This window comes from Eulemur rufifrons, chromosome 19 (assembly GCF_041146395.1).
Source record: "Eulemur rufifrons isolate Redbay chromosome 19, OSU_ERuf_1, whole genome shotgun sequence".
NCBI lineage: Eukaryota > Metazoa > Chordata > Mammalia > Primates > Lemuridae > Eulemur > Eulemur rufifrons.
Genome location: NC_091001.1, coordinates 39,969,705 through 40,041,793, shown reverse-complemented (window position 1 = coordinate 40,041,793; position 72,089 = coordinate 39,969,705).

Genomic DNA, 72,089 nt, shown 5'->3' with positions numbered 1-72,089 from the left:
CTGAAAAAAAATGGATGCCCCTTATAGACTTTTTAAGATTAAGAAACAAAAAGAAGTCAGAAGGAGCCCAATCAAGACTGTAAGGTGGGCACCTAAAGAGTTCCTGTTGAAACTGTCATAAACTGCCCTTGTTTGATGAGAAGAATGAGCAGCATTGTCATGGTGGAGAGGGACTCTCTGGTGAAGCTTTCCTGGGCATTCTTCTGCTAAAGCTTTGGCTAACTTTTTCAAAGCACTCTCATAATAAGCAGATGTTATTGTTCTTTGGTCCTCCAGAAAGCCAACAGGCAAAATGCCTTTGGGCATTCCAAAAAAATCTGTTGCTGTGACCTTTGCTCTTGACCATCTGCTTTTGCTTTGACTGGACATGTCCACCTCTTGGTAGCCATTGCTTTGATTGTCCTTTGTCTTCAGGATTGTACTGGTAAACTACATTTGATCTCCTGTTATGATTCTTTGAAGAAATGCTTCAGGATCTTGATCCCACTTGTTTAAAATTTCCATTGAAAGCTCTGCTCCTGTCTGTAGCTGATGTGGGCATAATGATTTTGGCACCCATCAAGTGGAAAGTTTGCTCAATTTTAATTTCTCAGTCAGAATTGTGTCAGCTGAATCAATTGATATGTATATGATGTTGGCTATTGTTTCTGATGTTAATTGTCGGTCCTCTTCAATTAGGGCATGCAGAAGATGAAGTTTCTCCTCACAAATTGAGGTGGTTGGTCTGCTGCTGTGGGCTTCATTTTCAACATCATCTCATCCTTTCTTAAAATGAGTTATCCATTTGTAAACTGTTCATTGGAACACTGTCCCCATAAACTTTTTGTAAAGCATCAATGATTTCACTATTCTTCCATCCAAACTTCACCATACGTCTTCTTGCTTCAATTTTAGCAGAATTCATGTAGCTCTGATAGAGGCTCTTTTCAAACTGATGTCTTATCCTTCTTAGTGCCTCAAACTAGATCCTGTTCAGCCATATTATAACAAGTTAGTATGAGTTTATTTTGGTGCACAAGATATATTCAATATATTTATTATAAGGCATTGGCTTACCTGGGTTTGGAGGCTGAGAAGTCCTAAGATCTGCAATTAGCAAGCTGGAAACCCAGGAGAACCCATGGTATAGTTTTAGTCTGAGTCCAAAGGCCTGTGAACTAGGAGAGCCAATGGTACAAGTTCCAGTCTGAGTTTGAGTCTGAAGGTAGCAGAAGACTGACATCCTAGCTTGAAGATAGTCAGATACAGAGGAGTTTCATCTTATTAGCAGGAGGGTCAGCCTCTTCATTCATTCAGGCCTTCAACTGGATGAGAGCCACCCACATTAGAGAGAGCAATCTGCTTTACTCAGTGTGCCAATTCAAATGTTAATCTCATCCAAAAACATTCTCATGGACAAACCCAGAATAATGTTCGACCAAATATCTGGGCACCCTTTGGCCCAGGCAAGATGACACATAAAATTTACTATGACATGCTTAAAAAATGTTAAAAATCAAAGATCAGTCATACTGATTCTTGGTTTTTGACAAGCTGAAGTTGATGAAGCAGCAATATTAAAACTTCATTATGCCTATAAAACAATCACATTGTCCACTACATATTTTGGACAACTATTTCATCCTCCTTATGGCTAAAAGTAGCCAGATATCAAAGGGAAAGCAACTGTTGCTCTTTGTCTCTGCCAATCCTTATAAAGTCTTCTGAATCCTTTTTGCTAAAAAGTTGGCAAAGTTCAAAGAACTTTTATAAGGGAATCCCAACATTGCCAGGGAGATCTTGGAATGCCCACTTGATACTTTTGCAGAATTTAATAGGCCAAATAATTTACAATCTGTTCCAATAACCAGAGAAATAATAAATTGAGAGGGCTATTCTTTGGGGGAAGTAGAAAAAGTTTGAATTATACAACAAACTTGCCACGATGTTGTTCACATGTTGGGCCTTGCATTTGCTTCAGTAATATGTAATTCAGTTGCAGCTACTTACACAATTGGAAGTTAGGAAGGTTGCACTTAAATGTTAAATTGACAGAATGATTGATTTCTGTTTAGGTCAATGGAGAGAACTGAGCCTAATGTTTATGGAATTTCACCTCCTCTATTGTCATGGAGATAAGGCACTATGCTACGGTAGGTATGCCAGGGCTGTGATTTAGAGCCAGATTTTAAGGAAAAAGGAGTTGAATCCAAGAATTCAAGTGCAGGGTTTTTTTTTGTTTGTTTTTTGTTTCTTCGTGGGTTTTTTTTTCTAACATCATATTGATTTTTTAAAAATGTAAAACCAGTTCAGTGTCCATGATTGATACCACTGAAACTTTGGACTTGGTGGCACTTTATAACTCCATGGTCCTGATGTAATGCATTGGCTGCCAATGTTTGGTTTTACCAAAAGTAGGTCATGGATGAGGCTATTGACTGAAATAGGGCAAATAAGAGTAGAAACAGATTTGGGGAGGAAGATAGTTTGAGACTTCGATCAGAGATGCTAGTGGAGATTCCACTGAATTTCTAGCAGGCACTTGAAATCTGAGTCTGGTGTCGTGAGTAAAGACGAGTTAGCAAGCAAAGATGGACATCGTTAGTTAAGAGTCTAGGGCATGCGTTGGTGCTGCAGATTGGATGTTTGACACCTCCAAACCTCATGTTGAAATCTGATCCCCAATGTTGGAGGTGTGGCCTGCTGGAAGGTGTTTGGGTCGTGGTGATGGATCTCATAAATGGCTTGGTGCCCTTCTTGTGGTAGTGAGTGAGTTCTTGCTCTATTAGTTCCCGTGAGAACTGATTGTTAAAAAGATCTTGGCACCTTCCCCCTCACCCTTCTTCTCTCATTGTGTGATCTCCTGGTTCCCTTTCTCTTTCTGCTATAAGTGGAAGCAGCTGGAGGGTCTCACCAGAAGCAGATGGTATCACCATGCTTCTTGTACAGTCTACCAAACCGTGAGCCAAATAAACCTCTTTTCTTTATAAAGTACCCAGCCTCAGGTATTGTTTTATAGCAGCACGAATGTACTAATACAGCTGGCTAGAGTTTTCTGTAAGGGGCCAGACAGTAAATATTTTAGACTTTGTGGGCCATAGTGTCACTGTAGTAGCTCTTCCATTTTAGTGCGAAAGCAGTTATAGCCATAATATGTCAATAAATGAATCATGTGTGGCTGCATTTCAACAAAACTTTATTTAAAAACTAGGATTGGAATAGGAGTAGAGGGGAGAATAAGGGAGGGTGGAATTTGGCCAGAAGGCTACTCTAGACCATGGGAATGGATGAAATCATGAAAAGAGCATGTGAGCTGAACAGTGTCCAGAAGAAAACCTGGGAAATGCTTATGTCTAAGGCAATGGTAGAGAAAGAGCTGGGGAAGCAAAGAGAAGCATTTTGAGAGGAAGAAAATTAAAAAACCCAGTGCCTCAGAGACAAGGTGCTGGTGTTTTAAGGAGGAGGAGTGTGTAACAATGTTAAAATGCCACCTGGAAGTTCAGTGGGACAGGCATTGAGAAGGGACTGCTGGAATTAGTGGTTAGTATGACATTTCTGATTTTTGAGAATGCTGTTTTCGGGGCGGTCTGGGCACTTAAGCCCATTAAATGCAGGTGGTTGTCAAGGCGATGGGTGGTGAGGTGTGCGCGACGTGGTGGGAGCCTCAGAGGGAGGCCAGGAAGAGAGAGTTTTTCCGACTAGGAGAGACAGGTAAGCTGGGAAGTCTAAAGGGAAGAAGCCAGCACATTAGGAGATTTTCAAGACTCCAGAGAGAAGAAACCCTAAGTACCGCAATTCCTGGGGGGGATGCGGGCGGGACTCTGGCAGGCGCTGTGCTGGGCACGGTGCCTCATTACCCCTCATTAAGCTCCATTACAATAGCACGAAATAGATACTTGCACGAGACACTGCTGCAGGAGACGTGACGTCCACTCCCCCTGCTTCCCTACCAATGACCTCTCAGTGTTGCTCAGGGCAGCAATGAGCCCAGCTAGAATACTCACCTTGTCACACTCCCGAGCTGCCAGGGGTGTCCCATGACCCAGATCTGACCAGTGTGTTGTACACAGACATCTGCAGGGTGGGGCTTTTGGATAAGTTATTGTTTATCCTGGTGTTTAAAAGACAGAGTCAGTTGACAATCGTCTTTTGACCTTTGCCCTTCTCTCTTCCTTTCTTCCTAGAATGCAGGTGCCCAGAGACAGAGCAGCCGTAGCGTGGCCTTGAGGATGACACTCCATCTGCTACAGCAGTGGAGCAGGAGGAGCCAGGGAGCCTGGGTCCTTGAGAAGCAGCACCAGCCCTGGCCTCCCATCCCTGGACTCATTCTTAAGTGAGAAAAATAAACCCTTACTCATTTCAGGCAAAAGTTACTTGGTTCCGCTTACATGGAGCCAAAGCAAACTTGACGTCCTGTTCCATAACCCCCTGTATTTCCCCAAAGGAGGGAACGGGCTCAGACAGTTTAGCTCACCTGACAAAGATCACCTAGACCCAGAGACTTGCTACTCAAAGTGTGGTCCACGGGCCCCAGCACAGATTGGCTGCATCTGAATCTGTTTTAACAAGATCCCCAGCTGACGCATGTGTACAAGGAAGTTTGAGAAGTGTTGGCCTGGGTAATAAATAACAGAGCTAGGATTTGATCCTGGGTCTGTATGGCTCCAAAGTCCACACTCTTCCTCTGAAATAAGAGGAAATGAGAAAATATTAATGTAGTTTTTTTTTTTGTTTGTTTGTTTGTTTTTGGTACAGATATGGATATCTTTTGAGGTAGAAGGAAAGGAAGCTGAGAGAGGCTGTGGTAGAGGGCCTCAGTCTTCTCAGGCCACAGTGTTGGCGTTTCCGTTCCAGATTCAAGGGGACCATCTGCAGTTTCCCTGTAGTTACCAGCAGTTTCATAAATTTATCATCTCCCACAGAGGGCCTACCTGGAAGTAGGCTATTTCCCACATGGGTAGCACTTTCCAGTTTATGAAGCCCCTACGGATATCTTACCTCATCAAACCCTTATACTCATCCTAGGAGATGAATGTGGTGTTTTCACTCCTTGCTACAGATGAGAGAACCTAGAGTCACAGGAGGCTAAGTGACCTGAACCAAGGCTTCAGGAGACATGGTCAGACCCCCCTCACATCCATCCTCATTTGTCTCTCTCCACAGGGTTCTACTGCAGGAATCCCAGCTCTCGGCCTGAGGGCAGCCCTCAAACAAAAGGGTAGGAATTGCTGGATAAATACACCAGCTTCCTTGTCCCTCTGGGGGAACAGCTCTGAGGTGTGTTCTCCGCAGCCTCCCCAAGGCCCCAGGAGGACTGAGCCTCAGTTGCCCACAGTGGTAACTACTCACTAAGATGCTTTGTGTTAATCTAAACAAATCAACAAGCCAGAAAAGAAGGATTGGCATGATGTGGAGTAATTGGAACACTTGTGCATTGCTGGTGGGAATGTAAAATAGTGTTGCCTCTGTGGAAAACAGTATGGCAATTTCTCAAAATGTTAAACATAGAGCCAGCACATGATCCAGCAATTCTACTTCTGAGTATAGACACAAAGAAATTAAAAATAGGGTCTTAAACGATATTTGTACACTAATATTCATGGCAGCTTTATTCACAAGAGCCAATAGGTGGAAACAACCCAATTCTTTTGACAGATGAATGGATAAACAAAGTGTGGTATAGACATACAATGGAATTAATGTGGTCTGAATGTTTGTGTCCCCCGAGTTCATGTACTGAAATCTTAACTCTCAAGGTGATGGTATCAGGAGGTGGGACCTTTGGGAGGTAATTAGGTCATGAGGGTGGAGCCTCATGAATGGGAAGCCTGATCACTATTTGGCCTTTTGGCTAAGGTTAGTGTAGAAGCCCAAGAGAGACCCCTTTCCCTGTCTGCTAAGTGGGGTTATAGTGAAAAGATAGCCTTGTCTGAACCAGGAAGTGGGCTTTCACCAAACACTGAATCTGCTGATGCTTTGATCTTGGACTTCCCAGCCTCCAGAACTGTGATAAATAAATTTCTAGTGTTTAAAAGCTACCCAGTTTATGGTATTTCATAACAGCAGCCCAAGTAGACTAATACAGGAATATTATTCAGCCTTTAAAAGGAAGGAAATTCTGACACATACTAAAGGAACTTTGGATGGATGAACCTCAAAAACATTATACTAAGTGAAATCAATCAAACACAGACTGATACTGTATGATTCCACTCGTAGGAGGTACCTCAAGTAGTCAGATTTATAGAGACAGGATGTAGAATGGTGGTAAGTAGGGGCTGGAGGATGGAGATGGGGAGTTGATTAATGGGTACAGAGTTTTGGTTTGGGACAATGGAAAGTTGTGGAGATGGATAGTGGTAATAATTGTACAATAATGTGTACATACTGCCACGGAATTGTACACTCAAAAAAGTTAAAATGTTAAATTTTATGTTATGTATATTTTACCATAATAAAAAAATTAGGGGAAAAAAAACTCATCTTGTATTGGCTTCTTTCCCTAGCCTATCTCACCACACAAATCTTTACACCCAAAACCTGGTCTTGGTGTCTACTTTACAAGGAAGCCAGCCTAAGACAAGGCTTACAAATGGCACAGCTAGTAGGTGAACCCCACCCTTCAAACCCAAGTCTTTGGCCATCAAATTTTGTGCTCTTCAAGCTACATGATGCTATCTTTTATACAGCATCAATAAAACAAACTATCAGCTAGATGTCAACATTCCAAGACTTTGCCTTGTCAGCACTGTGCCTTTGCAGTTTCACTGGCCAATTGCAAAATAAAATTTCCTGATTGTGTAGGAGAAAGTAGTGAAGGACATAGGCCTTTTTTTGTTTACTGGAACTTAGTTGGTGTTACCATATAACTCCATCTGACCCTTCACCCGCAGCTGGCTACTTTTTCTGAAATACACAAGAACAAAAAAGGAGGGGGCTTTAAAAATGCTGTCAGACAGAAGAATTTTATCCAAATTCTAAATGGACTTTGAACTTTGTTAAATTTATCTTCAAAAATATTTAAATCTCTAGCATTATAAATCTAACTGTAGGCATCCTTCAGAGCAAGGCTCATGTCTGTTAGCCTCTCTCTCTGAGCAAGGCAGCCGCTCGATGGCCGCATCTAGCCTGGCAGTAAACACAGATAAACACAGACACAAGCCAAAGCCTGGAGAAAGATCTCACTCGCTGCAGTCTCGCTGACGCTGACTGACAGCAGCCACGTGTGAGCAAACCTTCTCTCTGACCCTTGCAACCCTCCGTGGTATCGCAGAACACTGCTTTGGAGCCTTTAAATCGATATTCTTCAAATCACAAGTACTAGTCCTTCAATCATTTCTTTTGGCGAAATAGAAATAAATAGAACGGAAATCATTGGGGTGTACGGTGAAGATTAAGTATCGTTTTGTGAAGCTTGTCTTATTTATCTGTGCGTGGGTAAGTGTACACAACTGGATTGTTATACAAAATGTATTTTTCATAGGTTTTGGGGGAAAAAGCATTGAGAGCCACTGTCTAGAAGTAAATGTTTGTGCTCTATCGAGAGGTGTCTTGCATATTTTCCACTCTTGACTGATCCCTTAACTTTCTTTTTAGTTTGTTGGCTCCACTTTGCCATCTTGCCCTTTCTGACTGGGCCCTGGGGCCCTTTCTACCTTACTTGGGTTCTATTTATTGTCTAAACAATGGGTCATTTGCTCAAAAAAAAAAAAAAAATCTAGTTGTTTCAGTCATGCATATAAAAAAACAAATGAACAACGACAACAAAACCCAGCTCACTGCTTTCATGCTTTCCTTTTTCCATCATTTGTTTGGAAAGATGTTGAAATGACCGCACATCTTTCCTACTGAATAAATGAAATGAAAGGTCAGACAAATGAAAATATGCCATCAACCATAATTCACTGAATGAGGCATTGTGCGGGGACGTGTCTCATCACTCAGGAAACGTACAAGTTCATTCAGACAGTTCAAATTCGTATAAAATGTTGAATAAAACACAAGCACTTAAGAGAGCCATAACCCACAATAACCCAGACAGTAGGGACAAATTTTGAGGTCGAGCACTTGACATACTATTTCTTTAAAAAGCAAGCTTTTAAAAACTACTCTTCCCTCAAGAAGTCAGCTGGCATTTCTGTAACTTCTTGTCCAACTCCCCTTCTGTTGCCCCCTCCTCGGCCCTCCCTGGCCCACCTCTTTTCTTCTCTGCATTGAAATAACCACGTGGACTCAGTAGTGTCTGCTCCACACAAAGCAAAATGAAAATTAAGTAGCTCCATGCAGTTTCATCAATTTGGGCCTGGCTTTAGCGCAGCCTGTGTGTCTCAGTACTGATCAAATCACCCAGCTAACAATTGTCCTTTAACTTGGGGCACTGCAGTCACAGCCACCGAGGCAGCACCATTCCATTTAATTTAAGGGCTGGGGGGTGGGACTAGGGGACAGGTTGCTGTTCCATCATTCTCAAGACTCTACATCGTTTACCATAATATCATAGTTACTGATCATTGTCACAACATTGCCACGGCTTTTGAACTCCTTGAAGACAGAGATGGTCTTTCACTTTCACTTTCATGGTGCATAGAGTCAGAGGGCAGCTCTGCTTGGTGAATGAATATTAGTGTACAAATATCGTTCAAGACCCTATTTTCAACTTCTTTGTGTCTATACCCAGAAGTAGAATTGCTGGATCATGTGGTGGCTCTATGTTTAACAGTATGAGAAATTGCCACACTGTTTTCCACAGAGGCAACACTATTTTACATTCCCACCAGCAATGCACAAGTGTTCCAATTACTCCACATCATGCCAATCCTTCTTTTCTGGCTTGTTGATTTGTTTAGATTAACACAAAGCATCTTAGTGAGTAGTTACCACTGTGGGCAACTGAGGCTCAGTCCTCCTGGGGCCTTGGGGAGGCTGCGGAGAACACACCTCAGAGCTGTTCCCCCAGAGGGACAAGGAAGCTGGTGTATTTATCCAGCAATTCCTACCCTTTTGTTTGAGGGCTGCCCTCAGGCCGAGAGCTGGGATTCCTGCAGTAGAACCCTGTGGAGAGAGACAAATGAGGATGTATGGGGGGGGTCTGACCATGTCTCCTGAAGCCTTGGTTCAGGTCACTTAGCCTCCTGTGACTCTAGGTTCTCTCATCTGTAGCAAGGAGTGAAAACACCACATTCATCTCCTAGGATGAGTATAAGGGTTTGATGAGGTAAGATATCCGTAGGGGCTTCATAAACTGGAAAGTGCTACTGATGTGGGAAATAGCCTACTTCCAGGTAGGCCCTCTGTGGGAGATGATAAATTTATGAAACTGCTGGTGACTACAGGGAAACTGCAGATGGTCCCCTTGAATCTAGAACGGAAGTGCAAACACTGTGGTTTTCACTGGACCAACAATTCAATGTAGTGTCCCTGTGCTGGCTCTGTGGCCTGGTGGCTGAAGCTAGTTTTCCCAATAAGTGTGGCAAATACAACATAATATTCATTCATTCATTCATTCATTCATCATATTTATTGTGTACCTGTCATGTGCTACAGGTGGTTTATCATCTGGTAGGGAAACAGACATTATACTCACAATTATCTGCAATTAGGGGACCATATATCTCTGCTTGTTTGGGACAGTTCTGGTTTATTTTTGTGGCCTGGCATAGTTATGAGGAACTCTTCCTTTTGCTATTAAATATCTAGATTTGAACACGAAAGTATATGGTTGTTATGGTCTGAATTGTCCCCTCCAAGTTCGTATGTTGAAACTTAATCCCCAGTGTGACAGTATTAGGAGGTGAGGCCTTGAGGAAGTGACTAGGTCGTGAGGGTGGAGCCCTCATGAATGGGATTAGTGCCTTTATAAAGAGGTGCAAGGGAGCTGTTTTCCCCTTCCTCCATGTGAGGACACAGAGAACCAGCATCTGTGAGAAACTGTTCCTCATCAGGCACCAAATCTGCTGGTACCTTGATGTGGGACTTCCCAGTCTCCAGAACTGTGAGAAATAAAGTTCTGTTGTTTCTAAATTACTCAGCCTAAGATATTTTGTTACAGCAGCAGGGATACACTAAGACAATAGTCATCTTACCCACACAGCATCAGCAAGTCATCTTATTAACAAATTCTAAAAGAGTTGCCACATGTCTCTAATATACACATATTCGTGCTCATACTCCACTTCATTCATTCGTTCATTCATTCAGCATGCATAGTGAATGTCCACTCTGTGCCAGCCACTGTTTTAGCTAGGGTTCGGGGGAAGGCCATTCTGAGGAGGTGAGAGTTAAGCTGACCCTCGAGTGCTGAGGACAAGGTAGCATGCAAATATTTGGGGCAAGGACGTCCTGAGCACAGCAATCAGTAAGTACAAAGGCGCTGAGACTAAAGTGCAGACAGAAGGTCCTTGTCACTACAGCATAGTGACTGATGAGAAGAGTGGCCAGAAATGAGGTCAGAGTGTGATCAGGGGCCAGATGAGCCTTGAAGACCGTCTCAAGAGGTTTGGTTTTTCTTGTGCTTGCAATGAAAAGTTATTGGAGGGCCTCACACAGGGCTCTCTCTGACTGCTGGATGGAGAATTGACCGTAGGGATGAGAGTGGAAGCAGGGAGACCTGTTCGGAGGCTGTTGTGGCTGTCCAGGTGACGGGTGGTGGTGGACTAGGAAAGTAGCCATGTTGTTTCTCTTCACTTAAAGCAATAGGTATTTCACTAGCCCAAATACTTGTTTTTTATCTTCCTAGCCCAACCTCCAATCTGAAGGCCATGGAAATTAGTTTTCCAGTGTTAGTCAGAGTCTCCACTCGACCAAGATGGGTCAGAAAAAATTCAACAGAAAATTCTTTCTCATGCAACTGGAAGAAAAGTGTCTGAGGCACACAGAACAGTGGCAAGTTATAGATGTTATCGATCTTGCCTTTGGAAAGATATCTGACATTATTTCTCATGGCTCCTTCCGCCAAAAAAAAAAAAAAAAAAAAAAGGTGAAATATAGTCTGAAAAACAGCAGAGCTAGGTGGATTTATTGCTGCTTGGACAACTCTACCTGAAAGTGTTGATTTACGGCCCTGTGGAGTCCTGGAGCGTTTGACTGCCTGTTTGTCCTCATCAACACTCTGAGCAAGGACTTGAGAGGAGCAGTGGAAGTTTTTCCTCTTTGCAAGTGCTGTAGGCCAGGGAAGATGAGTCATGGGTCCCAGGACAGACTCACTGTTCAAAGAGTCCCAGAAGTTCACATCCATTTTCTGCCTCGCTGCTCCCTCTATTTCTTTGTAGGTATCCAACATAACAGGCATAAGAGTCAACCAAATGCTATTTTAAATGCTGGTGTCCAGAATCCACTCCTAGTAGGTCTTGGGGAGGGCAGGAGTGTGTGCTTTTAACAGGTGCCAGTACGATTCTGAGGTAGGTGATTGGGAGCCCACATGTTGAGTAACACTGCTTGATGTCACAGCATTGTCACACAAGGTTCGTAACTACAATACTTGTCTGTGTGCTCGCCTCCCCACTAGAGTTTGCGCTCCTCCTTTTGCTACCACAGTGCCTGGTGTAATGCCTGTGCACAACGGAGAGTTAAGCAATGGTTGTTGAAAGATCCAGCTAGAATGTTGTACTGAAACTGACAAAACTAAATTTTATGGGGATAAGAGTTAAGACCATTTAAGATAAAAACTCAGTTGCATTAATACAATACAGGGAATTCTTGGCTTGGAAACATTTCTTATGAAAAAGAGCAAGGGTTTTTGTCTCAACACCAAGGACCGTTAAATAATAGAATACGGTCACCTCGGGAGGGTGAGAGTTCTTCATCACTGAAGATAATCAAGCAGAGAATCTGATGGATCTAGGGATCATATGTCATGCAAGAAAGAGCCCTTTTCCATTTCTGTAGAAGTGACCTCAGCTTAGGCCATCATTTCTTAGCTAGTACCATAAACTTCTAGCTGACCCCAGTTTTTGCTTCAGAACATGTGGAGGCCACATTTATTGTCTGCCCAGCACCCATTTCTCCCTTCTTATTTGAAGAATCTTAATTTTCTTGGGAGTGCAGCTTCCTACATATTTTCAAGGATAAATAATAATGGATGAAGCCAGTCATGGTGGTCCCACTCTCCTTATCAGTGATTGGTTTAGGCCAGGACATCTGACTCAACTCTGGCCAATGAGATGTAAAGGGAAGTCTCTTGGAGGCTTCTGGGCATGATTCCCTCACTCTTGAGAGAGATGGCAGGCAGAGATTGCCTCTTCTTCCTTAGGATGTTATTGTATACGATTACGAGGCTTGGGAACAGAGACAGCCCTTTCTGATGGGGAGCTACACTGAGTACAACGCTGATGTTCTGAGACTGGTAGAGCAGAAAGATGGAAAGCTGCTGTTGAAATAAGCAACTCTGGAACAGCCCAACTTTCCAGCCATCTTTTAAATGAGATAACGAGTGTCTTTGTCGGTAAAACCATACTGAGTTGGGTTTTCTGTTGCTGGCAAACCAAACCTCCCAGCAGATACACAAAACATCCTACTATATATACTGTGACCAGATTAATCTTTATAAAAGGCAATTTTGATCATGCCACATCTGATCAAAAACCTTAAGTTTTCCTCCTTAATTCCCAATAACTTAAAAACAAATACTTCAGTTTGGCATTCACTATCAAGCCTTGTTTTCCAAGGTAACTTACTTCTTGCGCTCCAACCAAATTCATCTCCTGGTGTTTGTCCGTATTGTTGCTCCTGCTTGGGGCTCCCATTCTGGGATCCACTCCCTTCTACCCATCTTTGTTTGTTGAAATGTTACCTTTTCCATGGCAATCTTTTAAGGTTAACATTTCTTTTCTTTTCTTTCTTTTTTTTTGAACACCTCCTAATGCTTTCAGGTCTCTCTCTCTTGGCACTTAGTATATTCTGCCATATGGTATTATTATTTGTACACCTTTCTCATTCTGCCTGCTACTTGGTGAGCCCTAGGCCTGGGGACCACATCGTGCTCTTCTTGGCAGGCCCAGCAGCTCTCAGTTTGGTGCTTCACACAGGGTGGACGCTCAATAACAACTTGTTTGAATGCTGTAGCAGTGAGACATCAAAGGCCCTGCCCATTGCTAAAACTCTGTGGTTTCTGTGCCTTGAGCTTTCAAATCTTGGCTCAATTAATGAGAACAGAGAAGCATTGTAACCTCTAAGTAGGAATGTGAAATGGTTCCAATTGAGTTTGAATTCATTGGGAAGACAATTCTTGTATCCTGGTTCTGTTATATTCTATGTATGTATAATCAGGCAAAGCATTTAAAATTCCTAGGCTTCAGTTTCCCGTCTATGAAATGGGGGTAACAGCAGCTACTCATACATTGTTATGGGACCAAGTGAAATGGGTTATGTGTAGTAGTCCCTTCTGAGTGTTCACTCACGCCCACCTCTCTTCCTTCTTGTTTAGCTCAGATAATCTATCACCTTTATGTGGCCAGGTAAATCCCCAAGCTAATGGGCTAGTCCCATTCCCTTGTCGATGGTGAGTTTAGGCTTCGGGGTGAGATGTGGCTGTTGTGATTTGAGCGAACATCTGCTTAGGACATTCTTAGGGAGGTTTCCTCATTCACAGAAAAAGACACAGAGGAAGAGTTGACCTCTTCTACTGGGTGTTGCTATCTTAAAAGTAAGGACAGTCATACTGTGACTGCAAGGGGAGCCTGAGGACAGCAGTGAGGGAGGGTGGCTTTGATGTCCTTAAGTTGCTGAATTAGCCAACTAGGAGTTTTCCTACCTTGGGACTTCTACGATGTAAGATAGTAAACCTTCTCTGTTGCTTATGCCATTCAGAGGTGAGTTTTCTGTTCCTGCACGGAAAGAATCATCATTGCTGCAGTGCCTTGCACAGGGTATGTGCTCACAAGCATAAGGTTGTACTCACTTCGTCCTTTCCTATAATTCCAAATGAGAATATCTGAGAAAACTGGAAGAATGATACTTAACTAAATTAAAATAGTCTTGAATAAAACAACTTTTATAACTCGACAGTGCTTTTTCTGTTTGTTTTTGCAGAGCTTGTTGATTGTGATACAGAAAATCAGTCAGAGACAAGGGCTAGAATAGGTGACAAATGCAGCCCATATGGTGCAATAAGAAATATTAGAAATACCAGGAAAAATACAAATAAACATGAAGTGCAATTTCACACCAATATTATCTACTGGAAATTGACATCTTGTTAAAACTCCGATGTTTTATTTTCATAAGGCTCAGTGAAAATAGGAAAATCATAGATCAAAACAAGAAAAATAAATAGAGGCCACTCTTGGGATTGAAGATTGGGAATTACTGAATGTTAATACACCAAGTTTTGTTTTTTGTTTGTTTTGTTTTTGTTTGTTTTAAAATCAATGGATTTGAATAAAAGAAGCTGCCAAAATATCTCTAGAGAGATCCCTAAGGTTGGTAAAAGAGACGGTCATTCTCTTTCAGCTTCTTAAGAAGAGAAAATAAAAGCGTGTAACGTAGCATTGCTAAGCAAATCTACCTGTGTTGGAACCACGCTGGGAGAATTATGCACGAAGTATTTGAAAGGCTGAATTTTCATTGCAACCCTGAAAGTTGCTTACAAGTTAGCCGTGAGCAAGGTTGTTCTACAGTGCAAACTTCCCCCCGTTCTCGCCTGAAATGAGTCTTGGAGGCTGCCATCCTTTGTCTGGGCCACATAAGACTTGGACATTAAACTTACTAATTTATCCAAGGGACTCAGAAATGGAAATTTATGAGCCATGTGGCTCTGTCTCTGGGGAAATAGATGCTCATTTCTGATTCTTTACCTAAACATTAGTGGATAATGCCTGAAGTACTGAGAAAGAGGCCCCAGAAGCGCAGCTAAGACCCTCTGTGCATAGTCCTAATGACGAAGGCAACTTTACTTTGAGCAGGTCCTTGGTTTACACATGAGAGGCCATGTCTGGGAGACAGGAAATCACACAGGCATGGACCAGGAGGAGGCCATTTAACTGGTCTCAGGTGAGTCTTCCTTGGCTGCAAAATGAGGATTATAACCCTGCCTTGACTGCACTGGAGCACTAGAAGGCATGAGGCATCCAAGGTTCTCCTTGGATTTGCTCAGCAGGGTGCCCCTGGGGAAAGGCATTGTTGTCCCAGGCTCCCAGGAGGCAGGATTTCGTCCTCCTGTGCTCTGACTCAGGGCTGCTCCCGCAGGCAAGCCAGTCAGCTTGCAAACATCCAAAAAGCCCCATTGGCTAAGGATGCCTTGGAGGCCTCCAGCTGTCCAAGTTTGCTTCTGGAAGCTTCCCTAGTATCTTGCTCTGAGGCCACTGAAGGTCAAGGGCCTTCATGTTTCCTCCGCCTGGAACTGAGGTGAATCTACCATCCTTTCATCTGGAAGTTCAGTGAGCTGAGGGCAGATCTATTCTGCTGGAGAAAGCTTGGTGGAAGATTATCTCCTTAGGTAATGTCCACTCTCCATATCCTCTCTCCCTGCTGGACATGCTGGGACCTGGGAGAGGAGTGTGGTGTCTCTGGGACCCATCACACAGTTGGGGGCTGTTGGGAATTCTAAAGAGCAAAGCTTTTTTCTTATACCAAGGCTATTTGTAGCTGGCCTAAGGACAGAGTGCTTTGATATGATATTCCCAAAACTACAGGAAAACAGTAGTGGGCCCAGTCTTGGTTCCTTGGTACCATGCCCATGTTTCTGTCCTAACACTTACCATGTCATGACTGTTGAATTTAGGCTTTGGAGGTGTGACAATCTGTGTTTGGATTCTGGCTCTGCCACTCATCAGCTGGGTAACCTTAGGTGAGTTATTTACCCTCTCTGAGCCTCAGTTCACTCCAGTGTAATACTGAGATTATAACCCCCAATTAATGAGTGTATGATGGGGATTAAATATGATAAAGTGTATAAAATGGCTTGCATAGAGCTGGTGCCTGGAGATGCTGGAGAAATGCATGAATATTATTGCTTCCCATTTATCACATTGTCTTTGACTTGGTTTCATACCATCTGCAGAGTAAGATGACAAGCTTTTTGAGAAAAGAAACTATTGATTTTTTATTTTGTACACCTACCCCAGTATCTGACTCATACGTGTTGTACAATAAATACTTTTTGAATGAATAGATATTTATGAATCTAGAATTTTCACTCTTCTGAATGTAGACAGTGGAGGACTGTGCTTTTTTGTTTTTCTTTTTATTGTTGTTGTTTTTAGCAGATGTGCAGATTCACTTTCAGTTTTCTCATTCAGGCAGTAGTTTGAAATGATATGCCACATTCATGCAGTATAAAAACCATACAGTGAAGAGAAATGTCTGCACCATGGCCTTGGCCTAACACCATATTTTTGTTTTTTGTTTCTGTGGCAGTCAGGATAGGCAAGGTTATGCTGTGGTAACGTCCCCTACATCTCAGCAACGCATCAGGTTTCTGTCTTCCGCAGCCACGTGTCCAATGTGGGGCAGCAGTGCAGGTCAGGATGACAGAGTTTCCATCAGAGCATGTAGAGGAAAGGGAAGGTGGTGAATAGTGCACTGGCTCTTAAAGCTTCTTCCCAGAGGGGCCAGACTTCACTTGCCCTTGCATGTCAGTGGCTGACGCAAGTTGCATGGCAAGGCAATCTTTCCTTAAGCCCAGAAGAAGAAAGAAATACTCGGTGAATGGTATTGGTAACTCCACAGTGCAGGAAAGCTAAAGCCACGGCTGCAAAATGAAGTTTTAGCTTATATCATTAGGGCTTCTACAATCACTGGGAGACCGGGGGAGCCGAGATCAGAGAAGTCACTCCCCCAAATCTCAGCCTGCAGCACTGTAGCCAGGACCTCACCTGAGAGCTGGTAAGAGTCCCAAGAAACTCTAGAAAGCTCCTGCCACAACTGTTTCAGCTTGTGGCATCTTAAGAAGCTGCCACCTACTAGGTCCATGCCTGCATTTTCAGGCAGGTAATGCTCACCTGGAACCTGACACGAACCTTCTACCTGCTGGCTGCTTACACATCTGTGCAACCTCCTCCTAAGAATAACTCCTTCTCCACCTCCACTTCCTCTCAGTGGCAGACTGTACCCTGCAGCCACACATGGACAGCAACTCTGGGAAATGCAGTTCCACATCTCCCCTGCAATGGAGGCGGCACCATGTCAACATCAGACAATGAAGAACAGTTTTAGTTGTCAGAAGGATGATTGGCTGCTTCAATTTGGAGCCTGTCACCTGGGAACTGTCACTTGGGAACTGTCACCAGTGCGATGATCTAAGGGATAACAAGGGCAGAGTTAGGGGATGAGGGAGGGTGCAGATCCAACACAGCAACATGATACTAGCAAGAAAAATTCTGCTAGATAGGAATACTCCAGGGTGACGAAAAGGAGCCAGAGCCAGGTTGTTCATGTGAGATATTTCTCTATTTCAAATCCCATTAAAGGTAAAGGACCCCCTCCCATGCCCCCATTCCTGCTACCTGCAAGGGGAAATGTACCTCCAGAGTATAGTCAAGGGAGACAGCAAGGTGAAACAGGTGGGGGCTCTGCACAGGGCTGGCGATGGGGACAGCAGAGACCTAGATCCTAAAGTCTGCCCTGCCACTCACTGGCCTTGGAACTTGAAGCGAGCCCCTTCCACTTTCAGGGCTTTGTTTCCTACAGTGAATTTAAAGTGAGTTTCTTGTCAACAGCGTATAGTTGGGTCATGATTTTTTATCTATTTTGTCATCTGTCTTCATATTGGTATATTTAGATTATTTACGTTTAAGGTAATTATTGACGAGGTGGTGTTTATGTCTGCCATTTTTATTATTTGTTTTCTATTTGTTTCCTCTGGTTCTGTTCCTCTGTTTCTCTTTTCTTGCTTTCCTGTGATTATTTGAACATTTTTAGGATTCCATCCTGATTTATTTACAGTGTTTCTGAGTGTAGCTCTTTGCATGGATTTCATAGTGGTTACTCTGGTTGTTACCGCTGGTATCAACGACTCTACTTCAAGTGCAGGAACCTTATTCCTCTTTAGGTCCCTCTACCTTCCCCACTTTTAAATATCATTGCTTTGAGTATCAGATGTGGTTATAATTTTTGTTTCAATTATCAAATATGATTTATAAAACTCATGAGGGAAAGGATTGTCTATTGTATGTACCCATACTTCTGCTTTTTCTGTCATTCTTTTTTCCCTCCTGCTGCTCCAGGTTTCCTTTATTGATCATTTTGTTTGAAGAACTTTCTTCAGTCAATCTTTAAGGATAGGTCTGCTAGTGACAAATTCTCTTAGTTTTCTTTTGTCTGAGAATGTCTTCATTTCCCATTTCATTACTGAAGGATAGTTTTGCCAGATCTAAAACTCATGGTTGACAGCTCTTTCCTTTCAGTCCTTGAAAAATGTTGTGCCACTCCCATCTGGCCTCCATGGTTTCTGAAGAAAAATTCAAATTGTTGTCTCCCTATAGGTAGCGCATCGTTTTTCTCTAGTTGCTTTCAAGTTTTTTCTTTGTCTTTAGTTTTTGGAAATCAGATTGTGATGTGTCTTGGCATGAATTTCTTTGGATTTGTCCTATTTGGGTTTTTTTTTTAGCTTTTTGAAATTGTAGGTTAATGTCTTTCACCAAATTTGGGAAGTTTTCAGCATTGTTTCTTCAAACATTCTTTTAGCCCAAACCTCTTTCTCTTCTTCTGATCATACAAATCATATAAATATTGGTTCTTTTTATTTTTCATGAGGTTTTTCATTTTTTTCTTCACTATTTTCTCTTTGTTGTTTATTGGGTAAATTCTATTGACCTGCCTTCAAGTTCACAAATTCTACACTTTATCATCTCTACTCTACTATTGTGATGGCCCAGCAAGTTTTTCATATCTGTTATATTTTGCTGTAGTATAATTTCCATTTGGTTCTTTTTTCCCTTCCCTCTCTCCTTCCTTCTTAAATTGACAAATAAAAATTAAATATATTTATTGTATACCTCATATTTTGAAATATGTATACATTGTAGAATGCCTAACTTGAGCTAATTAACATATGAATTAACTCACATTACTTCTAATTTTTTGTTGGTGAGAACACTTACAATCTACTCTCACAATAATTTTTAGGAATAAAATACATTGTCATTGCCTATAGTCACCATTTTGTACAATAGATCTCTTGGACTTTTCCCTCCTATCTAACTAAAATTTTGTATCCTTTGACCAATAGCTCTCTAATCCCCTACGGTTCATTTTTTATAGCTTCTATTTCTTTGCTGAGATTTTTTTATTTATTCATTTGTCTGGAGAGAGTTTCTATTTGACTGTTGAAACATTTTTATGAAGGCAGCTTTAAAATTCTTGTCAGATAATTCCAAATTTTGATTCATCTTGGGGTTGGCATCAGTTTATTGTCTTTTCTCATTCAAGTTGAGGTTTTTCTGGTTCTTGGTATGGCGGGTGATATTTGACTGTGTCCTGGACATTTGATTGTGTCCTAGTATATTAGGAGACTCTTGTTCCTATTTAACTCATGTTTTAGTAGGCAGTCACCCCGTCTAGATTTAGCCTGCGGATGCTGGCCTACTTGCAAGGGCTGGGCTTCCAATGACTGTTAAGTCTTCTGAGCATTTAGCTGGTGCTGCCGAGGCTCCCATGGTCCCTGCTGGGGCCATCTGGGGTCCTGGAGTATCTGTTGGTTGGAGAGGGGAGTCTCAGGCCTACAGGAACCAAGAGCCTTCCTGGGCCAGGTGCTTATTGTGGGATCCCACCTACTGGTCCCCTCTAGCTGCCCTGGCACCTCTGGGTGAGGGAAAGGAGTCTTAGGCCTATGGGTACTGAGACACTTCCTGAGCCAGTCTTCCTGACCCCTTCCCCCACACGGTGACCCTCCTGCTGCTCCTGGGTCCTGGCGTGGGCCGCCATCACTCATTCCCTCCTTCTGCCTCCCAACACCTGGCAACGGCCTGAGTTAGAGGCTCAACCTGAGACACTCTGTGTCCCCAGTGCCCAGCAAAGTGTCCACCACAGAGTGGGGCGAGATAAGTAGGACTGGCTGGGTACACAGTCAAGTCCACCATGGAGAAAAATCTGCGTGTTAACAGAGCTGCTTGCAGACAGTGGCTTCCCAAAGGACTGAGAGCACGGAGATTGAAGACGCCTGAGAAGTTGGTAGAAAGGCTATATTTCAGAAGCTGGGCCCCTTGTGTCCCCTTAGACCTCACCAGGAAGGTGAGTACCAGCTTCAGGACACTTAGGTTAGGGTGGCCTGGCTTGTTTTTAACATATGACTAATAGGGGTCAGAATTGGCCTTTATGAGGAAAGCAGCTTTCATTTAACTTAGTAAAGGAGATTTTTTCAGCTTGGCCTCAATTCTGCCTCTCCAACAAGCATCTAATGTGTCACTACATCTGAATCACAGGCTTCAGAGGAGCTCAGAGCTGGAGGGGACATGAGCTGCCTGCCTCTAGCCCACCCTTCATTCCATATGTGTGAGGAAGGGGACGGGGGACAGGGGCTGGGACCTGGGTCTTCTCCCTGGCTCAAGGTTTCCTGCGGCTTGTCCCGCCACCAGCTTATCATTTTATTAATAATATGAATGTGGCCGGAAACCATTCATTGTAGGAAACAGAGAGAACACAGAAAAGCACCAAAAGAAAAGAAAAAGCCACTTATAACTCCACCACCCAGAGGGGATCATTTTTTGGTTATCATGTCTATACCTCTAGTTCGAGAAGCTACATTTTAGAATTTAAATTTGAGGTTATGCTAAGCATTCACTTTTGCATCCAGTTTTAGAAAAAGGAATAATATGTTTGAAAAATGTCTCCCGTCATTCACCTTTTACAATAGGACTTTTCGTGGTAGGAGAATAATCCTAGTAGCTAACCCACATTAGGTCCAGCACGGACCAGAGACTTGTCTAAGGTCTGCGTCCTCACTGTAGCCCCACTTTACAGACGGGGACGTAGAGGCACAGCATGCACGGCCGGCAAGGGCAGCCCAGGCAGGCCGCGTCAGGACCTGGCTCCCCCGCCTGTCTGCGTGGCCCCTCTCCTAGGCGCCTGCCATCCAGTCTCTGGGGACAGGACAGGTAGGCTACTTGTAATTCTCTCTGATTAACAGCACTGTTCTCAACAACTTTATGTAGACACGTTTGTATAACCTGCAATTACTTCCGTAGCATAAATTCCCAGAAGTGCAATTGTTGAATTGGCCATTCTGAAAGCTTTCGTTATGCATGTGGCAAATTGCTCTCCACTCTTAGACATGGAGAGTTTGAGAATGTCCTCATCACCCACCCCTCAGGGCTGAGAAGGTACAACCTGTTACTTCTGCAGTTGTCCCTGCGATTACTGGAAGAGGCTCTCAGCAATGAATTCTGGAAGTCAGACCCTCGACAGCTCGGGCCAGGCACTGGGGACACAAGGGCCAAAGGGTAAAGTCTTGTAAACAAATGGGCGTCCTGAAGTGTTTATGTCAGTTGAGGTTTTCCTGTGTCACTTTCTCTACCTTTTTACGTAGATATTGTTATTCACATTTTCCAGAGCCTGGAAGAGTCTGATTTGTCTAAATGCCTACTGAAAAGAAGTAACATTGAAACCCCACGTAGCCGACTCCCACACTGTGCACTGAACCGCCGCTCCCGAGTGCTGCCCAGGTACGACGAACACAATGGTGGAAGCAGGGACAGAGGCAGAAGCACAGATGCAGAAGTGCGTACCCGTGAGTCGCTGGCAGGATGGGCAAGGAGCCATATAAGCAATTGTTGGGGGGCCCAGCATGAAATGTGGGGACGTAACCATAAAGGCAGAATCTGGGTCAGGGGGACGTGTGGGTCAGGTCACCAGTGGTGGGGTTATAGCTGTCTCCCTGGACATCACCAAAGGCCTATTTTACTAGACCCCAGCCTGTGAATTTCCGCTCGATCCCATTTGTGCGTGAACACAGGTATTGCAGGGGGAACCGTGGTTGTTAGAGTTGTATGGCTCTATCATGCTAGTCCAGGTGAGAAACTACTTATGGTTTCTCTACTTCCACTTTCCTTCCCAGTAAGGAAATCTCTCATTTGAAAGTAGAGAGACCAACTCCGCCTGGGTTGCCTGGGACAGTCTGCTTTTATCAGGGCAGAAAGAAATGAAAGGAGATCATTGCATTCAGGTCAACTTTGATTTTCATCGCTGTCAGCTCATTTGGGTTTACACGCTTCCCAGTAAGGGTTTTTCAGTTTTCCATAGTTTTTGTGACACCTCAAGTGACCCCCTCTTTAGCCATGAGTTCTATTAAGGTGTAATGTGTCTTGTAGTATTAATAGATCAGGGATCTCAAGTAGCATGTCCATAGGAAAACAGGTTTTGTGATGTAGGTACTTTGGCCCAGAAAACTGAGCCCCAGTCTTGGCCAATGTGAACAGTAAGGTGCTGCAGGAGTGGAAAAGCAGTTAGATTTCCTTAATTTTACCACACTTGGGTTTCCCAGGAAAGCACAGGCTGGTATAAAAATGTGTGTGGGTATATCTTATGTATCTTTTTTATAAGCATGCCTATGTGGGCTGTTCATTAAAAATCCTCCTAACCAAGACGTACTGCATGGGACAGATGCTGCTGACAGCGTCCCTGTCTCCACGGTTCCCTTCTGTTTTAGCAGAGCCCCTGATTTGTGGCTGATGTAGCTGTTCGGACAAGAGACTTACTTCCCAGCCACTTTGCAGCTGCATGTGGCGATGCCATTAGGCTCCGGCCAATGGGATGTGAGCAGAGGTGGTGTATGTATTTTGCAAAAAGTGCCTCTCCCTGTCCCTTCCATCTTCCCAAGGGCTGAATTGGTGATATGTTGGTTTGGATCTCACCAGTGAGGGCAACACCCTAGGGGTGGCAGAGCAACAAGGTAGAAGGCTGAGTCTCTGATGCCTTTGTAGAGCAGAGCTCTCATATCAACTCAGATTTACTTAAGCCACTGATATTTGGAGTCTCTGTCACAGATTGCTGAACTTCTATCTCCAGTAGTAGACTACGCAAAGCTGTGAGTTAGAAATTAAACTTTATGTACCTTCATCTCCTCTTTCCATGTGATTTCTCCCTTGGGGGGTGCTCCTTCCCCTTCGATGGTCAGGCTCTCACATTCTGTCCATCCCCAGCTCCTTAAAAACCATGGCCAGGAATGAATGTTGTAGACTGATTATTACTGATGTTTAAATAATTTATGACAGTCCCGAGTATTGTAGGACAGTGTCAAGATACCATCAGGGATTACAGAAAAATTGGTTTATGCAAATTATGCCTAAAAGAAATTGCTCCATTCGGCACATAATACTTTTTTTGAGATGTAGAAAAAGATGTGTTAAAAACAGAAAGCCAAGTAGGAATGAGCAAAAGCAGAGCAGCAGCTGTGCCAGGAAGAAGGCCCTTCCTGTGCAGTCTTGTGTTCAATCAATCCACACGTGTTCAACAAATATGCATGTGCCAGGCATCATTTGGAGTTCTCGGACACAGTGGTTAATAGGGTAAATCAAGTGACTTGTTGAATTTACATTCACTTGGTGCGTAAGGGGCAGACAGACATAAATAAATACATAAATTGGAAAATGTCAAGTGGGGTAAGTTGTACATCAAGGAAGCCCTTTCTGAGAAGGTCACTTGTAAGCTGAAGCCTGAATGACAAGCAGGAGGCAGCCATGTGAAAATTTGGAGGAAGAACCTGTGGGACAGCCAGTGCAAAGGCCCTGAGGCAGCAGGGCGTGAAGCATTGCAAAAAGCACAGAGAATGCCAGCGTGGCTGGAGCTGTGTGAACAGGGCAAGATGCTGGAGAGAAAGGCAGAGGGCCGATCATAGGGAAGCTTATAGTTCTGGGGAAGAAGTAGGATTGTGTCCTAAGGATAACAGGATGACATAGCAACAGTTAGATGTCAATCTCTCCCAGTGCATCTCCTCTCTCTTCTGCCATCTATAGATTTTTTCCCCCTCATTTACACATCCTTCAACTTGCCAGACACCTTCAAGACTTAAATAGAAGTCTCTGTAATTGCATTTAACTTAAAAGCTTATAATCCTTAAGTCAAAGAAAAAAGTCTATAGGTGGAATTAAAGCATTATTCCCAGGTGAGTGCTATATTTTTAGAAGCCGAAAGTAATAGTAGCTAAAACAATCACCGTTCATTGTCCTCTAACATGAAAGAAGTCTGGACATGGCCTGTCCAGGGCTGACATGAGCGTTTCACTAAGTCGTTAGAAACCAGGCTCCTTCTAGCTCTCTAGTCTTTCATCTCTAGTGTTTGGCCTCTAGCCTCATGGTCCAAAATGGCTGCTCAGCTCCATTGGTCACATCTTTGTTCCAGGCAGCAGATGGGTAAGGGTGAAGAAGGGCATGCCCGCTCTCTTTAAGAGATCTTGGAACTGACATAACAATTTCATTTTTATCTTATTTGCCAAAATTTAATCACATGGCTACATTTAGCTGCAAAGGACCTGGGGAAAAAATAGTCTTTTGGGTAGGTGGTAACGTGCCCTAGTTAAAATCCAGATCCCATTACTAAAGAAGCAGGAGAGGAGGATTCTCAGAAAGCAGCCAGGAGTCTCTGCCACTGGGTCCTCCTTGCATCTTTTAAAAGTCACTGCATTTTATTTAGTTGTAAGGCCCCCTTGGGCAGGCCAGGGGGAAACTTTTGTTCAGAAAGTAGCAACCTGGATTCCCAGGGAACTGGGGATACCACCATCAGGACCCCTGCCACAGAGACTAAGAGCAGCACACATTTATCGAAGGCCTGCCCTGTGCTCCACGAGCCGTGCTAAGGATATGTCTAGTTCAATACCAGCTGGCCTGTAGGTGCTCAGAAATGTTGAAATACATGAATAAAATGAGAGCTAAAAAGACAATTTGGACTCCCTCTTTACAGAGATCGTACTTGGCCAGCATCTCAAATACACAAAATAATAATGACAACACAATCGTCTGGTTTTAGGCTACAGGTAAGAACAATGGGCTTTGGGGGTCACAGAGGAAGGAATCCCCAGTCCTGCCTGGGACGACTGGTGAGAACCTTCCTCGATCCCCTAAAACGGAAACATGAAACACAGCTCAGTGCAGCTGTTGCTAATCAAGGCCGGGCATTGTCAGATGTGATGAGTAGCCTGCCGGGACAGAAGGGAGACGGGGAGACGGTTTTCTTAGTTTGGGCTGCTTCTGGCATGGTTTTGATCACAATTGTCCGTTGGAGGGGACCTGGCACAGAAATAAAGTAAGTCTGTAGAAAATTCCGTCTAGATGGAATGCGCAGTCTTCAATGGGGAATTTTACGAAAACCACAAACTAGCCCAGTTAGGACTGACTCACCCCACGTAATGTCAGAATGTCAGAAAACTGCATAGTTTCATTTATTCCACAAATATTTACTGAGTGTCTGTCCTGGGCCAGGCCCTGTCAGCACTGAGGAGGCAAGAGTGAGCAAGGGGCTGCAGGCCCTGCACGTACAGGCTTATATTCTGGAAGCAAAGACCCCCAACTAAGCAAGTGACGACACACACGTGTGAAACTGCTGTGCAGAGGGAAGTCCAGGGTCCCAGGGTTGTACAGCTCCCTGGTCTAGGTTCAGTAGCAGATAGAGCTTGGGCAAAAGGCCCTTTGGAAGATCTATTTTTTTTTTAAATAATTGTGGTAAGAGCACGTAACGTGACCTCTACCATTTTAACAAATTTTTGAGTGTACAATACAGTATTGTTAACTATAGGCAATATGTTGCACAGCAGATCTCTAGAATTCATTCATCTAGCAGAACTGAAACTTTATACTTACTGACTAGCAACTTCCCATTTTCCCCTCCCTTCAGCCCCTGGCAGCCACCATTCTACTTTCTGCTAGTATGAGTTTGACTATTTTAGATTCCTCAGATAAGTGGAATCATGTAGTATTTGTCCTTTGACTGGCTTATTTCACTTAGCATAATGTCCTCAAGTTTCACCTGTGTTGTCACATATGGCCGTATTTCCTTCTTTTTTAAGGCTGAATAATATTCCATGTACACATGTGCCATATTTTCTTTATCCCTTCATCCATCGATGGGCATTTAAGTTGTTTCCACATCTTGGCTATTGGGAATAATGTTGCAATGAGCATGGCAGTGCAGATATCTCTTTGAGATTCTGATTTTAATCTTTTGGGTCAATACCCAGAAGTGAGATTGCTGGACCATATACTAGTTCTATTTTTAATTTTTTGAGGAACTGACATACTGTTTTCCATAGTGGCTGTACCATTTTACATTCATACCAACAGTGCCTAAGGGTTCCAATTTTCCCCATGCTCCCCAACACTTATCTTTTGGGTTTCTTTTTGATAATAGCTGTCTTAACAAGTGTGAGGTGATATTTCATTGTGGTTTTGACTTGCATTTCCTTGATGACGAGTGACACTGAACATCTTTTCATATACCTGCTAGCTATTTTTATGTCTTCTTTGGAGAAATGTCTATTCAAGTGTTTAGCCCATTTTTTAATAAGGTTATTTTGTTTTTTTGCTGTTGAGTTGTAGACATTTTTTATATATTTTGAATATTAACCCCTGCAGAATATGGTTTGAAAATATTTCTCCCATTTCATAGGCTGCCTTTTCACTCTGTTAATTGGTCCTTTGCTGTGCAGAATCTGTTTAGTTTGATGTACTCCCACTTGTCTATTTTTGCTTTTGTGGCCTGTGCTTTTGGTGTTATAACCAAGAAATCATTGCCGATACCAATGTCATGAAGCTTTCCTCCTGTGTGTTCTCCTGGGAATTTCACAGTTTAAGTCTTTAATCTACTTTGAGATCATTTTTAAAAAATCAACTTTGTTGAAGAATAATTTACATGCAATATAATCTGCCAATTTTAAGTGAACAGTTCAATAAATTTTGACAGTTGATTGTAAATACCATCACAGTCAAGATGTAGAACATGTCCATCACCCCTAAAAGCCAGCCTTGTGAGCCTTTGCTGTCAATCCTAATCCCACACCCCCAGTTTTAGATGAACACAGATCTGTTTTCTGTGACCACAGATCAGATTTGTGTTTTCTAGAGTTTAGTATAAATGGAATCATGTGTAATATACTCTTTTATATCTGGCCTCTTTCCTTCAACATGATGCTTTTGATGTTCATTATTGTTGCATGTATTAATGTTCATTCTTCTTTATTTCTGAGTAGTATCCCATCGTATGGACATTCCACACTTCATTCATTCCTCTATGGATGGACATTTGGGCCATTATGTATAAAGCTTCTATGACTATTCATGTATAAGTCTTTGTATGAACATATATTTTATTTTTATTAATTCAATACCTGGAGTACAATTGCTGAGTCTTAGGGTAAGTGTATGTTTAACTTCATAAGAAACTGCCAAACTGTTTTCCAAACTGGTTGTGCCATTTCACAGTCCACCATAAATGTATGACAATTCCAATCGTTCCATCTACTAGTCATCTATTGCTGCATAACGAATGACTCCAAATGTAGAGGCTTTAAAGAACAGGTGTTTATCATCCCACAGTTCCTGCAGGTCAGGAATCGTGGCACAGTTTATCTGGGTCCTTTGTTTCAGAGTCTTTCATGAGGCTGCACTCAAAGGCGAGACTCATCTGAGGCTTGACTGGAGAAGGATCCACTTCCAAGCTCTTGGGGTTGTTGGCAGGATTCACTTCCTTGTGTACAGTCAGGCCTCAGCTCCTTCTTGGCCTGTGGTCACACTCAGTTCTTTGTCCCACAGGCCTCTTCCTGTGGCAGCTTACGTCATCAAATCCAGCAAGGGAGATAGTCATTAGAGAGAGTTGGCTAGCAAGATGGAAGTTACAGTCTATGTGATGTCAACAAAGAAGCGACATCCATTCAGCGTTGCCATTTTCTAGTGGTTGGAAGCAAGTCATATGTCCCGCCCCCACTGCCGGGGAGGATTCCACAATGTCAGGAATACCGGAAGCAGCGGTCCAAGGACCTGTTAGAATTTGGCCGCCAAACTTCACATCACCAATCTTTTTTAATTTAGCTTTTCTGGTGGTTGTGCACTGATATGCTGTAATTTTAATTTGCATTTTCCTGATTGTTAATACGTTGAGTATCTTTTCATGAACTTATTTGCCTTTCGTACATCTTTTTTGCAAAGTGTATGTTCATATCTTTTGCTCCCGTCTCTTTTATAATTGAGTTCTTTTTATTTCTGAGGTGCGGAGTTTTTTTTATTTCTTTTGGATATGAGCCCTTTTTGTCAGATAAATTTTCTGCTAACATTTTATCACAATCTGTAGCTTTCCTTTTCACTTTCTGAGTGGTGTCTTTTCATGGGCAGAAGTGTTAAGTTTTGATTAAGTGTGATGTATCAGTTTTTCCTTTCATGGTTATTGCTTTCTGTGTCATGCCATTGAAATTGTTGCATAATCCCAAATCAGTTCAATATTCTCCTATGTTTTCTTCTAAAACCTTTATGATTTTAGCTTTTACATTGAGGTCTGTGATCCATTTTGGGTTTTACCTGAGCTTATTTGTTTATTCTGAGAAGGAGAGGCTGAGCTTCATTTTTTTCCAGTATGAATATACAGTTGTTCTTGCACCATAGGTTGAAAAGACTATCTTTTTCCTATTGAATCATTTTAGCCCCTTTGTTAAAAATCCAACAGTGTATGGATTCATATCTGGGCATTTTTTTCTGTTCTATTGGTATATGTTATATGTCTATTCTTATACCAATACCACATTGTCTTGATCACTGTAGGTTTTATGGTGAGTCTTTAAATCAGGCATATAAAGACTCTAACTTTGCTCTTTCTTTTCAAAATTCTTGGGATAATCCAGGTTCTTTGCATTTCCATATAAATTTCAAAATTATCTAATATTTACAAAAGAAGCCCTTTGAGAACTTGATGGAGATCATATCGCCTCTTTAGATCAATTTGGGGGAGAACTGCCATCTTAAGAATATTAAGTCTTTTTTTCCATGGATGTGGTAGAGCTATCCATTTATTTCAGTGTTCTATAATTTCTATCAGTAATGTTTTATAATGTACAGTGTATAATTCTTTAAAATATTTTGTTTAAGTCTATTCCTATGTATGTTATTTGATGATATTGCAGATAGTATTTTTTTTCTTTTTTTTTACTCCCCTCCTCAAATAGTATTGTTTTTAAATTTCAATTTTCAATTTTTTGTTGCTAGTAAATAGAAGTACAATTCATTGTGTTTATTTACCTGTGACTATTATCCTGTGGTCCTGCTAAACTTCAGTTTGTCAGTCCTAGTAGCTTTTTTGTGGATTCTACAGATCTTCTTTGTATATGAATATATTGTCTCAATAATGACAGTTATACTTCCTTCTTTCCAATCTGTATGCCTTTTATATCTTTGTTTTCTTTGCTTTATTATATGATTCCAGTATGATTTGTATGAAGCAGTGAGGGTAGACACTGCTTTGTTGCTGAACTTAGAAGAATACTCTGTATCCATCATTGTAGGTTGTTCAGAGGTGCCTTTGATCAGGTTGAGAAAGTCCTCTTCTATTCCTAATTTGCTGAGTTTTTTTTTATAAATGGATTTTAAATTTTGTCAAATGATTTTTCCGTATCTATTGGTTTTGCTTTATTTTTAATTTTGTAAATATGGTGAATTACATTGATGGGTTTTCCAGTGATAAACAAACATTGCATTCCTAGGATGAAACCCAAATGTTATTATTTTCATATATTGCTGGAACTAATTTTCTAAAATTCTTCTATGATTTTTTTAATCCATGTTCATGAGGGATGTTGGTCTGTAATTTTCTTTTTCTGTAATGTCTTTGTCTGGTTTTGGTATCAGAATAATAATACTGGTCTAATGAAGTAAGCTGGGAAGTGTTTCTTCCTCTAATTTCCGAAAGAGTTGGATTAAGATTGGTGTTATTTCTTCCTCAAATGTTTCAGATGCCAGTGAAGTCATCTGGGCCTGTGATTTTCTTTGTGATAATGCTATAATTATGAATTCAATTTCTTGCATAGATATAGAATTCTTCAGTTGTCCATTTCTTCTTGAGACAGTTTGGCATTTGTTTTTCAAGGAATTTGTCCATTTTATTTGAGTTGAATTTATTGGCATAACATTGTTCATATATTTTCTTCCCTCTTTTAAAAAGCAGCTTTGTTGAGCTATAATTAACATACAATAAATTGTGCATACTTAAGTGTACAATTTAATAAGTTTTGACACATGTATAGCCATGTGAAACCATTTTAGGGCTAATTTTTGCCTCCTATGTTGGCAAGACCCTTCTAAGTATTCTTTCCAGTGCCCTATTAAATAGGAGGTTTCCTGTCTGGCTGGTTGGAACAGGCACCATTTCTGGCCTTTTATGAGCTCCAGGTAATGTTTCCCCTATTCCTTTCCCAGGGTTCCTTCCCCAGCCTCACTCATTTGCACAGATCAGTGTTCTACAAATAGTCAGTGCGGAGCCTTGCAGACCTCCGGAGTGCTCTCTGCGTAGCTCCCTCTTCCCTGGCATTCTGTCCTGTCATCTCCAGCCACTCCCATCCCCCGGGCTATCGGTTCCAACTCTGCCACTCAGGGGCTTCGCCAGACTCTCACCCCTCCCTCAACACTCACTTCAGGCAGGGAGACGGGCAACTGTAGGACTCACCTCACTGGCTTCCTGTCTCTCAGGGATCACTGTCCTTTGATGCCTGATGCCCACAGCCTTGAAAACCACTGTTTCACATGTTTTGTCCACTTACGTTGTTTCACGCGGGAGGGTAAGTGCAGTGCAGTGTTTCACAGGTTTTCAATTTCTGTTACTGAGTACAAAGATTTGCAGTATTGTTAAGTCTTCTTGATGAATTGATCTATTTATCATTTTTGAAATATTCCTCTTTATCCTTGGTGATGTGCCTTGTTCAGAAGTCTGAATAATGTCTTCATCTGACATTAATAGAATCACTGCAGCTTTCTTATGAATAGTGTTTGCATGGTATTAATATATCTTTTCTATTCTTTAACTGTCGATCTCTCTGTCTCTCTGTCTATACATATGTAAGTGTGTGTATGTATATGTATATATTTATAAAGTACGTGTGTGTGTATGTGTTCTTTTGGATGATAGTTCTTGCTTTTTTATTCAGTCTTATAAACCTTGCTTTTAATTGGAGTACTTACACTAACCCTTTTCAATAGACCTTTCTGTGCTGTTGGAAATGTTAGAATTGCTCTGTCTAATATGCTACCCACTAACCAGATGGCTACTGAGCACTTGAAATATGGCTAGTGTGACCAAGTAACTAAATTGTTGATTTTATTATATTTAAAATTAATTTAAATAGCCCCATATGGCTAGTGGCTTATGTACTGGACAGCACAGGTTGACTATTTACATTTAATGTAATTATTACTGTGGTTGGGTTTAAGTCTACCATCTTGTTATTTGTTTTTTAATTTTTAAAAAATACTTTCCATCTCTTCTTTATTCAGTTGTTCCCTTTTCCTCTTTATTTTGTATTAGATACATTTTATTATTCCACCATTGGCTTATTAGCTATATGTTTTGTTTTATTCTGTGTGTGTTTGTTCTAGGATTTATCCTACTCATCTTTAATTATCAAAGCCTACCTTTAATTGATATCAGACCTCCCCACAGGTAAGGACCTTGCAATGTACTTCCCTCCTCCAACTTTTGTGCAATTGTTATGCATTTCCTTCCAGTTGTGTTATAAACTGCATAATATATTGTTATTATTTTTGCTTTAAACAGTCAGTTATCTTTTAAGGAGGTTTTTCTTTTAACAAAGGAAAAAAGTGTTTTGTATTTACCCACATATTTAAAATTTCTCTTGCCTCTCACTTCTTTGTGTAGAAGCAAGTTCCCATCTGGTATCATTTTCCTTCACCTTGGAGAACTTTGTTTACCACTTCTCATGGTGCAGGTCTGCTGAGGAAGAATTATCTTAGCTTGTTTTTTTTTTTTTGTCTGAAGAGCCTTCAGTTTCTCTTCATTTTGAAGATATTTACTGGGTATATAATTCTAGGGTGACCCTTTTTGTTGTATTACTTTAAATATTTTCTTCCTTTCTCTTGTGTTTTCTTATAATGTCTTTCTAGAAATTTAAAGCTCTTCTTATCTGTGTTTCTTTGTCTTTAAAGTGTTTTTTTCTTGGTCTGGTTGCTCCTAAGATCATCTCTACGACTGGGTTTCAGGAATTTGTAGTGTCATTTGGTGTTGTTTTCTTTGTGTTTATCCTCTTCAGGGGTCTGTTGACTTTCATGGACCTCAGGGTTTATAGTTTTTATAAAATTTGGAAAAAATAATTTCTTCATACATTTCTTCCTTCCTCCCTCCCCTTTTTTGGGGGATTCTAATTGTGTGTATGTGAGGTTGCCTGATGAGTCTCACAAGTCACTGACGTTTTTTTCATTTAAAGATTTTTTTTCTCTCCTGTTCTATATTTTGGATAATTTATTTTGCTACCTCTTCATCTTTAGGTTCACGCATCTTTTCTTCTGCAGTGTCCAATCCGCTGTTGGTCCCATCCAGGGTGGGAGAGAGCCTGCAAAGGCACTAAACCGGCAGCAGCGGGGGTCTGGGAGCCGCGGGGTCCAGTGTGGGCTCACCACCTCCTGCTCGGCTCAGCTCCGGAGGGAAGAGAGCTGCGTTCTGATCTGCTGCAGGGGGCCCTTGAGGCAACTGAGTGGAAGTGCAGCTATTTCTCAACTGTGAACTCTCCCCAGAGGGTCATACTGTTTTCCCTTTTGTAGTACGAAGGGAGTAGTCATCTTCCCATCTCTCTCAGGCAGCCTCCCACTCTCCTCTAATTGGAAATATCTCCTGGTCCGCACAATGCCACAGCTGGCAGCCCACCAGTTCTCTCCATGCGACAGGGCTGCTTAGCTTGACTGCTGTGAATGATGAAGAAATCTGAGCTACGTGAGAGGAAACTAGGAGATGTCCCATGCCAAGCCTATTGTGCCAGTGTCCTTGGGATTTCAATGAAATGAACAATGGCCTGATTTGGTTCTGATCATTTCTATCAATGCGCTTTAAAGTGATGGGTCCTGAAAATTCATCCTGGGCATGAGGCAAAGGCAGTGTTTTTTATTCAGTGTACAAATCATTTCACTATCTCTCCCAGGTGGTTCAGCATCTTTGATTAATCATTTGTAATTTTCCTGCAAGGAAATGTTGAAGTGATGGGGCTGATGACCTTCCAGAGAAAGTGCTTTGCTGCTGTTCCCAGACTTTTCGGCACCCGCACGAAATGATGCCAGTGCAGCAGCTTATGTGGGAAACCCTTCGGCTCCAGAACGGCATTGTTAAAAACACGGCAGTACCCAAAACCTCATAATCCCAAACGCCTGTGATCTTGAATCTCTGTGCTTACAGCAAACCAAGCAGAAAGACCAAATCAGCCCGGCTCATGTTGTTGTCAACTGTCTAAATTTAGAATTTAGAACTAAAGCTAGAAAAGTGTGCCTTACTTTGTGTAGTCAATCTTTTCCATAAAATAAATTTTGAATTTTTTATTTTTGGTAAATAACATCATTTTCAATCGGCACTAGGTGAACAATAGATATTTAATAGATTCATTTGAATGGGGACTATCAAGAATAAATTATTTTTTAACACAATGAGTGACATAAGAGGCAAACAAAATGTGAATTTTATGATCAAGTTTTGGAAAGATTAAACCAACAACCTTGACACACATAGAAATTAAATGGTCAGGTGGTGGGACACTAAGGAAATCAGCCAGTTAGGGTAGAAATTGAGAGAGCTTTGCAGGAAGGAGACCTGGGCTCTGGATCTGCTGGTTATGGGCTCAGGAGCCTTTGTGAACCATTTAATATTCTAAAGTTGTGGCTTCTCCCTTTGTAAAATAATAATATCTGTTTCATAGGGTGCCATGAATATTAAATGCCAAAATATATGCAAGGATACTTTATAAACTGTAAGGTCCTGTTACTACTGATTACAAAGAAAGCAGAGGCTCTTGCGGGAGAAGAGATTTGGACATGGAGAGCCTGAGGATTGGTTGGACCTTGGACAGGCTGAGAGAGGGGGAAGAATGCTGGACAGAGGGTGGAGGGATGGCATGACCAGGCACCGCTGGGAGCCTGCCTGTTTCTCCCATGGGAATGTTTCTAGTCCTCCACCATGGCCACCCTTCTCCAAACTCCGTGGAAGGAAGTGACAAGATGGCCTGACACTTGTGTGGCTTCCATACTATTCCCATCTGGGAGCATGAGGTGGTTCATGATTTAGTTGAGTGCACAAAAAAATCTCATTGGAACATTGCAACAATGCTCGGTCTCCATCCCTGAGCTAAACAATTCAGACTTTCTGGGAATGGGATGGCTTGGGTGTTGTTGTTCTTGTTATTTTTAAAGATCTAAGTGATTCTGATGAAAAACAGGTTCAGAGCTGCTGTTTAGTTCTTGAATAGAGAAATTCTTTCTCAGTAGAAACATCCTGCTGTCCACTAGTTAGGAAAAATGAATTCTGTTTGCTAGTGGTCCCCAAAGGGGGCCACCTGGGCTCCTGCAAGAAGGCCTAGGAGATCTGAAACCTTGTTGGTATATCCCTGGCCTCTGCCTCCTGCCCGCACCTTAGAATCCAGGCTCAATCCCCCCGCCCTGTGATCACAGGGCTCTGGCAGGTGAAGGTTTCAACCATGCTCCCAGAGGAGAATTTTTAACGCCCCTCAGGGGGACGCCTGCCATGGCTCACAAAGTTGCACACTGTGTGAGTTCTCCTGTCCACATCCACTGCTGTTCTCTCTGCCCAGCCTTTAGCACAAACCCTGCCAGAACCAAAGGAGGAAACTGGATCCAAACATCCTCACACATGCCGAAGCTATTATCATGACTAACAATAAGTCACTCTCTAGCCATCTTAAGTTCATCAGATCAGTTATTATTTTAAAATTTTGTTTATTGTCCTTCTCCTCCACTGGAAAGTAAGATTCATGAGAGCAAGGATCATTTTTGTGTCATTCACTGCTATGTCCCAGTGCCTAGAAAGGCGCCTTGCAATAGCAGCCACTTAACCCACATGTGGCGCCTGCATGAATGATGGAATAGCATGCATTTATGGGTGCTTGCTATGTGCCAGGCACTGTGCTATGTCCTTATGTGTATCATCACGTTAAATTCTCACAACAACCTTAGGAGGGAGGTACTACTATTTATTCCCATTTTAGAAAAGGAAATTGAAATTCAAACAAGTTAAGCTACCTGCCCAAGGTTACACAGGTAGTAAGAAGCAAAGCTAGGACTTGTACTCATGTCTTAACTACTGTATTGTACTAATTTCTCTCACTAAGTATGGTGTAGGGACACGTCCTCAGCAGGGGTTGGCTGCTTGGCTGTCAACCAATCAGAATCGGATTGACTCTTGCACTGAGTAGTAATGTGTTACTGGCACAATCTCCAGGGGGAGTTATTGCAATCTAAGCACTGAAAAGGAATTACGTACCTTTACCCACACCCCAATTGCAGGATTCTTTAAGAAATCTGCCACAATACCAGACAAGCTCATATTCATTGACTTTTTTTTTTTTTTTATTTCACCCTACCAGTATATTAAAGGGGCCAAGGTGAGATCAAAGTATGTGTGGTGAGACTCTGGATAGTTTTTATATGTTCTACAATGAATATGTATATTAGTTGTAACAAAGAGATCCCCAAGTGCATTAGCTTACATAAGTTTTATTTTCTCCTCAGGTATGGTCCAGGGCAGAAAGGTGGGCTTGGCTCCACGAGGTCCTCCAGGTTCCCGACTGGCCCGGCATGTCTACCTTTCTCAACAGGTGGCTGTCTTTCTTTGGTCTAAGGCTCTTGTCCAGTTGTCCTCAACCTTGTGGTTGAAAATAGCTCACCAGCACCACCTCCAGGAGAGGGGATGGAGGATAGGGAAAATCTCAGCAGCTTCATTTTCAAGGAATTACTTACATCCCACTGCCCAAAACCTAATTACACAGTTAGTTGTAGCTGCAAGGTTGAGGTCCATTTGTGTATGTGAATGTCAAGACCATTTTATTGAAAATGCTATAATTTCTACATTAAATTGCTTCTGCACAATTGACAAAAATTCTTATATTTGTGTCTATTTCTGTATTCTCTATTCTGTTCTATTTATCTATCTATCTCTCCCTCTGCCAATATCACACTGTCTTGATTATTGTAGTTTTATAGTAAGACTTAAAATTGGATAGTGAGATTCTTCCAAAGCCAATATTCTTTCAGCTATTCTAGTTCCTTTGCCTTTCATATGAATTTCAAAATCAGTTTGTCACATATCTACAAAAAATTCTGCTAGGATTCTGACTAAAATTGCAACAAAACCATAGATCAATCTGGAAAGAATTCACCTTTTCTTATTGAGGCTGTCAATCCATGAACATAGTATGTCTGTCCATACATTGGGGACTGCTTTGATTTCTTTCATCAGCATTTTAAAGCTTTCAGCAGATAGATTCTATGTATATTTTGTTAGAATTACACCTACACATTTTCTTTTGGGGGAAGCTCTTGTACACAGTAATTTTGGTTTTTTTAAAATTGTTTTTTACTAGTCTTTAGAAATACAATTGATTTTTGTGTGTTAACCTTGTATCCTAGAACATGACTAAACTTAGTGTTATGTTTTCCCTCAAAATTCATATATTGAAGCCCTAACTCCCAGTGTAACTGTATTTGGAGATAGGGGCTTTAAGGAGGTAATTAAGGTTAAATAAGGTCATAATGGTGGGGTCCCAATCCAATAGGATTTATGTCCTTATAAGAAGGGGAGAAGATTCCAGGAATGTATGTGTACAGAAAAAAGGTCATGTGAGGACATAGTGAGAAGGCAGCAATCTTCAAGAAGCAGAGAGAGGCCTCACTAGAGATCAATCTTACTTGCACCTTGATCTTGGACTTCTAGCCTGTAGAACTGTGAGAAAACAAATTTCTGTTATTTAAGCCACACAGTCTGTGGGATTATGTTATGGTAGCCCTTGTGGACTAATATACTAACTTATTATTTATAAGAGTTTTTGGTAGATTTATTAGGATTTTCTATGTAGACAATGGCATCAACTGCAAATAGGGTAAGTATTATGCCTTCCTTCCAATCTGTATGACTTTTATTTATTTTTCATGGCTTATTGCAGAGTCTAGAACTTCCAATAATATGGTGACTCCTGTGGTGTGAGTGGATGTCCTTGACTTGCCTTGTTCCTAATCTTAGGGGCAAAACATTCAGTTTTTCCCCATTAAGTATGATATTAACTGTAGGTTTTTTGTTGATGCGCTTTATCAGGTTGAAATGATTCCTTTCTATTCCTAACTTGTGGAGAATTTTTATTATGAGTTGGTGTTGGAGTTTGTCAAATACTTTTTCTGTGTCAATTGATATGATCATATGATGTTTCTTCTTAGCTTATTGATATAGGGACTATTTTTGAATAATTTTTTGAATGATGAACCAGTCTTGCATCCCTAGAATAAATCCCACTTTGTTGTGGTATATAATTTCTTTTGTATATTGCTGGATTCAATTTGCTAATATTTTGTCAAATATTTCTGCATCCAAATTCATGACAGATTGGTCTGTAGATTCAATATTTTGCACTGTCTTTTTCTGGTTTTGATATCAGGGTAAAACTGGACTCGTAAAATTAGGTGGGATATATTTCCTTCTCTTCTATTTTCTGGAAGAGATTGTGCATATTTAGTCTTTTTTTAGTATGTGTGGTAGAATTTTTCATTAAAACCATCTTGGCATGGGGATTTCTTTTATGGAAGATTTTTAACTATAAGTCAATTTCTTTTATAGTTACAGGACTATTGAGGTTATCTGTTTCACTTTGGGTGAGTTTTGGGAGTTTGTTTTCAAGGAATTGGTCTGTTTCATCTAAGTTGTTAAACTTATGCATATGGAGCTCTTCATAGCATTTCTTTATTATCCTTTCAACGGCTGTGGTGTCTATGGTTGACTGTTTTTAAAACACATTTCACAAGAAAGCATGTTACATTGGTTTTTATGACTTCTCAACTAGATAATAATATCCTTTTATGGTCTTTTGATTTTGTATATCTTCAGGGATTAAAAATGGATTTGCAACAGGTGTGGCACCTTTAACCTTGTCTTAGTCTGTTCGTGCTGCTATTACTGTAATAAAATACCTTAGATTGAGCAGCTTATAAATAATAGAAGTTTATTACTCACAGTTCTAGAGGCTGGGAAATCCACATCAAGGTGCCAGCAGATTTGGTGTCTGGGGAAGGCTCGCTCTCTGCTTCATAGATGGCACTTTCATGCTGAGTCTTCACACGTCAGAGGAACAAAAGGGCAAAAGGAATGAATTCATTCCCTCAAGAGCTTTTTTAAGGGCACTAATCCATCTATGAAAGTGCAGCCCTCATGGCCTAATAACCTCTGACAGGCCCCACCTCTTAAGACTATTACATTGGGGATTAAGTTTCAGCATGACTTTTGGAGGGACACCAACGTTCAAACCATAGCAAGCCTCCATACCAAGTATAGGGTATGTTGATTTCTCTGGTCTGTGGGCTACTTGCTGCTGTCATGCCTCTGTTCTCCAGCCTGAAGGAGCTCCCACCAGTGAGCCCCTGGAAAAGACTGATACCAGCTCAACCTCTGCTTTTCTGTTCCTCCTCCACCCTCTTTCCTTGAACCTCCCCCTCCTACCAGAGAAAAGAGATGAAAGTATATTACTTCTCTCTTAGAAAACCTCCGACCACACCTTAATATTGTTTTCAAGTCCTCATTGAATATTTTGGAGGGAAGCTTGGAAGAAATTAATAACTTTTCTCTCTGCTATTAGTTCTTTCAGGGAGTTGATTGTAAGAAGAATTAAGCCCTTAGTAGTTTCCTGCAGCGAGGAAGAGCCTCAGGGATTGCCTTCCTGTTTTAGATCAAGAAGCTGTGCCCATACTGCTCAGCCATAAAAAAGAATGAAATCATGTCTTGTGCAGCAACGTGGATAAAACTGGAGGCCATTATCTTAAGTGAAATAATAATAACTCAGAAAGTAAATTTCACATGTTCTCACTTGTAAGTGGGAGCTAAATAATGAGTACACATGGGCATAGAAAGTGGAATAATCGATACTGGAGACTCAGAAGGGTGGGAGGGGGTGTGGGATGAGCGATCACCTTCTGTGTGCTACATACACTAATTGGATGAGGGTTACACAGAAGCCTAGACTTCGCCGCTGCGCAGTATACCCAGGTAACAAATCTGCACATGTACCCCCTAAACCTATGTAAATTAAAAGAAGAAACTGTGTCCCTTTAAAGTACGCATCATACTGAATGCCTGCACTATAACTGGCTGTCAAAGATATTGTCTTTATTACTAACAACATCAGTGTAGGGATTATGGTTCTCATTTGACGGCCAAGAGCAATGAGGGTAGTTCAGTTCAAGATGTTTCTCATGCTGCTGGCTGGCTATCTGACCCTGACACAACTACTGAATTAGAAATTAAGTCTCAATGTTTTCATCTATAAAATGTGGATAATACTATAACTTAACCCATAGGGTTGGTTGAGGACTAAATGTGTCTGGAACATGGTAAGCAGTCCATAAATGTTGTCATCCTTCTTGCCATTGTTATTATATTAATACCATATACTATTTCTTTGAAACTTTTCTATAAGGCGATCTGTTCTGAATTTGTACTAAATATTCTTTAAAATTTATAATTATAGAATATTTGTTTTAAAACATGAAAGCCTTTTGTTATTAAATCAGGAAAATCTTGACTAAGCAGAACTGCACAAGATAAACCCCTAAGTTAATGGGCATTTTTGCTGCCATCAGATCAGGTTACTAAGAAATGAGCAGGGGATAGTTAACATGACAGCCTCGTCATTACACGGAGAAGAAAGCTTCTTTCTGCCCTTCTCCATTCTTGGTCCCGGGCAGACCTGGGGCAGTGAGAGCCTTCAGCATCCAGACAGCCTCCCTGGGTCATATTTTCAACAATAAGAATTAAAATCTATTGTGCGTGGTGATAGCAAGAAATAGGTATTCATACGCAGCTTGTCGAGAAATCCACTGAACCAGATAAAGTGTATGGATTTCTCCCACAGCACTCAGGGGAAAGGCACAGCAGATTTCTTGGTAGTTTATAAATTCACTAAACCTGGTTCACATCATCACATTTAGGGTTGATAGGATGTTCCTTCCATTTTGACATGTTTTGGGGTCCCCTGGGGGTTGTATGGAAACACTAGTCCAGAAAAGTGGGGAATGATTTGTGATCACTAATCCTAAGGTATCTGGTCTGAGAAGAGGAGGGAACATTCTCATGCTGCAACCCCGCTTTCTTCCTTTGTGCTGAGTTTGTCAGGGCATCTCTGCCAGGCCTCCCAAACAGCGTAACCTAAAGACATGCTTCGCAAACCTTCATGTGCACACGCATCGCTTGGTGATATTGTTAAAACACAGATTTTGATCCAGTGGGTCCGATAAGGGCCCAAGATTCTGCATTTCAGATGAGCTCTCAGGTAATGCTGGCATTGCTGGCCGGGGACCACACTTTGAGTAACAAGACCCTAGAGTCCAGCTTCCCCTGGCTAGCCATCCTTCCTCACAGGCACTCCGAAAAACTGGGGCTCAGGTCTCCAGCATACGTGGACCCCCTCCCCCAAACTGCTGACTTAATCACACCCTCCTAGGTCAAGCCATACCTTTGTGGATTGGAAACTTTTCGTTTCCAGACAAAGGGCCCCACAGCTCTCTGAGCCTAGGAATTAGAAAACAAATTCTGGATCCTTCTTCCTTTAGCAAGGGTAGCACCAACGTCCAGAACTAAAAGGCCTAACTATGTTTCCAGAAAAGAGGGCAAAGGGGAAAATTAACTGTATTGCTGCTGACAGTAAGGAGAACAAGACTGACAGTGATGTCTCAATAAGCCTCCCACACGTGGATGCCGTGTGGGAATGTCATCACACCTCCTGACGGCTCAGGACTCTTGGTGAGTTCACCTTCAGGGCCAGTGGGGCTCCTGACTTTTTTCACTTTCAATCCACAGACCTACAGGGAAGGTAGATCTTCAGTGGAGGCCCCAATTAATTAGCATGTAAATCACACCTGAGGACTGCAACCAGTGCTGACAGGAACCCAGCCACGGAGGCGGCCTGTCCAGCCCAAGTTCATGGCCATTATTCTGCTCTGATGGGTTGGTTTATTTGTTAAATGTTTTTAAATGGTAGATAACTTGCCAGGTTAGTTGGCGGATAATCTTGTAAGCGTGCATTTGCAGTGCCTATTCTCATACACAGTCGGCCTTCCCCTCCCCTCCCCTCCCCCGTGAGAAGGGTTTGGCCTCTGTGGATTCAACCCACTTTTGATCAAAAATATCTGAAAAAAAATTTTTTTAAATACAAAATTTAAAAATCACAGTATAACAACAGTTTAAATAGCATTTACATTGTATTAGGTATTGTAAGTAATCTAGGGATGATTTAAATGAAGGATACGGGAGGATGTGCGTAGGTTACAAGCACATCCTACACCGTTTTTTATCAGGGACTTGAGCATCTGTGGATTTTGGTACCCACGTGGGCCCTGGAACCAATTCTCCACAGATACCGAGGGAAGGATGACCGTATCTGTTTTTTTTTTTCCTGTGACTTTCCAATGACCTATGCTATTAATTCAACAAGAGCACAAGGACCACAGCCCTTTTCAAATATTGGTTTAAGCGCTTAACTTCTGCTTAAGGTAAAGTATCCTTCTGTCAAATCAATCAGTGCTGTTCGCCTGGGAACCCCAAGAAGCCAGCAGCTTTGTTTTATCAAAACATGAAGGAGAATTGATCCCGGTGGGAGGATAACGCCGCCTTTGCATTCCAGTCCAAGGAGGTGGAGATGCTCTGTGTTGGGTCAGATTAAAGTGAAGGTCCTCAAATAGCTAAGGGTATCTTTGTCTCTTTCCTGGCCCTTCCCCCTGCCTTTTTAAAAAATCCTCTACCTTTAGAAGCAGCTTTCCAGGAGAGGGGAGGGGAGGCTCTCTGGGGCTCCAGGTGGGAAGGAGGAAGCTAAGTGTTGCAAACCGCCCTAGATGCAAGCTCAGGGAAGACACCTCTTCAGTCTGGAGAGGGGAGGGAGGGAGCGGGGTGTTCAGGAGTGGGAGATGATGGGGGGACATCTCAGATATGGGGCTGGGGAGAGGAGGGAAGAGCCCCGGGGTGCCCAGGCCTGGTTCAGGAACTGAGGGAAGCTGGGGGCACCTGGGACAAGGAGGAGAGTGGGAAGCTGGGCGGGGCCTGCCCAAGCAGTGTGCAGGGGTGGGTGGGGGACATGCTCACTCACTTCCTTCCAGCTCTCAGCCAGCCCACTCCTGTTTCCTTTCCTTCAGGGCCTCCTGGGTGCACACAGAGTCTCAGTGTGTGTATTCTTTAGCACACCTCTATTGATGGGTGAGGAAACTGAGCCCCACAGAGACTTTCTTTTCCTGGCACTTCCTGAGCTCCTACACACCGAGGCACCAGAGATACAGAGGTGAATTAGACATCAAACTCGGCGGGAGTGTTCAGCCTAGTGTATGTGACTTGCCCTGAGTCACACCCCAGAGGGTTGGCTTCAATCTCCAGACCTCTCCACCCCCCACCACTGTCACTGCTGCAGAGTGACTGTGCCACCATCAACCCAGAGCTTCCCAAAGTTCAGTGTACATGTGGGTCACCTAGAAGCTTGTGAAAGTGCAGATTTTGCTTTGGCAGGTCTGGGGTGGGCTTGGAATTCTTTGGCTTTCTAACCAGCTCCAAGGCTGCCAGTCCATGGACCACACTTTGAGTGCCAAGGCCTCAATCGACTGTAATCAATCGATAGAGCTGGTGATTGAGAAGGATTCAGAATCGGTCCCTTCTCAGCAGCGCTGGTGTGGAGGAAAGAGGAGCAAGCCTTCTGGAACCGATCATCGTGCCTCCCATGGGTGGCAGAGGGACGCATGGCAGCACGTTGCGTATTTGCCACCCCAGGGTGAGATGGTCTCTTACTTTCCTTCTGTGTCAAAGATTATAAGGGTGCATCAATCCCAGACCCTACGGTAGTATGGGGGGTGAATTGTTACGCAGTTCTGGCCTACGAAGAAAGCAGAGGACTGCCTATGTGGTATGATCTAGGGAGAACCAGGAATGTTTTCCTTAACTCCTTTAACTTCCTTTAACTCACCCCCTGGTGCCCCACTTGGTCAGTGGTCGACAGTTGCCTTTTCTGTGAAAGTGCACGTGCTCCAGGAATGGCATGTTAAGCCGCTGTCAGTCATTGTCATCACAGTGTGAATGAGTCTCTCAGTTCTCTACAAATAGGAACGTTGCTGGGACCAGGAGTCAGGTCATCTGAATGCTAGTCCTGAGCCAACCACCAGTCTGCTGTGCAACCTTACACAGGTGGCTCAGCTTTCCTGGGCCTCGGCCAACGCTAGTGTGCGATGAGGGGGGTTGACCAGGTAAGTGCTAAGGTCCTTTAAGAACTCAGTATTTCGTCAGAAACAGCCAGAGGCTGTGTACAACTGCAGAGGGGACTACCCTGGCCTTTAAGGTAGAGGAGGTTTGAATCACTGGCTGGCATGTCACGTCTCCATGCCTGTGAAATGGGACTTTTTATTCCTAAACGTGCTGGCATATATTATATTAAGGTCTTAGAAGAGCATCAGGCACATGGTAAGAACACAGTGAAGGTCAGATGTCGCTACCACCTTGTAGGACTGTGGCGAGGGCTCAGTGGAATAGCAGGTGCATGACCCTTGCACACAGTAGGTCCTCGAGAGTGAAGTGGGGCACACAGTGGGAAGGTCAACTGCAGACAGTGGCTCTGAGCTCAGGGGCCCAGGGGAAGGCCAGAGAGAGGTGTCCGAAGGCAGCTGCCAACTTCTGATTTGGCCTCGGGCCAACCCAACTCTCCAGAATTCCCTCTCTAGGCCTTGACATTTCTCTCCTTTTTCAATCAAATTTTACTTCATGTGAGAGCTATTTAAGCAAGTTATTCAGGTAATCAAGGCTAAAAGTGTACGACTTTCACCAGGAATACCCAGGTAACGAAGTCGGTGTTAATGGGAGGATGGGATGCATGGCACTGAGGACTCCCACTGAGTCCGGGAGAACTGCTGGGCCAATCTGCAGACTGTGAGCAACAGCAAATGCAATTGTTTTAAGCCACTGAGCTTTGAGATAGTTAGTAATGCAGCAACAGCTGATTCCTACAAATGTCAGTGCGAACGATGACAAAGTTGCAACTTAAATGTTAATATCTGGGCATATTTTCTCATCTTTCATCCTGAAATCAAAAGTCAGGCAGCAAAAAACAATGGGGTAGTCTGTGGTGGCCCCTTGGCCATGGCGACTTGCCTCCCCCACCCCACCCCACCCCACACCTGTTCTAATACATCCTTTTTGCCAATGATTTTCCCAATTTGATTGGTCCAGAAAACTCTGGATGGGGCTGTGCTGGCTACTTCCCAATGTTGAGCCCCACTGTCTCCTTGCCTTCTCTTCTTCTCTCTGCAGAAAGTGGAGGGGGTCTAGGCTTAAGCATCTGCCAAACCAACAATAAAACACCAAGCACTCTGCTCTGAGGAAGGAGTCTCTTAGGAAGAGCAGTGACCGTCCTGGAGGTGAGTCTCATCCGGAGGTGAGTCTACCCTCAGACTTCACCCCTAGTCAGAGACACTTAAGGAGCCAAGTGTGATGTAAACAGCATATTCAACATTATGTAAATGTTTAGTATCATAAAGTTTTAAAAAAGCTATTAGTTTTTGCAGTAATAAACCACCAAAGGTAATGTTCAACAGAAATTTTTGGGAGTGAAGGAAATATACAAAAGATGTAGTGATTTTCAGCTGGGGGCCATTCAGAATTTGAGGGTGGGATGGGAAAGTATGAGATTTATACATTAACGAGCAGGGGACTGAGTTACACAAGTCTGGAAGCTCTGTCTTAAAGGACTAAATTTTACTGCGTATCCCTCTCTCAGCAAGGTTTGAGTGGTCTCCCTATCATGACATGAAGTGAGGTTTTAATAATCGAAACAATAACTGCATCGTATATACCGGGTGGTTTCTGTGAACCATAGCTCTTGCCTTTAGTCTAATGACAGCCCTGATATGTACTGAAATCCATTAAACATCCCTTCTGCAGATTCTAAATAAGAACATTTGAACTTCAAGCAAATACCAAACTTGATCAAAATTCACCCAGACCTCTCTGCAATGGGCACACCATGCAAACTCTAAGTGCTTCCCACCAGCTCCCAAAAAAACCTCCAGAAGCAAGAGTGAACCCCACTCCCAAGGAGTTGCATTGGCTATTTGGCAGCTTAAGCAGTGAAAAAGCTTGCCTTTGCTTTTTCTTCAATTAGATGGGAAGCCACTTGCAGAGTTTCATATTATCTACCAAAGGTCTCAGTTGGAATCCGTCCCACGGCTGCTTCCACACAAGTAGCCAAGCAGGAGGAAGCTATGAGGATGGCGTCAGAGGAGGGAAGAGCCCCTGCCGGCACAGAGGGAACAGCACCAATGAGCCAAACTGTGCTCCGAGACGGCGGGAGCAGGGAGGGCAGATGTCCAGTGTCTGGGGTTCCTGGTGGGCGTTCCTACTGACAAAAATGCCAGACACCCAAAGGGGGAAGCTGCTGTGCTGGGGGGAGGGTGTGGGGCGGGGATGGGCTGCTGAGGATAGAGATATAATATGGCCCTGAGTGTCTTCGGGTTGAGCAGATGGTCTTAAGGTGGTAGGTTTCCTTGGGGCCTGCCTGCATTGCTAAATTCAGGGAAAATCCAATCACATGGCCATGAGTAGGAGTGAAGAAGCCATGTCCCACACTTATGGCCCCGGGAGACCTCCCTTCTTCCTCACCTCTGTGTGTGACGGTGCATGCACCTCCCCTCCCTGGGCTGAGTCAATCTAGACCCTAGCTGCCGACAGTGATCTTCAAGTGGCCTGTCTATTGGAAGAGGCAATGAGTGAGAACCTGGGGACCATGAGACAAGTAAGTGTGTGGAAGTGAGAAACACATGGTGTGGTCCATTCTCAATGACTTGCCCTGGGGTTAGGTGCAGACATCCTTCCTCCATGGCAACTTTCTAGACAGCTTACCTTCTGTGACAAGTTCACTCTAAAAGTTCCTAAATCTGCATTTGTAATGTCTGCCAACATCCCTAGAGTCAACTTAACACAGTTGTTTTTCTAGTAGAGATAAAGATTTGGGGTGTCACCCAAGCACTCCAATCAGCCCTTCCTAAGGTTGTTGACAGCTTTCTGCCGGGCTGCATCTGTGGCTGTATTGGAAATAAACTGAACTCCTTAGGCTCAGGTTTTCAAAGAGTCAATTACAGTTGAAATTAGGAGAGAGAAGGAAGTTAGACATATTGAGTGTCAACCATGAGCCAGGCACTATTCTAGGTCTTGAGAATACAGAATCTAAATTGGAATTTAAAACTGGATTCAAATTTACATAAGAACGGGGCAATGCAGATAATTGGTATAAGGACTACAGACAGTTGGGCAGACTTTAAAGACTCCACTGGGGGTGGGGCAGATGTGGAGCTGGGTAGGGCAGTTCTTTATATGGATGTCGTCTTTGTTGCTGGCGGCACTGGAAAGTGCCATTGTCCAGAGGAGCCCAGTGAAGACTTCTGCTGTGTTTTCAAACCACAGGGACATTTGGTAAGCTGCTCTGAGAAGTTTCCTCTGCTGTGAAAGCAGAGGGGCTGTTGATAGATTTCTGGAGGAGGGACTGTTGTCTGTTCTCTTCGCTTGCCCTACTCAGAAAAATGTTCAGATTTCTTTTTAAGGCGTTGCATGTAGGATCATTCTTGTTGCAAGCTATGCATATGTATCCGTTTAATTTTAACTCAAGCTCTATACCAAAAGGCAAGTTCATTTACTCAGAGCCTAGACAGAAGGCTTTCCCAGTCTTGACACCTTGCTTATTTGCTACTTAAAGTCTTTTGGAAGAAAAGAACAGATTTTTGCATTTTGTTCCCTTTCCTATTTCAGGATTTTTTTTTTTTTTTAAATCCACACAACTGTCCTAATTGGAAGGGATTCTTGATCTATTTCATTGCAGTCTGTTTATTTCTGGTAGGTGTCCAGAACACTTGGCCCCTACCCCTGCTGAGGCTGCTTTCCAACAACATCCCAGCTCTGTTCCAGAGCAGTTGGGAGCCCACCACAGCCCAGGAATATCCACACAGCCCCAGGTGGCATTCAGGGCTTATGTCTCCTCTCCCGGGCCTGTCTTCCGCTTCTCTTTTAGGTCCAGCCTGGATGCCCTGCCACATCAGCATCCCTCCAGCTTCTCCTTTCAGGCCACCCAGCTCATCTTACTCTGTGCAGGGCTGTGTCCTCCCTGCTGGAGCTGGGAGGTTGGATCTCACTCTGGAAGCAATTAGAGCCTCCTTAGTGTAGTGCATGAGCCCAAGCCAGCTCCGGCCTGCACAGAGCTGCTTTAAGTTAAGGACTTGCATCATAAGAAGGTACCTGTTAAAGGCAAAGAACTTATGCTGGAATGGGGCCAAAGCTAGAGGCCTAGGGTACACATAAAAAACAATGCTTCTCTGTAAATACATTGTGATACAGAAGGAATCAGCATCAAGATTAGCCTCTGGGATTGCAGTGGGGAGTGGAGAAGCCACCAAGACAACATGCAGTCATGGTAGTTGTGTAAAGAAAAACTTTAGACAAAATAAACATAACAGAGTTTGTTGGAGAAAAGAACAATTCACAAATTGGGCAGCATTCAGAACCAAAAGAGGTTCAGAGAGCTCCACTGCACCAGAGTAGGCGGTGTGCTTTTATAGGCTGACGTGGAGATTACTTAGGGGTTTCTGATTTGTAAAAGCTCTAGATCTGTTTCACTGTTGACATTAGGTTTATGTTTGCTTATATAGGAACTTAAAGTACTGAGCCACCATGACCTAATGGCCTCTCAATGAAAATGACTTTTTAACATGGGGAGGAGTGGTTGGCAGAGAAGGACACTAGAGATGATCTAGACCAGAGGTGGTATACCAGTGGCCTCCAGGTGTGTTCTATGTGGCCCACAGTGTGTGTGTGTATAAATGTGTGTGTGTGCATGCACACATTTTCCTGTCAGTTGATGCTAAATGCTTTTAGGTGACACAGAGTTCTCTACTTTGCTACAGCTCCCACCACTCCTAGGTCTCCTCAGTGACCTCCTCTTCCCTATAGCATATTACACGTGACCAGCTGGAACATTGGTGCAGGGCCCAGAGGGAGGGAAGAAAGTGGTGGGGGATGAACAGACCTCCATCATGCCTTCGTTGTATTAATACTTTGCCAAGAACCTTGGGAAGGACAGCTTGGAAGCTCAGCATCAATTTCCCCAAATCATCAGACTTGGAAATGAGCATGGTGGTGATGCTTCCTTTTCCTCATGGAAATCACACACCGCTTCGGGGAGTTTCATTTGCATTGAAATTTAGAGACAGATATAATCTGTAGATTCCAAAACATGTGTAAGGGCTGCCAAGAGCAGAAAGCTCACAGGAAGAGTAGGTGTGTCTGGGGAGGCAGCGGCAGCAGAGCTTAGAAAGCACAAGCCAAAGTTCCACTTCCTGAGGGCGAGGCACACACCGGTCCCTTGTTTGCACAGGCTGGGAAGGACCTGGAGCTCCCAGGACTGGCAGCAGAAGCCCTCAGGGACCCGATTTGATTCAGGGAAGCTGAAGAGGCAGAGCTTTATAAAGGAACACACCATATTTTCAGGAAGCTCTCTGTCTCCGTGGAAACAGAGAAGGAGAGGTCCTGTGGGATTAAGAATTCTGGAAGACTGTCCTTGCCCCACCCCAGGTTAGAACATCTTGCAAAAAGCTGATCTAGAGTAGTCCAACCTGTACGTTCTATGAATAATTTAAAAGAAGACGGAAAGACATTGATACAAACATACTATAAGACACAAAGAGCAGCAAATCATGTCAACAGAACATGCACCAGAAAAATGTGGTTTGAAAGAGATGAAAAATATGATCAAACATTCCACCATGAATTAGAAACAAAACAAAACACCTTCACAAGACAATTTGATCTCTAAAGGAAAACCACAAAGCACAAAAGGAAGGAACTCAAATAAAAGATGACAAGGTGATGAGAGGTGATGAGGTAGGATTAGAAGATTCAAGAAAGAAGCAGAAGAAAGTGAAGGGAGAAAAGTCATTGCAGAAAGCACCATCAGAGAAGCAGGGGATGGGCTGTGCCATGCGAGCTCCACGTAATAGAGACAGGGAGTTGAGGTGAGAGGGAAAGTGATAGCTCAGCAGGGAGGAAAAGGAAAGCAACACATGCGAAATCGGAGTCCCCAAAGAAACCAAAACAATAGAGTGCAACACGTGTTTATAAATATAATTCAGAACATCTCCTGAAATAAAATAAGACTCGAATCTGCTTATTGAATGTTCACACCACTTATCAGGGAAACCTGACTTAGGACAGTCTCCACCTGAGACACAGTGTGGTAGTTATTGGACTTAAAGGAAGCAGCCTTTGGGCAGGAAGGAACAAAATATTAGGTCACTTACAAGAAGGAAAAGAAGTCAGGTTGAACTCAGACTTCACCAAAACAACACTCAACAGTAGAAAAGGATAGAGAAACATTGAAAAGATACTTAAGAAAAGTGCAAACCAAGAATTTTATGTCATCCAATCTGTTCAACAATTATAAAGGACATAGAAAAATGTTTTGAACATATAAGAACTTAGAAAGTATAGTGTTCTCTTGAATCCTTCTTGAGGAAATGATCAGATTATGATCTTTAGACAAACTGAGAGTCAAGTAGAGACACTTTAGCCAAAAGTCTGACTGAAGTATTGATTATATTTAGGCTCAGCTCTAAGACTAAATGTAATGTGTCAGTTAGTGTAACATAATAGAAAGCAAATCTTCTATGCCCTGACAATGTAGAAATAATACAACTAACAAATTGGGATTGGGAAAGGGGTGAAGAGTGCGGGAAGAACAGTAATTGCTACATTGATAACGCTGGGGAGACAAAGGAAATAATTTAAAGCTAAAAAATCAAATAGTAGACATAAAAATACATTTGAGAGTCCAAATTAAAAATTAACAAAGACGATATTAAGTCAGGAAGTGTAGGAGAGGTAGGAGAAAGGGAAGAAAACACATACGAATTTTATTATTACTCAATACTATTTAAAAAGCAGATGGCCAGGTGTTCTACACGATAATGTAATTATAAAGGTAATCATTAAAACAATGTTCAAATCTTCCTAAATATCAGAACTTAATTCTCTTCTCATCTCTCCAGGCCTTTTCTCCTTTCTTATCCTCTCTTCTCTCCTCTGTTTCCTCACTCTGCCCATCTCCTAAAAAGCAAACAGACCTTATATTGAAAGATTTTAAATAACTGTATTCAGAGAACAAAATAATATGACAGATCTACAATCAACTCATCTATCATATCATAAATATAAATGGGATTAACTCATCCATTAAGATCAATGATTTTCACATGGTATCATAAAGCAAAATCTAATTCTATGCTGTTTAAAAGAGACATACGTAAAACAAGGGAACCATAAAGGTTGAAAATGAGAAGGACTGACAGAGTTGTGTCCCAGGCAAGTGCAGACCAAAAGCAAGCATTACCAGTTTACCTTCGAAGAAGAAGAAATTCAGGTCAAAAAAAAAACCAAAACATTAAATGAGACAAAGAAAGGAGCATTATAATGCTAAAGGATACATTGCACAACAAAGATAGAATAGTTAATGAATGTCTATGCATAAAATTGCATAGCAACAATATTCATAAGGCAGAAATTACAGAAGATATAAGGAGAAACAGAAACACACTCATAGTAGGAAACTTTTCAAAGCTATTAATTCATGTTAGATCAAATAACAAAAATAAGTAGAAAGTAAGAAAGTCAATCTGATTGATATACACCAAATTCTATATCCTGGAAATGGAGAATTTACCTTCTTTCAATGGGGTCAATGAAACATCCATGGAAACTGATCACATAATTGTCCATAATGAAAATTTCAACAAAAGTTGAAATAATACAAGCAAAATCCTCTGATCATAATATGATTAAACCAGGCAGTGATAAAGAAACAGAAAAAGATCCCTCTCTTAGAATTTTTTTAAAAAAGAAATAACTCTCTTAAGCAACTGTTAGTTCAAAAAAGAGATTTTAGAAAACAATGACAATTGAAAATACTGTCACGGAGCCTGTGGGTTATAGCTGTAGCAGTGCTCGAAGGGACATGTTTATCCTTAAATATTTATGTCAATAAAAACAGAAAGAATAAGACAAATTATTTTAAACATATAGCTCAATTTTTAAAGCCCTGATTATTTTTAAACCCAATCTTCAACCTTAATGTGTTATCTTAAAATAGATCCATGGGGGTATAATCAATGTGCTACAAAACACATAACCCTGTGAGTTGTGACATGGGTAGCGCCTGCAAAACCATCACTACAGTTAAGACAATGAACATACCCATCACTCCGCCCAAAAAGTTTTCTCATGTGCTTTTGTAATTCCTCCCTCCTGCCTCTTATTGTCCTGTCCCCAGACAATCACTGACCAACTTTCTGTCAATATAGGTTAGTTTGTGTGGTCTAGAATTCTAAATAAATAAAATCACAAAATACATATTCATTTTGTCTAGCTCCTTTCACTCAGCATAACTACTTTGAGATTCATTGAAATATTTACAAATGTGACGATATGGTGTCTGGGATGCCTCAAAATTATCCAGGGGGTCTGAGGAGCTGCATGGGTAGAAGTAAAGTGAACTAAGTTTGGCTGCAAATTGATAATTACCGAAGCTGGGTCATGGATACAAGAGATTCATGTCCCAGCTACTTATATACATGTCTCAAATTTTCTGTAAGGAAAAGTTAAAAAAAAAACTTCTGTTCCACCTTGCTCCTCTTGTGCTATTTTATGCCATACAACTGAATGGTTTGTCTTGAATTCTCATCTCTTACTGTTATTCAAAATAATTGTCCTTGAATATACTCTTTAAGGCTTTAAAACCCATACATTTTTTACTGCAGGACTCTAGAACAGTGGATCAATTCTACTTAAAAACAAAATAAAACAAAACAAATCCTCCACTTGGTTTAAGCTTTTAAAGCACCTGTTGCTAGACATCCTGGATATCCGTGCCCAGGGGAGGGATGTTCGAGCCCAGTGGATGTTTTTTGTCTTAGAGACAACAGCAGGCAAGATCAGCATCTGATGGCAAAGCTTCCTCTGAGCAAAATCTATTTGCAGGGACTGAGGAATCTACCTGCAAACTCGGCAGTCTTGTTTCTCAGGTGAGGGAAGCATGAGGAAGGATTGTGGGCCAGTGGTAGGGTAAACAGTTACTATCAATCAAATCTAGTGATGTGAAGCATATAAACAGTGAACTATGATGCACATGTATTACTTTTTCAATTAAAATGCTAGTAAAGGCCGGGCGAGGTGGCTCACGCCTGTAATCCTAGCACTCTGGGAGGCCGAGGTGGGAGGATCGCTGGAGGTCAGAAGTTTGAGACCAGCCTGAGCAAGAAAGAGACCCTGTCTCTACTGAAAATAGAAAGAAATGATTTGGACAACTAAAAATATATATGGAAAAAAAATTAGCCAGGCATGGTGGTGCGTGCCTGTAGTCCTAGTGACTCGGGAGGCTGAGGCAGAAGGATTGCTTAAGCCCAGGAGTTTGAGGTTGCTGTGAGCTACGCTGATGCCTCAGCACTCTAGCCCAGGCAACAGAGCGAGACTCTGTCTCAAAAAAATTAAAAAAAAAATGCTAGTAAAAGTAGTAAAATCAAAACAACAAAAAGAAACAGACCAGAAATGTGCTCAAACTTCCTTTGGTGCTAATGAGAATTTTTGCCTGTCAAGGAAAGCCAGCCAACTCTTCCTGTGATAGCTAAGGGTTCTATGTCCTAGTTTTCTCCCTGAGAAAAGGGGAAAGGAAGATTTGCTTAGAGTGTTTAACATGTGCCAGACTTGGTTATCTCTAAGTAGATTGCACTTGTGGAATGACTGGTGTGGTAGACTGTTATATCTGTAGCTCCTGAGGAAGCCTTCTGGTATTTTCCACAGTGTCTCTGGGCTCAGCCATGTGACTGGCTATGGGCAAAGGGACATCAGCAGGAGGAATGGGAGCAGAGGCTTGGCCAACTCTTGGAATGCTCGCTCCTGGAGCCAGCTGCCATGCTATAAGGAAGCCCACAACAGTCAGGTAGAAAGACCATGTGAATTGAACAAGAGGGCCCAGCCTCCCAGCCAACCCCAGCAAGGCACCTGTCACGTGAGCGAGGCTCTCCAGGACATCCCAGACACTTGACTGCAGAAGAAACTTCCAGCTGAGGCCTAATCAATCCACTGAATCATGAGGAATGATAAAATGGTTGTTTTAAGCCATTAAATTTGGAGTGGTTTCTTACACAATAGTAGATAACTGAAAGAGTCAGGATATACATGATTGTTCCACTGTCTCCAGAAAGTCAGCGAAGACTTGCAGTGGTGAGCAGTGGTGAGCCACAGGTTAGGAGAGTTAGTCATGAAAACAAAACTTCTACAACTACCAAGATAATTATCTGCTTTCAGCACGAGGCTAGATTTTAAAAATCCCTCCCACACTTAGCTTTCCTGGAACACATCTATTGTGTAGTGGCAGCTGCCCAAGAGATGGCAGGCCTGGGGAGGCCCAAGAAGAGGATGCTGGAAAGGCCCGTGGACAGTGGGCATCGATCCAGGGTAGTGTCACCGACTGTGGCTTATCAGGATAATAAAACGCCATGGTGGGGTCAACTCTGTCCTGCTGAGCCCAGGTCACCAGACCCAGGTGAGCGGCTCAGGGCAGCGCTGGAGAGAGGAGAAAAGCAGGTCCAGACAGGGGTGGCTGTTGGAACCCCTGGCCCTGGAGTGAGCCCACTGAAGGTCCGGGACACCGGACCTCTAGACACAAGCTTAGGGAATGAGCTCAGGCACCAATGACGGATGGGAGGTGCTTCACATCAGTGGGGGCCAGAAACCCTACCCGGGGCTGTGCCCCCGCCTGTGCAATGGTCACCAGAGGGCCACACCGCAGGAGAACGGAACAATTCCCTGAAAGCTCTGCCTTTCCCCGCTTTGCAATCATTTCCTGTCTACATTCTTTTCCACAGTGAGTGAAATCGTCCCAGCTCACCAAGGTGGGTGCAAACAGACCCCGCCCACCATTTCCTGGGTGTGGGTGCTGTGGGCAGATGCCAGGAGGGATTTAAAAAGCAGCTGAGCTATTTCGAGTGTCAGGATTTGCCATAATGCCAAGGCAGCAATATGTCTGCCCATGCGAAGTTCCCACCATCCAGCCACTGTGCTGCATCCCGGGCGGCGCTCGCACTGTGTGAATCCTCCTTTCCGGCACGTTCCTTTGTGAAGTCACTCTGCCATTCCCATCGTGGCCATGGGGCTCACGCCTCAGCTCTGGGTAGGGCGCTCTGAGCCCGGCAGCATCTCCCGCCTGGCGGGGCTGCGTTCACGTCTCTGCGTGGTTTCACCTCCTGGGCTTGTGTCAAAGGTGGGCAGGACAGGGGTGACGTCGGCACTTCTGCCGGCAAGCCTGACATTGCCGAGAAGGTTCTAGATCTGCTCTGCCCCCAACAGAAAACCAAGCAGAGTGGCCGAGGGGGCCAGGCCGGCAGTGCTGGGAGTCAGTGTGCATCAGGAAAACGAGGTCGTTCTGAGAAGAATGGAAGGCTATTTTGGGGGAAAGTAAAGGCAAAACGGATATCAGTAGACAAGCCAGGACAGACCTCCAGTAATATGTATATATATATATATTTTTTTCTCATTTTTGAGAATTTCTTGGAGCTTGGAAGCAGGGCCTATTTTTAGTGTCTATTGTGTGAGGCTGGGGCAGGGAGGTGGGAGCTGCAGTTTTCTTTTGACAATGATTACATTTTAAATAGGGAAAGAAGGTAATGAGGGCAGAAATAATAACCATTTTCAGGGCTCAAAAATTCAGGGTTTTCGAAACAGGGTTTTCTAAAATGCCAGCCTTGTGGAAGAACCGTTTTTCCTTCTTGCCTTTCATCCAAAGGCCGCCGAACAGATGACTCACGCTGGCCTCCCTGCTTCCGTCCCGTGCCTTGCTTGGGGTTCTAGTTTTCACTGTGTAACACGAGAGGGGGGAGAGGGGAAGCAGCCGCCCACCACGGAGATTCTCAAACGTTGATGTGCCTCGGAGTGGCACAGGGGCTGGGTAAAGTGCAGATTCCCTGGCCCCTGCTCCAGAGGATCTGGTTCCATTGGTCTGAGAGGGACCTAGGAATCTGAATATGGCTTTTCCCCCCCAAAACCAACTATCTCCAAGGGATTGGGTTGTGGAGGGTTCCTGGACCCTGTTTTGAGAAACCATACCCTGCAGCCAGTGACCCTATTAACTACACTCATGAATTAATGAACTTGAGGGAGTCTGAGATGTTTGGAATGAGAAGGCCCCGACTGTCAGATTGGATAAGGCTAAGAGGTGACATGGGGCAAGACCGTGGACTCCAGATTCCAGCTGACCCATTAGAAGCTGCGTCCCATGGGCTTAGCTGGATGGCTGTGGCCGCTGTCACAACCCCACCTAGTTAAAACAGTCCCTGACTCAAATAGCCCACCTGCCCCTTCCTCATCTTACACTGGATTGCAGCAAAAAGGATTCTCTTCTTCCCCCTTCAAGAAACAAAGATGCTGTGTGCGGTGCCCTCTGGGCAGAAGAGAAGCCCAGTCAGGGCTTCAAGAAAGTTCCCAGAGGATGGAGAAAGGCACGTGCACACTGTGGCTCCATACATGTTGGCCAGTCTCTTCCAGGGCTGGGTGAGGGCACAGTGCACACAAGAACTGCCTGCACGTAGAGGTATCTGTGCTGCGTTGCCATACCAGTGGGAGGAAGTCAACACTGTCAGATTCAGAATGAACCTGAATGAACGGTTGATGGAAATGGCTTCTTAGTATTAACATGCAATAACTGGATCTCTGGCTACATCAAATGGAAGGTCACGATTATTATCAGAAAGAGTCGATTTCTTACCAAGTGAAGCAAAGGCGATGCTATCATGGCCCTTCTCTGACTTTAGAGGACTCTAAGCTATGTGCCTTGCCCGATTCCAGCCTGACAGTGCTAATCCTCCTTCTCCCTGCTGTGACTGAGATTCCCTGGAGGGACCTGTTTCCCTATCCGTCGCTGACTAACATAGAAGGATGCTCAGACTCCCTCCAGCTGCACTGAATTTTAAAAGCCCTGCAGGTGATTCTGGTGCATAATCAGGGTTGACCACCTCCCATGGTCGTTGATGGGCACCTTACTCATGGCTCCTCTCTGAGTGGGAAGGATGATAGGCAGGACTCTTTAGTGGCAAGAGACAGAAATCCAACCTAGAGGAGCTTTAGCTGAAAGGAGAACTGATTGGCTCCCACGATGGAGATGTTTCAGGGGGTGCTGCTGGTTTCTCACCTGCTAGATCCTAGCCAAGCTCAGAGGGGCCTTCTAGATTCTCCTCCTTCACTTCTCAGCTCTCATTTGTCCCTGATGGCTTCCCTCTTGGGCATAATCTCTCTAGGGAGGAGGCAGAGGTGACCCCTCAACACCAGCATCCTGAGAGTAATTCCAGAGATAGGGGCATGTGCTCCCGACCCACTGTGCTGCAGGGGCAGGGGTGGGCTGACTGGCCAAGCTGGTCAGGTGCCCATCTCCGGGGCGGGCAAGGCAGGGCCACTCACATGGGGGGAGGGATCTGCAGAGGAAAAGGAACAGAAACCAAAGAGTAGAAACCTCTCCTGGAGACCAGGAAGATCATGCCAATAGCCAAGTTTTTCCTGAGCACATGAGTATGTATCAGGCGCTTTGCAGTAAACATCTCATACACGCTGTGTTTTAAAATCCTACCAATAATGTTACAAAATATCTCTCTCGTCACCCTCCTTTCCTAGAGGTGGAGCTGGGAATTGAGCCCAGGGCTCTGATACCAGAATCAAATGGTAACAAGAACAGCTCTCAGCCTCCAGGACAGTCTGAGCACGAGGCTTCACTGTGGCTACAATGTGGCTGGCCACTACCCCTTTCTTAGTCTTTTGGCTTAAAGGACACGCTTCCCCATTTTAAAGCATCCAGGGGAACAATTATTGTGCCGGGGACACCTTCTAGCCCTTTGTGAATTCTGGCCAGGTTAGCTGGCGTGGGTCTGGCGTTGGACTCACTCACAGACTGGAGGGTCATGCCAACAGCCGGGCAGTAGGCACCCCCACATCTGTGCACAGATGAAGCACCTAGGGAAGAAGCTCTACAGAGGGTTTTAAATTTTTATTTTATTTTTCAGCACAAGCCCTATTCACAGAGAGTTCCTCCCTGCCTCAATTCTTGTTCTTCGTAGTCATAGGTTTAAAATTCTCTGAGGGAAATGGGAAGGTTTCAGGTTTCAGATGCCCGTGTCCTGACTCTTCAGGAAAGCCCACCCAGAGAGGGGGTGGGAGCCTGGGGCACGTCTTACGTCTTTGTCCCTCTGCTGCCCCCTCCCCTGCCCGCCACCCCGTGCGTCTCTGTCCCCCCCGCCTGCCCCCCCGCAATCCCCGGTGGTTCCCATCCTTCACTCCTCTGCGGCAGCTCTATTATTTCTAAAGTGCGTTATGTACTTTTATGATATCGCCTCCCCACTGTGACATCAGGAATGAACTTTAAGAAGACTGTAAACACCCTTTTAAATCCTTTCGCAGGCTTTCACTTTTTATATTCTACCCTGTGCTTGTCTCTCTGTGAATAAACAAATTATGCACCAAGTAGGGCGAGAAAATAAATTTCCTTTGTTGCTACGGTGGTTCTTGCTGGAGGCACCGTGACTTGTAATGCAGACATATTTCAACCCTCCTTCCCTCTCTGACACGAACAAGAAAATAAGAGCAAAACCCAAACCACTACCTTTCTCCACAAGGATGTGGAATGAAAAAAGCACCCGTGATCTGTCTGTGCCCAACATGCGGGTCCCTAAACTCTAAAATGGGTGCTCCTGGGTGCTGTCCATAAACAGCGTCAGGCAGACAGAGGCAGCGTGCAGAGAAGGTTGAGACCGGCAAACCATTGATGAGTGTGGAGGAAGAGAAGAGGATTGTACGACACACAGTGGACATGCCACAAAGACAACGTTTCACCCTATCAATGAATCAACTTTATGATTGGGATGATATTTAATGGTGATATAATATGTAATTACCTTGAGGAAAAGAATAGAATAATTTGAAAGGCTTTGGCCATGTCTTTGTTTATGCTGCTGTAGAGGAATACCTGAGGCTGGGTAATGTATAGGGGAAAAGAGGTTTATTTGGCTCACAGTTCTGCAGGCTGTACAAGAAGCATGGCGCCAACGTCTGCTCCTGGTGAGGGCCTCAGGCTGCTTCTGCCCATGGCAGAAGGGGAAGAGGAGCTGGAGTGTGCAGAGATCACATGGCGAGAGAGGAAGCAAGAGAGAGAGTAGGGGGCGGTGGTGCCAGGCTGTTTTTAACAACCAGCTCTCGCAGAAACAAATACAGAGAACTTACTCACTGTCCCTCCAGGGAGGACAATAATGTATTCATGAGGGATTCACCCCCATGACCCAAACACCTACCATCACCCCCCACTTCCAACATTAGGGATCAAAATTCAACACGAGATTTTGAGGGGACAAACATCCAAACTATAGCACCATGGTAAATTTTTTTTCCAGAAAAGTTACAGTCAGAATCCTAGTTACCCTTGTGACTGATCTGCATTGTGGTGCAATTCAACCCTGGTTAAAAACACTACATTGGTGATGTCACTAAATGCACCTATAACCTCAAACTGTACTCCTTTTGGGATGGGAGAGAGGAAGGTGTGAGCTTTCCTTTTCTTTATCACAATATTTAATTAGAGCATCATATCAAAAATGTCCCATTTTGTACAGGTTGAGTTTAAGGTATCTGATAGATTCCCAGACCCCAGGAAGATATGTCTGGTGGGCAGCTTGAAATTTGGTGTCCAGAGCTCAGCTGCACTGGAGGATGGGCTCTGACTGCACTCCGAGCTGCAGGAGAGAGCAGGCACTTTCTGGTAGAGGCTGTAGAAAGAGGAGGTGTGTGGAACTGGGGGAGGGCAGTGCCATTTGCAGAGCAGCTGGTGGAAGAGGGAATGTTGTTAGAGAAAGAGAACCAGGAAGAGATGCCCTGGAGAACAGGGAGGCCAGAGTTGCAAGAAGTGCTCAGTCAAATGCTGCCAAGGATTTGAGTATAATAAAAATCAGGGAGGGAACCCTGGATCCGGGAGTTTGGAGTTGGCTGTGATTTTGCCAAGGGTGTGTGGTGGAGCTGCTGTCTGGGGTCAGAATCCAGACTGCGCTGGCTTAGGGTGAGGAAGAGATGGAGCAGTGTCAAGGATCCTTACCAGGAATGTGTTGGTGAAGGGAAGGTGCGGGATGGCAGAGAGTCCATTGGAGAGAAACTACCAACTGATGATCATGCCGGATACGAGGGCCTGGACCCCAGGTGCAGGGCAGGCAGCACAGCCAAGGGGGTGCTTCCAGAGCTGCAAGTGGAGGGTGCTAACGGACAGGTGGATGCCCATTTCTGTTTGCCTGTTTCTGTTTCTCCAGAAGGTTTCCAGTTCCTAGGCCAAGGCCTCCTTGTGCTTCCTGCACCTGCAGCAGATTCTGCGAAGGTGAAACAGCTCTCAAGGCCATGGCCGGGGAATGGAAACTCCTGATGGAAATGGGCCTCTCAGGATCTCTTCTCTTCCACATCAATGCTTTTAGCCTGCTCTTAGGTCCCTGTCATGCACAGACACACAGTGTTCCTGCTCTCAGAAATGCAGGCGTGTAGGTGTCTGCACACTTACCTCTCAGAGGAGGGAGCTGAGGCATCTCCTGCAGGAAGCCAGGTGTCCATCATTGGAACAGCTGCAGGGTGAATGGGAATGCACGTTAGTTAAGGATGGTGAGAGGAGGGGAGGAGAGCCTGCTAAGGGGCCCATAGATGGGATGAGGAGGAGAAGGAGGAGAAGGAGGAGGAGGAGGAGTTGTTGTCCTCAAGGGATTGGGGCCAGCCATGCAGACTGACCGGGCTGAGCTGGGCCAAGTAGGGAGTGGACTGGTGAGTGGGGAGTGCAGAAAGGTAGAGCCCAAGGGTGTGTGCAGAGACTCCATGGGGAGAAAGGTCAAGGTTGAACCAAGAGAACTGACTCTCTGGTCTTATTCAAGGGTGAGGAGTGCCCAAGACTGAGCTCAGGGGCCACGTGGAATTAGAACAGGTGGTGGATGAGAAGCCGGATCTGACTAGGGGAGCAGGGCCCAGACTATTAGGTGGATTCCAGCCTCTCAGAGCTCCCTCTTCCAAGTTGCTGGTGAAAAGAGTTAAATTGAGGTGGTGAGGTGGACAGGTTCGGTGGGACTGGGAGGCAGGAGGCTCAGGTCATGATGAGAGAGGAGTGGCCCCTGCTTGCGGCCAGCCCAGGCTGTGCCCTGCTGCAGGGAGCTGCGGGGAGGGACAACCTCCAAGTGGAAGGGCCCCAGGCATGGCAAGGCTGGTGATGGAGGGACCCCAGGTGTGGACGCCGGTGGTGTGAAGAGGGAGCCTTGGGATCAGAAGCCCAAACCTTTAGAGAATGGGAAGCAGAGACTTGGAGATTGTCAAATGATGGAAGTAAAATGGGGAAGGGGTTGGATGCCAGGAAAGGGCTAGCTTGAAGGAGAAGAGGTAGTTGAAGAGTAAAGGCAGTAGGTGCTTCAGCTGGGCTGTGTCCTAGCCACCCCACCCACAAGGCCCCTGGCCGTCTGTCCATCTGGGTGCCCCAGGCCCGGGCTTTGGATGTCTGCCAGCGTGGTCAGCGGCCCAGTGCAGAAACCTGCCTTCCGGGCTCTCCCTGAGGGAGGACTCTGTGAAGGCCCTGCCCGGGTTGCCGGGCCACCGCCGGAGGGAAGTGGCTTCTGGGGGAACGTTGCCATGTGGGGCATTCACTGGTCTTTCAGAGGACTCTAGATGGTGTTGAAATCTGCCATATTTGTTTGCTGCCTGTAACAAAGTAGCCCACACCGGATGCTTGAATGACAGAAATTTATCCTCTCACAGTTCTGGGGGCTGGAAGTCCATTCAAGGTGTTGGCAGGGTTGGTTCCTTCTGAGGAAGGAAAGGTCTATGCCAGTCCTCTCTTCTCGGCTTGCAGATGGCCGTTGTCCCCGAATACATGTCTCTGTGTCCAGATCTCCCCTTTTTATAAGGACAACAGTCATACTGGATTAGGGCCCACCCTAATGACCTCATTTTAGCTTGATCACCTCTATAAAGACCCTATCTCCAAATTAGGTCCCATTCTGAGAAACTGGGGGTTAGGACTTCGCCATATGAATGGAGGTGTTCATGGCACAATTCAACCCCTAACACTTCCCTCCAAGGCAAGACTTCATCCATTTAAACATTTGGCGTCCTCCTTGGAGGGTTGTTTCTTTTATACAAATAAGTTTTCACAGTTGTCTGGGTTATAAATCTACTTGCTTGGAAGGTAAGAGCAAGTGGTCATGGAATATGGTCACACTGCACAATGTTTATTGACCAGCAAGAGGACAGAGGCTCCTGGGGCTCCCGGCTCCGTTGTCAGGCCCTGGGAAGCCCCCAGACACCAAGGGGGCTCTTGGGGGACTCTCCTGTCTGCTTCCCTCCACCTCCGGCTCATCTGAGACTTGAATGTCTGAAGGGCCTGGCATTTTAGCGTCAGCTCAGGCCATCCTGCCAGGGGCTCACACAAGGCCACTGAGTTCCAGGCAGGACACCTAGGCTTCATTGGGACCATCTCATCCAGAGCATTTCAGTAACGCCTGGGAAAGTCTGGAGTATGTACCCCAAAGCTGATCCAGGCAGATCCCCTGGGTCTGGGGTCTGGGACCAGAGGCCTGTCGGTGCCAGGCTTGTTTTAGCACCAGCCAACTGCCCAGGGCAGGGATGGTAGGTAGGGCTCACCTCCCCCCACCTCCACTTGGTGGGCAGCTGCTTGGAACCTGAGTCACGGGCTGTCTGCTCTCCCGGTAAGTGGGCATGCTGGGCTTAGGGCAGATGGCACACTGGACAGCCTTGACCACTCCAGCAACCACAGGGGGATAAACTCTTCCTTTGCCTTCCAACCCCATGGTGAAGGATGATGCTTTTCTGATTTTTATCTCAGGGCAAATATCCAATACAATGGTTAATGCTTTAATAAAGGGGACTATAAGTCATGAGTCTCACATTCTCATGTGATTCATGAAATTAGCTTTTGTTATTTTATACCCCTGTAGCACGCATAGCAAAAACAATAATCTTGTTGCCTACCATTAGAAGATCATTTAATATAATAGTTTAATGTGCTTTTAAATATTTTCCCACAGAGAACATTTTGCCTTATTAATGTTTTAGAGTTTAAAAATGTGTGTATTTTAAAAAATTCTTTTTATTTGGATATTTGGTAACAGGAAAGGATTTGGCACAATGAGGGCTCATGGGGCAAGAGTTATAACTCGCACAGAGTTAAAAGACAAATGGGGAAGTGCTAACTGCCAAAGAGTTTTCAAAAGTGGCTGCACCATTTCATATTCCCACCAGCAACAAATGAGTGTTCCACTTTCTTCACTTCTCTGCCACGCTTGTTACCCTTCCTGGTGATTATTGCCATGCTAGTGAGTAGGACGTTGTGTCTCGTTGTCATTTTGAGTTGCATTTTCCTAATGGTTAATGAAGTTGAGCATCCTTTCATGCGCTTATTGCCATTTGTTATATCTTTAGGAGAAAGGTCATTTATAGTCTTTACCCAGTTTTTAGTTGAGTTTTTATTTTTATTTTTTTGATTCTTGTAAAAGTTTTCTATTAATATATAGTCTAGATACAAGTCCTTTATTACATATGTGATTTGCACATATAAGTTTCTCCCATTTTGTGGATTGTCTTTTTCACTCACTTTCTCAAAGGTATTATTTGCAGCACAAAAGTTTTTAATTTTTTGTGTAGAACAATTTATCTGTTTTTTTCGTTTGTTGCTTGTGCCAAAGGCGCTTTAGGTGTCATGTCTAATAAACTTGCCTAATTCAAGGTCATAATGATTTACCCATATATGTTCTTTAAAGATTTTTATAGTTTTAGCTCTTATATTTGCCCTATGATTCATTTTGAGTGAATTTCTGTGTATGGTGTAAGCTAAGAGTCCAACTTCATTTTTTGTGTGTGAGTATCCACTTGTTCCAGCACCATTTGTTAAAAAGACTATTCTTTTGCTGTTGAATGGTTTTGGCACCCTCATAAAAAAATCAATTGGCCATAAATATAAATATAAGAGTTTATTTCAGGACTCTCAGTAGTATTCCATTGATTTGTATGTCTGTTCTTATGCTAGTACCACACTCTCTTTATTACTGTATCTCTGTAGTAAGTTTTGAAATCAGGAAATGTGTCTTGCAACTTTGTTGTTCTTTTTTAAGATTGTTTTGGCTATTCTGAGTCCCTTAAATTTACATAAGAATTTTAGGATCAGCATATCAATTGCTGGAAAAGAAAAGACAGCTAGGATTTTTATACTGATTGTTTTGAATCCATAGATCAGTTTGGGGTGCCATCTTAACAGTATTAAGTCTTCTGATTCATGAACATAAAATGCCTTTCCATTCTTTTTTTATTTCTTTTAACAATGTTTTTTACTTTTTAATGTACAAGTGTTGCATTTCTTTTGTTACATTTATTCCTAGGTATTTTATTCTTTTTGATGGTATTATAAATGGAATTTTTAAAATTTCATTTTTTGATTGTTCATTGCTAGTGTATACAAACAATATTGATTTTTGTATATTAATCTTGTATTCTCTAACTTTATTTGAACTCATTTGTTATAGCTCTATTCAGATTTTCTATTTATTCTTGAGTCAGTTTCAGTAGTTTGTGTCTTTCTAGAAATTTGTCCATTTCATCTAAGTTATTTAAATTATTGTTATACAAGTCTTCATAATATTCCCTTCTAATCTTTTTTGTTTCTGTAAAGCATTAGTGATGTCCTGTTTCATCTCTGGTTTTAGTAATTTGAATCTTCTCTCTTCCCACTCCTTGCTTGGTCACATTAATCTTATTTACCATTTCTGAGTATCTTCATTTATTCCTGTGTATTTGAATTATTATCTCATGTCATTTCCTTACTTCAGTACAATTTTGTCCCCCTCCAACTTCCTTTGTGTTGTTATTGTCAAATATATTACATGTCTATAAGCTGTAAGTCCAATAAGGCAATAGTATATATTGTTTCATGCAATTACTTTTGAATTAGTTAAGAAACATGCAATTATTTTATCTTGTATAATTACTACATAATTACTACATACTACATAAACCTTTACTGGTGTTGTTTGTTTTCTTGTGTATGTGGATTAGAATTATTCTCAGATCTCACTTTCTTTCAGCCTGAGTGACTTCCTTTCATATTTCTTGTAAGGCAGGTCTGCTAGCAATGAATTTTCTGTTTTTGTTTATCTGAGAATGCCTTTATTTTGCCTTCATTTTGGAAAGATAGCTTGGCTAAATATAAGATTCTTAGTCAATAGGTTTTTTTTTTTCTTTTGTACCTTACCTTCTAGCCTCAGTGGTCTCTGATGAGAAAACAGATGTTAATCTTATTGAGAATCCCTTGTATATGATGAATCATTTTTCTCTTGCTGCTTTCAACTCTCTTTATCTTTGGCTTTCAGTATTTTGACTATGTGTCTGAGTGTGCATTTCTTTGTGGTTATTCTACATGGGCTTTATTGAGATTCATGTATGTGTAGATTAATAATTTTAGTCAAATTTGAGACAATTTTAGTCATCATTTCTTTGAATATATTTTTTCTTCTTTTCTCTCTTGACTCCTTTAGAGATTCCCATTACACTATGTTGTTACACTTAATTGTGTCCTACTTGTCGTTGAGGTTCTGTTCATCTTTCTTCGTTCTTTTTTCTATCTGTTCTTCGCATTGCATAATCTTGATCGGTCTATTTCATATTTATTAATTCTTCTGTCAGCTGAAAATACTATTCAGCCCCTCTAGTGAATTTTTAATTTTAGTTACTATACTTTTTAACTCCAGGATTTCCTCTTTAAAATAAAAAATTACCCTTCTCAGGATGGTGACTCCTCTTCTTGTGTAATGGTCCTTTGGTACAAGCAGCCCAACATGCCCTGGAAGGAGTTATAAGTCAATGGATCCCTCCCTGTGTTCCTTTGAAAGTATTCACATTTGGAAATCAAGACCACTAAACACTCACAATTCAGATTTGCCAGGATGAGATACACAAATACAGCAAGTGCCACCTGCTGGTTACTAATCCATGTATTTTACCTATTGAGGACACAGTGACATATAAAGATCACTGATTTAGTGTATACACTGCATCCCAGATGACACAGAATCCTCATATCAGTGCCTAAGCTGTGTCTTCAATAAGTCATTTTATCATTCTTTCAGGTTGGTAATTTTTACATGGTATGGAATGTGGTATGATAGAATTTCTATTAAAAAATAATGTCTATCTCTTTACTGACAATCTCTTTTTAGTGAGACACATTGTCGTACTCTCCTTTAATGTTTTAGACACAATTTCCTTACTTTGTTGAATGTATTTATGATAGCTGATTTGAAATCTTTGTCTAGGAAGTTCAACATCTGGGCCCCCTCCTAGACAGTTTTATTGACTGCTTTTATTCCTGAGTATGGACCATATTGTCTTGTTTGGAAAGTGTTATAACTTTTACATGCCTCATAATCATTGCACTGAAAACTTGGTATTTTGGATAATGTGTCCAGTGACTCTGGATACTGACTCTTTTTCCCCTTCCCCACCCACCCAAGTTGATATTGTCATTGTTGTTTGGTCATTTATTTGTTTGTTTAGTGACTTGGCTGAACTAACTCTGTGAAGTCTATTTCCTATGCATTGTGCAGCCTCTAATGTCCCTGCTCCATTTTTTTTGCCTTGTTTCATCTTTTAGCCTAGCTATTTAGGGGTTGCTCTGGGTCATCATAAACACTTATTAGTCAAAGGTTGTGCTTAAGTCCTCTTGTTCTGTTAGATTTTTTTGCCCTTTACCGTGTGTGACTTGAAGGCTACGATCATGGTTTAAGGAGTTTATGCTTTGACCCATGTTCAGCCAAGAATTAGTAGCTTGGATGTTCCCTTTCTGATACTGCTGACAGGGCCCAGCCGTGGACATGCATAAGGTCTTCCGGACTGCCAGAGATGTATGTGACTTTATTTTTAATCCTGGCTTTCTAGAAATTTCCCCTGGGTAGAGATGCTTATTGTTCAGCCAGTGCTTGGTCAGAGGTTGTGGTTTAGCACATCATGAGGCTTCTGCATGTTGGATGATGGATTGTGTGCAGCCTTGAATGTTTTTAAGACTGATGCTCTGATTACTCCTGAGTGGGTGTGTCCTAGTCCACGCCCACAGCCTTGCCCCCCACCAGGGTTGGTTGTGATCTCAGGAGGGCTCTTCTCCATTGCCTCTTTCCTGGGTTCTCATTGTTAAATTTCTGGTTGCTTTGCTTGCTGCAACTAGTATCACAGATCTAGGGAAGTCTTCTTAATTGTTCTTTACCAAGATCCCCCTTGTTTTTGGTAATGGCCTTAGGCATGATATTCTCCATGATTAGCTCCAAATAAAGCCAGTCTCTTTAGGCAGAGCTGCAGAGCTCTTTGTCCTGAAGGCCCCCTGGGTAGCACTTCAGCACCACTGCACAGGAGCTAGGGGTGGGGAATGTACAGCTGCCTGTTTTTGCTGGAATGATGCCCTTGCTCTGCCAGTGGTCACTAGGGGAAGGGTGGTTGCCCCTGACTTTCTTGGATTGCCCCCCCAGGTGTGCAACTTCTACCCTTAGAGAAAGCTGGGGCAGGGAGGAGAGGAAGGGAGATTGGGCCTCAGTCTTCTTGTCTAGCTGTACCTGGAGTAGAGCTTCTGCTATATGAGTAAGGGCTGGGTGGGGCAAGGAGCCTCAGACTCTCAGCCACACCCACCAGGAGTAGAGCTGTTGCAGCCTGGGACAGGAGATAAGAAATGCCAGTGGCCTGTCCATTCCAGGGTGAGATTGTAGTCCTGGATTGTTATGGTGTGAGAGCTACTACATGTGGGTTTGGAAAGATTTCTCCAGACAAAGTTTGGGATAGGAAGAAGAATTTTATTTACTTTTTTCTGGGTGGAATAGGGCTGGAAAAAGAGAAAAAGAGAGAGAGAGAGGAGTTGCACGGTGAAGCTCAAAAGATAAGGGAGGTTTGTGCACAGAGGCCAAGAGGCTGGTCGGTTTTAATGGGGACAAAGAGAAAGAAAAAAAGAGTGATTGCTGTGAGAAACTGCAGCACCCGCTCCTTCCTTTCTTCTCGGCAGCAAGATGATAACAGAAGCAGCCACAGGATGTCAAAGTCCAAGAGTTGGCTCTCCTGCCTTTCCTTGGAGAAGGGATTATCGCAGGAGATGTGAGTATGCCCTGGAGAAAGGCTGAGGCCAGAAGCTCACACCTGCTATTCACTCAGGACTCTGTAAAAACAGATCCTTGAAAGCAATTTTAAGAGATAAAGATTTACATCTCTTTTCCTTCTGTTCAGCTCTTTTCTGAAATTGTGCAAAACAGAACTCCTGCAGGGTGTCTGTTAGTGAGAGAACTCCCAGGATTGATCTTTAACTAGGAAATTGTGGGATTAATTTCCTGTTAATTTTCGTAAGGCTGCCCCTTTCATAGATTGGGGTCTGGGGAAAGAAGGGGCCCTGGTCTTCGTGGCTGTCTGGCCTGGGTGGAGCACCTGGAGTGGAGTTCTCTGGGGAGGGAGTCGGGAGAGGGTGGGGCAGGAGCAGGTCAGGGCTCAAATGCCACAGAATTTCCCTCTTCTTACCAGGATTTAGTAGATCTCTTGAATAAATATTTTTTATTTTATGTATGTCCTTATGGCAGTTTTCAGGGACTCTTAAATAACTGATGTTTTTGTTGATTTAAAATTTTCTCCAGCTAACTGGTTGTTTTGTTGGGAAGAGGGTCCATAGGGCTGTTCTGCCATTCTGGAAGTCCCCAGGCCATGCCGTTGGCATTATTTTCTTATTCAGACTATTTCGACCCCATTGGAACATAACTGTGTCCCCAGGTAAAGGGTCCTCACTCATCTCAAGGCTGGGACAAGTCAAGTAACTGTTCTACGAGCGTCACATTGAGTCACATTCTGGGGCTGGCACCTGCACTGCCCAGTCTCTTTAGACTTGCTTTGCTGATGAGGCAAGAGAAGGGTCCATGTGGCACGGATTTTACAGCCAGGCCTTTCATTTGCTTTCCAGTGCTCAGCACAGTGAGGTAGTTAAGAGCAGCAAGTCCAGCGCGTTTGACACAGCCCTGACTCTACACTGGTCTGCTGTAGGGCCTTGAGCAAGCCACTTCCACCTCTCTGGGCCTCCGTGTCCTCGCTGCAGACAGGCAAAGAGGAAAGGTAGGATGGTCACTCTCCCCATTTTATTAGTGGGGCAGAGGCTCAAATGTCATTTACCTGGCCTCAGAGTCACAGAGCTGGTAGGTGGAGTAGCAGAAATGAAAGCCAGTCTTGCTGAGCCCACATCAGTCTGGCGGTGTTCTGAAGGACGCCCCGAGAAGGCTTTGGTTGTGTGTGGAAGATAAGGACCCTGAGAAGTTAGTAGCTGGCCTGACGTCACAACAGCAGCGGTTTTGAAGCCAGGCTAAGCTCAGGTGTGGTATCCTTCCTTTAAAGGACATTGTCCCCCCAGGGGACTCTGAGTCTGGAGAGGTGGTTGGAGTGTGGGGCCCCTCTTAGAGGACAGGTCCATTGGCATGGGGGCGGGGTGAGGATTTTAGCGAGCTCAGGCCCCAGGAGGTCTGGGAGGCTGTGGAGTGTCATGGTCCAGTGGTTGGGCTCTGGTGTCAGACTAATTGAGTTCAGTTCCTTCTTGTACCTCTTCTACCTTCCAGCTGTGTGATTTTGAACAAATTACTGGACTTTTCTGTGCCTCACACTACCCACCTGTGAAATGGGGATATACAAAGTACTTGATCCAGAGTTTGGCATATAGTATGTGCCCAGTAAAAGTTAGCTGTTCAACTAATCGTTGAAGTCAATTCACAGTCATGTATTAGGGACCTGCTATTTGTTAGAGCCTTGTTAGACCCTGAAGACTCTGGCCAGGAAGCTGAGTGGGGAACGCGGCATTGAGTAGGTAGCTGCGAGTATGGTGCGTGTTACAACATCCCTGAGGCAGAGATGTTAGGCGAGACGGGAAGGATGAGTTGCACTAGGTACAGCAGCAGCCCCTGGCAGGCAGAGCCAGGCCCTGGGGACTCCTGTCAGCACAGGGCACGAGGGACGGTCCCCAGCAGCAGTCTGGACCCCGCGGGAGCTTCTGCCCTCAGTCTCCTGCCCACCTGCGTCAGTGAGGCGCACATTCCACTCCTGCAAAAGCTCTCAGTTGTGGGTTTTCTATCATCGCCTCCAAACGAAAGGATTTTTTATTTATTAGGGATAGATGGCTGTTCCAAGTGATGTAACGGGCCTAGCTGGCACTGTCCTGAGTGGGATATGTAGGTCAGAACTTCTCTTGTTTATGTGTTTCTTAGAGGCAGGTTGACTCTTGTCTTTAAAAAGACTCTTCAGAAAGCTTAATGTCTGAGACAGGGGCTTGTGGGCAACCGTCCAGGAAGTTCTGAGGGGGCATTCCAGGTGTGTGTGTGTGTGTGTGTGTGTGCGCGCGCGTGTATGTGTGTGTGTGTGTATGAGAGAGAGAGAGAGGGAAAGAGGGAGACAGAGAGAGAGAGAAACCGCAGCAGATGTAGCAGCCAACCCCCGCCCTTCCTTGGTCATGGGCATGACCTACTTTAATTACTGGGGTGTGTGGAAGCCAAGGGGATCCCACAGGCAAATAGCTCTTTAAATGGTAGTTGCAGCTAAAAATGAAAGCAACCCTCAGATCTGGCAGGGACATGCCTTTGCAGTTATTTACAAGGCATCCAGTTGAATTCAGCCGATCTTCTCCCTAGGCCTGGCTTTGATCAGGCGCTGATGAAGAAGAAGGAGCTCCCAAACACCCGGCTACGAGGGGGATTCAAGAATTAATGAGAGGATGCTTTGGACTCCTCTCTGTGCCTCTGTTTCCTTGTCTGTAAAAAGAGAACAATAGTACCCATCGTAAGGAGGTGGTGTGGAGAAGAAATGAGTTAATACTCATAAAATGCTTAGAAGAGGGCCAGGCACATATCAAGCACCCGAGAATGCTATTGGAAAGGGGCGGCCTTGCCGGAATTACAGGAAAATACCTAATCCCGCAATTTCCTAGTAACAGTTAAGGATCAGTCCTATGTTCTCCCACTAATAGGCACCCTGCGGGAGTTCTGTTTTGTACAACTTCTGAAAAGAGCTGAATGGATGGAAAAGAGATGTAAATCTTTCTCTTTAAAGTAGTTTTTTGAGAATCTGCTTTTGCAGAGTTCCTGAGTAAATAGCAGGAGAAGGAGCCACAGTCTCAACCATGTCTTGAGGGCAGAGTCACATCTCCTGCCACAATCCTGTCTTCAAGGAAAGACAGGGAAACAAACTTTTGGACTGTGACATCCTGCCGCCACTTTTGTTATCAACTGACAGCCATCACCATTTTTTTTCTCTTGGTTCCTCTTAAAATCAGCGAGCCCCTTGGCCTCAGGGCTGGCACCCCCTCTTCTCTTTCTTTGGGATGCTACGCTGTCTCCCTGCTCTCCCTCTCTTTCCTCTCTCTCTCATTCTCTGTCTCCTTCTAAGAAGATGAAATAAACTTTTTAAAAACATATAACTATATCCTAATCTCAGCATGAGAAAGTGCGCCGTGAGCACCTACTAAGTTTTCCACCCTAACACTATTGTTGTTGTTGTTATAATTGTCATTACTGTTCTGCTGTAGTTGTCTTTGCCAACCTTCACCTGCTCCCCTCCTTGCCATTAACACTAGCAAGCTAAGAGGAACAGAGAGGTGGTCAGTGGCCTTCATCTGAGCAGGTCCAGCCCTAAAAGATGAACACAGGTAGGAACGACCCCACGGACTCAGCCTTCTCTGAGTCTATAATGACAACACTTTGTAGCCTCTAACAACCTCTAAGCCCAGAACAGAAACCCGGACATTTGCACCCTCAAAACACATCCCGGAGCTCAGAGCCCAGAGACCCTGCTGGGTCTGGGTAGGGGTGTCTGAAGCACCGGAGTGGCTGTCCACAGAGCAACAAGTGACAGCTCTGGCCGGAGCCAGGAGAGGAGGCACCTGGCTGGTAGAGGGAACAGAGATAAACTGAATTCACACTTGGGTCTCTAAATTCCTGACAGCAAATTTTGTTTTGATTTACACACCGCAGCTCTTAGCCTCAGACTTAGCTCTGTACCTGGCCCAGAGCATTTTGAGCATTTTGATGTACATCTTGGAAAATAAATGGGTTGCACATCCTGGGAGTGTCTTGCAAACCACTCCAATAAATTCTTTATCAGTGGCTCTCAGCTCTTAGCCGCTTCCCCTGGATGTGGCCTGCTCTGTGAATTACAGGTGAATAAATCACATTTGAGAGAGCTCCATTCCTGCAGCTACGTTCTGCTCATTTGTCTCTCCTGGACATATGGACTTGTGTATTTTGTTAAACTTAGCCACGGAGTGTGTGGTCTATTTGGCAGGTCAGGCTTTCTTGCTGAACCCTCTCCTTCCCCAGAACGCTGAGCCCTTCTCACTCGGCACTGTGTCCCCTCTGGGGCCCCTCTCAGCCTGTCTTTCTTTCCCTTGCAGCAGATTCCCCTCCCTCTGCTCCTAATTGGCAGGTTTCCTGGGGAGTGAATTCAGGCTTCCAGGGGCTTTGCCTCCCAGCCTTTGAGATCAGCAGGCTCAGTGGCTGGCCACCTGGGTATAAACAGAAACCTTCCCCTAAATGACGCCCAAGACCCAAGCTTTCCAGCATTTAGTGACTTTAAACTTCAAACCACCCTGGGAGAAGGGTGGAGAGGGCCGTCCAGAGCCCAGCCTCACAGGGTGTGTTATCAGGTAAATGTAGCCCCTAGGTTCGGAGTAGAAAAACCAAACTACTGGCTATACTGGATTGAATGGTGTCCCCAAAGAATTCGTGTCCCTCCCAGAACCTCAGAGTGTGACCTTCTTGTAAATAGGGTCATTGCAGATGTAATTGGTTAAGATGGTGTCA